The sequence below is a fragment of the Miscanthus floridulus genome, chromosome 1 (assembly GCF_019320115.1).
Source record: "Miscanthus floridulus cultivar M001 chromosome 1, ASM1932011v1, whole genome shotgun sequence".
Lineage (NCBI taxonomy): Eukaryota > Viridiplantae > Streptophyta > Magnoliopsida > Poales > Poaceae > Miscanthus > Miscanthus floridulus.
Genome location: NC_089580.1, coordinates 118,290,741 through 118,362,198, shown reverse-complemented (window position 1 = coordinate 118,362,198; position 71,458 = coordinate 118,290,741). Strand labels below are relative to the sequence as shown.

Here is a 71,458-nt window from a genome sequence, read left to right as displayed (position 1 = left end):
AACAAGGACCTTTCATCAGTGCCAAGCTCTCGGCCCTCAAGGTGAAACTGGACCTCATCAATGTGAACACCACTGCCTCTGCCACCTCTCTCAGCACACTTAGATGCTGCTACTGTTGTGGCCCTCTCTGCCTCTATGTCACCACGCTTACGCTTCTTCTTTGCAAGCACCTTCTTCGGTCCCTTCTCTTTTTGCTTTGTTGTCAGACGAGGTGGACTCCTCTTGTCATTGCCGGGACCACCGGCGTTCTTGCAACACACCATAAATGACATTGTCAAAGGTCAACTACCACTGATCATATAATAAGAACTCTAGCTATCTTAGAAAGTCACTGCCACTAAGAGAACAACTTGTCAAATCACTATTACCCTGACTCACTGCCACTAACAAGCATTCCTTTGATACTGCCATAGCTACCCAACTGACACTCGTGAGACTTGGCCTCAATCTATATCCATGGGCTTGGCCCTAAATTAACTACCACTGATCACTGCCAAGCACTGACTTACTAATAAAACTCCCCCAAACACCACAACTCGCTGCATAGAGAGATAGGTGGAAATATATAAGCAATAATATATTCTAGAGATAAGAAGAATCCTATTGAAGCAAGCAATTGGATAAGGAATGGAAGAATGGCTTGCTACCTGGTGGAACCTGTGAGGGGATAAGGCTTTGACATAGGGGCACCACACGAAGTCAACAAGGGCACTGCACAGAATTGAGATCGAAAAATAGGGTCAGAAAGGGTGCTATACCGAATGAGGCATTGAGTCAAGCACTTGGTGGGCGAGGAGGATGCTCACCATGAGAATAGCTGTAGCCAATCAAGGAAACGCTATGGCGCGGCCACTGGATGCCAGGAGAACGCACTGCAAGAAGATTGGTGAGGATTGGGATTAAAACAGTGCACTTGGCATGACTCAGGCATTCAATCAAGCATCTGGGGGGAAGGAAGAGTGCTCACCCTAAAGGAAGCCTCTATGGACCGAGGAAACATCGTAGACGGAGCACTGGACACCAAGGAGATGAGCACGAGGTCGCTGGTGCCTAGGGAAACGACGGCGAGGTCAAGAAAAGGAGCTCTGGCGATGGTGGTGCACACAAGGTGAGCGGCAAGGACACAGCCCGGGCACATGAAGGAGGCCATGGCACAGTGTGGATGTGTGCACATGCGAGCTTGGCAAGGAGTGTGTGGTGGTGCGGTGATGAAGGCGCGTCGGCGGTGGTAGCGCGACGGTCGAAGAAGGCACGATGGTGGTGCTAGGGTTAGGCAAGCACAGGTGCGAGCGATGGTGTATGGATGTGGGCTGGCCGAGTTGATAGAAAAAGAGTGAGTGGTGCGGGCCCCACGCGTCAGTCGGAGGAAATGAAATCAATCTCGCAAGCACTATTGCGACCGAATGCTCTGATGGAACCGACCTGACGCTGCTCCCTCTGAGTCTGATCACAGCAAAAATGCACCAGAGAGGTTTTCGCGATGATCGGACACGTCTGATGCCACGAGACCTAAAGCATCCCTGAGTCTAGTCCTTTCCTGTAGTTCTCCTTGTGATGACCGGACGCACCATTGATATTACACCGGACGCTGAAGAGACACTATTCATTGTCTGGTGCATGTACCGCATGACTGAACGCTCAGTAGCTGAGTCCGATCCCAGCGTCTGGCCTCTTTTCTTCTACTCATTCACCTCCTTTCTTCATGGCGCTTTCTCCCAAATGAGACCTAACTTCAATGAGACCCAAATAAACACCAATTGGGACTGATGTGGGAGACCTCTCTCAAACCCTCAAATTTTTCAAAATAATTTATCTTCGGCGATAATCTTTTTAGAAAAATAGGCAATAAAAGGGGAGAGGAGACATCATGTGGCCACACAATATGTGTCTCGACCATTTGGAGCGTCAAATGCTCTCCCTATTTGTGGATGAACACAACGGATGCTCAAAGCATAACCGAAAAGAAACGACAAAGCAACACACAAGTATATGCAATGCAATACAAGAAAGGTAAATCTAGTTGCTTGTCAAGTTTGATCCAAGGTTAAGCTTTTTTACACGCTTTTCAGCAGTTATCTTAACCATGTTAGATAAGCCCTAAGTGCATTATTAAAATTAAACATGTTTTATATTATAATGCAATGCAAGGGTCAACACAAGCTCATCTTTTAGAGAAATTACTTAGGTTAAGCACATTGAGCTCATTCCTCAACCGATAAAATGTAGCCTCATCTAGCGGTTTTGTGAAGATATCCGCCAATTGATCCTTGGTCCTTACACATTCGAGTGATATATCATTTTTAGCAACATGATCTCTAAGAAAGTGATGACGGATATCTATGTGCTTGGTGTGAGAGTGTTAAATCGGGTTATTAGCAAGCTTTATCGCACTCTCATTGTCACACAAAAGGGGTACCTTTTCTAGAACTACACTATAGTCTAGAAGAGTTTGCTTCATGTAAAGGATTTATGCACAACAAATACCCGCAGCAATGTACTCCGCCTCGGCGGTGGATAAGGCAACACTATTTTGCTTCTTTGAGGTCCAAGCCACTAGTGATCTATCAAGAAAATGGCACCCTCCGGATGTGCTTTTCCTATCAATCTTACAACCCGCGCAATCTGAATCGGAATACACAATGAGTAAAAATCTAGCTCCTTTGGGATACTAAAGACCAATGCTTGGTGTGTGCTTAAGGTACCTAAGGATTATCTTTATGGCAACTAATTGAGCTTCCTTAGGACTAGCTTGAAATCTAGCACACATACACACTAAACATGATGTCGGGCCTAGATGTGGTCAAATATAACAAGCTACCAATCATAGAACGGTAGAGAGTTTGATCAACCGATTTACCTCCCTCATCTAGGTTGAGATGTCTATTTGATGGCATTGGTGTCTTGATTGGCTTACATTCATCTATTTTAAACCTCTTGAGAAGATCCTTGGTATACTTTTCTTGAGAGCTGAAGATCCCTTCTCTCATTTGCTTGACTTGACAATAGTTCATCACCTACATCATCAAGATTATCATGTGTTCCTAGGGAGCTGTTAGATTCATCAAATTCCACATCATATGTTTTTTCAACCAAGCCAGTGGCATGATTAAATACTTGATATGCTTTGAACTTTGATGAGTAACCAACAAGAAAACCAATATCACAATGTCTTTGAAACTTCCCTAAGTGTTGCCGCTTCTTGTAGATGTAACATTTGCATCCAAACACTCGGAAGAATGAGACGTCCGGCTTCTTCCCATTGAGCAACTCATAAGGGGTCTTACCAAGAAACTTTTGAAGAAATAGGTGGTTCGATGCATAGCATGCGGTGTTGATAGCTTCCGCCCAAAAATATTGTGGTGTGTTGTACTCATCAAGCATTGTTCTTGCAAGAGTGATAAGTGTCCTGTTCTTTCTCTCTACTACACTATTTTGTTGAGGAGTTTAGGTTGCGGAGACCTCATGCTTGATTCCAACTTCATCACAATACTCTATAATGTTTGTGTTGACAAATTCTTTCACATTGTCACTTCTAATCTTTTTGAGCTTCACTTTAAATTCATTTTGAGCTCTCTTGGCAAACTTCTTGAAACATGCAGTCACTTCGGTCTTGTCATGAAGAAAGAACACCCAAGTGTATCTTGAATAATCATCAACTATCACAAGACAATAGAGGTTGCCTCCCAAACTCTTATATGTTGTTGGTCCAAATAAATCCATGTGTAGAAGCTCTAGCACTCTTGATATTGACATATAAGCTTTGGTTGGATGACTGTTTGCAACTTGCTTGCCGGCTTGACATGCACTACAAAGCTTGTCTTTTTCAAACTTCACATCCTTCAAACCTCTTACTAATTCTTTATTCAATAGATTCTTGAGTGTACTCATCCCAACATGTGCAAGCCTTCTATGCCAAAGCCACCCAAGTGATGTTTTGGTGAATATGCATATCTTCAAGTTAGCATCTTCAGAGGTGAAATCAACTAGGTATAGATTGTTGTATCTAAAGCCTTTGAATATCACTTGTTCACCATCCTTCTTTGATACAACCACTTCCTTCTCGGTGAATAAGCATTGAAAGCCAAGATCACACAATTGTCCAACAGATAGCAAGTTGAAGCTTAATGAAGCAACATATAGCACATTTGAAATTGAGTGATCATTTGATATTGCAACTTTACCCAAACTTTATACTTTGCCCTTTGAATTGTCACCAAATGTAATCTTTTCTTGACAATCCACTTCTTCATCTAGTAAGGTGAACATACGAGGATCACCGGTCATATGTTGAGTGCAACCACTATTAATAACCCAATGACTTCCACCGATCTTGTAGTTCACCTATACACACAAGAGATCAAGCTTATTGTTTAGGGACCCAAATTTGATAAGGACCCTTGACTTTCTCAACTAGTGACTTAGCAACCCAAATTTGTTTAGGCTTATTCTTGTTTGGTGGACCTAAGAACATGACTTTAATCTTTCCATGTAGAATCATTTCTAAGCATGTAGTGAGCATTGAAAGCAAAGGGTCTAGCATGCTTGGGCAAGGGTTGTGGTGGTGGAGTTTCACATTCATGAGCAAAGTGACCTTCCTATCCACACTCAAAGCATCTCTTTAGCTTAGGCTTTGACTTGCATTGTTGTTGATGTTGAGCTTGAGCTTTCTTCTCTTGATTTGGCAAGAATCCAATACCACTTCTGTCCATCTTCATCATGGTGTTCATAAGTAGCTCACTTTGAATATATTGGCCTCCAGTGAACTTGCTCAAACCGGTCTTGAGATGTTCCTTCTCCAACTTAGGTTTCTTGTTTTCTTCTTTAAGTTCATCATGAGTTGATATCTTCTCAAGATCCTTCTTGAGCTTCTCATTTTCACTCTTGAGCTTGACATGATCAGCATAGTTATCGATCTCGACCACTTTCTTGCCTTTGCCACTAGAACCTTGCTCAATGCTCTCAACAATCAAGTCATCACATGATGTGGCTATATCAATCTTAACAACATTGTTAGTAGCATCATGCGGCTCATTTGATAAAAACTCATGAGAAAGAATAAGATTATTATGATTAATCTTGAGATTGGTGTACTCTTCTTTTAGCAAGTTGTAACTAGTGGTGAGCTCATTGTGTATCCCCTCAAGTTTATCATGTTTTTCTCTAAGCTCCTTTTTAGAGGTTTTGAGCTCCTTGAGCTTGGATGACATAATTTTATTTTCTTCTCTAAGCTCATCACTAGCTTTTTTGGCTGTCATACTTTGCTAAAAGTGAATCATTCTCAAGTTATAGCTTCTTATTTTTAGCTCTTATCTTTCAAATAATTTTAGTGTATGAGTTTAGCAACTTGACAAGATCATCATAAGAAGGTGATTCAAATTCTTCATCACTATCACTACCATTCTCATCATCATTAGCATTGTCATTGCCACTATTATCATCATCACTTTATATCATTCGTTCACCCTTGGCCATGAGGCATAAGTGTGTAGAGGATGATGGCGGCAGTGGCGGTGGAGATAGTGAAGACCCAATCACAAGAGCAGCCACCTTCTCCTTCTCATTATCACTTTTACCATCAGATGAGCCACTTGATGATTCAATGTTCATGAGCCAATCACCAATAATATATGCCTTGACATTCTTATTCTTGTGATATTCCTTCTTCTTGTCATCCTTCTTCTTATATGGCTTGTTTTTCTTCTTCTCATCATCATCACTTGAGTCATCTTTCTTGCCCTTGTACTTCTTGTACTTGTCTTTTATGGGTTTGGGGCATTGATGAGCTAGATGACCAAGATCTCCACAATTATAGCAATCCATTTCAAAGATGGGCTTCCTCTTGCTACTAGTGAAGAATTTCTTCTTCTTGCCATCAAACTTGACACCATTCTTGTTTAGCTTTTTGAGCATCTTAGTGGTTCTTCTCACCATGAGAGCAAGACTTGCATCATCAACTCCATCATCACTAGAGCTATCAAGGGCAACTTTTTCTTTGCTCCTCTTCTCTTGGCTAGCCTTGAATGCTAAATCTTTCTTATTGGATGAAGAGGAGCCCTCTTGAGGAGTGATGTGCATGTATATCTCATGTGCATTGATCTTCCCCAATATTTGAGTTGGCGTAGCGATGGAAAGATCACATTGATGAAGCACCATCACAATATGCCCATACTTGTTAATGGGGAGGACACTCAAGATCTTTCTCACAATGTTGGGTGGTTCCATTTGAGTAAGTCCAAGCCCATTGACCTCCTTTATAAGAACATTCAAGCGAGAATACATTTCATTAGCACTTTCATTCGGAAGCATTTCAAATGAATTAAGCTTTTTCATCAAAAGATGATAGCATTCCTCATGCTCACTCTTGGTTTCCTCATGGAGCATACAAATATCCGACCATAGAGCATGGGAGTTGTTGTGGTTCCACACAAGGTTAAAGACAACCATGCAAAGGCCTCTAAAGAGGGAGTTTCTAGCCTTTGCATTCCACTTCTCATAATTTACCTCATCACCAACAAGGTTGGTGGGGTCCTTAGGTTTTGGGTAGCCTTGTGTGGCGACTCTATACACTCCAACATCTATAGCCTCTAGGTATGTCTCCATGTGAATTTTTCAATAAGGAAAATCATCTCCTTCAAAGATGGCAGGGGGTCCATCCCCGTGGGACATCTTGCTCTAGGCGGTTAAGCCTAAATCAAGGAGCATGAGGCTCCGATACTAATTGAAAGAACCAAGATGCCCAAGAGGGGGGAGTGAATTGGGCTAATTCTAAATTTATTACAATAATTAAGCCCTACACTTAGCCCATTTCACCCCCTTATGCCTAAAATGTTTCTATTGTTCAATCGCACAAAAGTTTTGCACCCTAAGTTCTAATCCTACTCTAGCATGGCAATCTAAGAATATAAAGACATGAATTAAATTGCTCAAATGTAAATGCTCAAAGTAAAGAGAGGGAGAGGAACATGGCGATGTTTTTCCGAGGTATTAGAGAATCGCCACTCCCCACTAGTCCTCATTAGAGCACCCGCGCAAGGCTATAGCTCCCCCTTAATCTACGCAAGGATCAAGTGCTCTCTACGGGCTAATTCTTCGACACTCCGTCGTAGTGAATTGCCCACAACCGCTCACACCATGACTTGGGTCATCCACAAGTTCTGCCAGATGATCACCAAGCTTCCAATCACCACTGAGCCATCTAGTGATGGTGATCACCAAGAGTAACAAGCACAAACTCTCACTTGACCAAGACAAGCCTAATGAGAAAGGTGGATGCACACTTGATACTCCCTATGCACTAATGAGGTCTTTAATATTGGATTCTCAAATCTCAATCACCCCACTAGGTTCTTGCTCTCCCTTGTACTCTAAAGTGTTTCCTCAGCTGAACAAATGGGCAAGAGAGCTGAATTGGATGAGTAGGAGATGTATTTATACACCCCCATTCAAAACATAACCGTTAGGGTCTAACTCAGCACATTAAGTAGTGACTAGACGCGTAGGTCAAAGTGACCAAACATGTCGGTCAGTAGCCAATGGCTATAGACATGTCAGCTGTCAGAGAGAGTCGTTACTATGATCAGACATAGACCTACATCCGGTCATCACCCAACAGACACATTCGATCAGCAAAAACATTCTCTGGTGCCTTTCTCATGTTGACCAGACTCATCCATACCAGAGTCTGGCCACACCTTCTCTCTGCGTTAGGTCCTCCTCAGCACTGGGGCCCCACTGCTATAGATATAGGTAGAGGCGCATCCGGTCCTAGCCCGCGGCCAGCGTTCGGTCGATGCCTGGCCCTTGGCTATGCAAATCACTACTAACCGGACTCTGCACAGTAGCATCTGGTCCCAATAAAACCAGTGTTCGATCATAAGATCAACACTCCATTCACTTCCAAATCGAGAACCTTTATGAACGAGTTTGACTCCAACCAATCTTTGTGTTGTCCCTGAGCTACCTAGTGCTAAGTTTGAGAAGTGTGCACCACACCTAATACATTAGACTCACCTAGGTCAAGCTACTAGTTCATACCCCTCTTAATAGTATAGCCATAGGAAAAAAAACAAAGTCCTAAACTATTCTAAGTGTCTCTCAATGCCAAACAACATTTAGAACTAGTCTGTCCTTAACCTTGTCGTCCATTCTTTAAAAACCAAAACAATTTTCATTGATAGGGGCATGAAAACCATTGATTGCCCAAACAATTGCCATTATTGTGACCTAACTCAAATTGCCTCTGCAAAACACACATTAGTCACAATAAACATGTGTCGTCATTAATCATCGAAACCCAACTAGGGGCTTAGATGCTTTCAATTAGCCCTATGCAAGTTGTGCCTAAAAGGGGAGGCATGACTGTTGTTAAAATGAAAAGAATGAACTAATCCCACAAAGAACTATCATAGGATGGCGGATGTGTATAGACTACCAAATACTTAACAAGGCAACAAAGAAAGATCATTTTATGTTGCCCTTCATTGATGAAATGTTGGAGCGACTGGCAAATCACTCTTTCTTCTATTTCCCAGATGGGTATTTAGGTTATCACCAGATACCGATCAACCATGATGACCAAAGCAAAACCACCTTTACATGTCCATATGAAACTTATGCTTATCGTAGAATGTCTTTTGGACTATGTAATGCTCTAGCTTCTTTCCAAAGATGCATGCTGTCTATATTTTCTGATATGGTTGAAGAAATTATGAAAGTTTTCATGGATGATTTTTCTATTTATGGAAAAACTTTTGATGACTATCTTGAAAATTTAGACAAGGTTTTGCAAAGATGTGAAGAAAAGCACTTAGTCCTTAATTGGGAAAAATGTCATTTCATGGTTAGAGAAGGCATAGTGCTTGGACACTTGGTGTCTGAACGAGGGATTGAGGTAGATAGAACTAAAATAGAAGTAATTGAAAAATTACCTTGGTCATAAGGGGTTTTATCGCCGCTTTATAAAAGATTTTTCACACATTGCTAGACCACTAACAAATCTTTTGGCCAAGAATGTTCCCTTTGAATTTGATGATGCATGCTTAAAATCTTTTGAAATTCTTAAGAAAGCACTCATCTCTACACTAATCATTCAACCCCCTAATTGGTCACTACCTTTTGAAATTATATGTGATGCAAGTGATTATGCTATGGGGGCAGTTTTGGGCCAAACAAAAGATAAGAAGCATCATGCAATTGCTTATGCTAGCAAAACTTTGACAGAACCTCAACTTAATTATGCAACAACTGAAAAAGAACTCATGGTTGTTGTTTTTGCTATAGATAAATTTAAATCTTACTTAGAAGGAGATAAGGTGATTGTTTACACTAATCATGCTGCATTGAAATACCCGCTCACTAAGAAAGATGCTAAACCTAGACTTATAAGATGAATTTTGTTACTCCAAGAATTTGAATTAGAAATAAAAGATAAAAAGGGAGTAGAAAATTCTGTTGTCGATCATTTGTCTAGAATGCAATTTGAGAATCTATAGGAATTACCCATCAATGATTCTTTGTGGGATGACATGCTCTTCAAGGTCACAAAATCTGACCCCTGGTACACGAATATTGTTAATTTTATGGTTGCAGGTTATGTGCCACCAGGGGAGAATGAAAGGAAGCTCATTTATGAAAGTTGTCTCCACATATGGGATGAGCCGTACCTCTATAGAGTCTACTCTGATGGCCTACTCAAAAGGTGTGTACCGGTAGAAGAAGGCATCAAGATCATAGAAAGATGCCACTCATCACCACATGGAGGACATTATGGTGCATTCCGCAATCATGCAAAGATCTAGCAAAGTGGATTTTTCTGGCCAACAATGTATGAAGACACGATGGACTTTATCCAGAGGTGTGGTTCATGTCAGAGGCACAGAAACATCAATTCAAGAGATGCCATGCCACCCACCAACAACCTCCAGATCGAACTCTTCGATGTCTAGGGTATCAACTACATGGGACCATTTCCAAAATCAAAGAACTATGAGTACTCTTTGTGGTAGTTGACAATGTCTCCAAGTGGGTTGAAGCCATGCCATGTAGAGTTGTTGATGCCAAGAGTTCCAAAAGGATGTTTGAAGAAATAATATTTCCATGCTTTGGTGTTCCAAGAATGGTGATAAGTGATGGAGGCACTTATTTCATTGACAAGAACTTTCACAAGTGCTTATCAAGACATGGGATTCGTCACAACATTGCTACTCCATACCACCCTCAGACAAGTGGCCAAGCAGAAACATAAAAAAACAAATCAAAAATATTCTATAGAAGACGATCAATGAGATGGAAACTGCATGGAAGGATAGATTACCTGATGCATTGTAGGCCTATCATACGGCCTATGAAACACCCCTTGAGATGTCACCATATCAACTTGTCTATGGGAAGACCTATCATTTACCTGTTGAGCTAGAATTCAAGGCTCACTGGGCCATCAAACGATGGAAAATGGACTTGGAAGCTGTAGGAACCAAAAGGAAGATGCAACTCTCAGAACTTGATGAATGGCGTGAAAAAGCATATCACAACGCCAAGATATACAAGGAGAGAACGAAGTGATGGCACAATAAGAGGATCAAGAAGGAGTTCACCCCATAAGATAAGGTATTACTTTTTAATTCTAGGGTAAAATTATTCAGGCATAGAAAGCCTCGAAGTAAATAGGAAGGACCATTCAAAGTTATAAGCACTTCGTCACATGGAGCGGTAACACTTCAAAATGACGAAGGTACGTTATTCAAGGTAAATGGTCATCTCAAGATCTTTCTAGAACTTAAAAAACCTACTAAGGATTTAGATGAAATAGATTTCATTATTTTGCCATAGATATCTACCTCTGCCCTCCTTTTTATGATTTGTAATGCAAAAATAGACTTTTCGGGATTAGATAAGCATGAGGAGGTGTAACAAAGAAGCGAACCACGAGATCACATAGGTAAGGATGGCAACAGGGTGGGTCAGGGCTAGGTGAAGCATCCACAGACCCATCCTCGAAACCCAAGAAGGAAACCTGACCCGACCCCGAACCCTGATTCGGGTGGAAATCTACATCCGCCCCCGAACCCGACGAGGACCCAAAACCCGACGGGGAACCCGAAACTTGAGGATGCTTCATCAATTATTAGCTCAAATAGGCTATAGGAACATAATTATAGAACAACGTACATGATAGATTGATAGATGCCTTTGGCCATAGTAGTAATGAAACACACAAGTGCATTATTACAAGATATTTGCTGCCTAACGAGCAAATTAGACAAAAGAGAAGCATATTAGACTCAACAAGCTGCATTTTGCCCAAACTAGTTTCTCCATCACACCATGCAAGAATAAAGGAGGAACCTACAGAGACCAATTCATGATTCGCAGCCATGCTGCCTGCTATGCAAGAACCTAAAGGGACCAAAAGCACGACAATCAATAAATCAAGTTGCAAGAACCTAAAGGAACCTACACGAACCTCAACATTCAGAGACTTCACCTATTGTCCTGTGCGTGATGGAGTAGCGGTGAGTAGGGGAGTACATGAGTAGATCAGTAGGTGCCCGGTAGAGGTGCATGTGCATCCCGTGTGGCATCAGCCGGAGGTGCTAGCGCGTCCTGTGTCACCGTGTGCATTGGACGCGGCACTATGCCTGCGTGATCTGCTCAAGACGAGAGATAGGGGTGGCAGCTGGCCGGCTAGGAGGGGAGAGAATGGATATGGATGGATAGAAGTTAGGGTTATTGCTGCTGCTTATATACCAATGGTCACTCATGGGCTGTGCCATTACATGGGCTGTGAAAATTTTAGGTCCCCATGAGGGAAATCACAGACCCGGCCCCGACCGCCCCATTTTGGGTCCTCGAACCTACAAACATGTGGGGCAAAAACTGGACCCATCCTCACCCCCACCGGGTCTGAAACCCATGGGTTTTGGGTCTAGACCCTACCCGCTGCCATCCTTACCCACAGGGAGAGGCTGGCCTACGAGAGGGGTTGCCCGGCCCACCTGACTGTCTCCTCCCCTCTATTCAATTCTCTCGTGAACCTTCCATAATTATCTAGTAGAATTCTCTAGATTCCCGAGTCATTCGATCATCTATCATTACAAGAGCCATTATGGATAGATCTTGACCCCTGCTGCCCATATCTCCCCCCTATATAAAGAAGCCCCTGCTAGCCTCCAAAGCCATCCTAGCAAGACTTTCATCTCCAGCAGCATAGAAGCTTTCCTCCTCCCAAGTTCCAATGGTCAGAAGTGAGATCGTCCCCTTGGGAGTTGATCTCAACAAGAAGCTTGAAGATGCCTTAGCGTTGCGCGTCATTCTACCATGAGAGATAGCTCCTATCCCCCCTAGCCAGTCCTACTTCGCCCAAGTGATTCATCATCCAGTGATCACTCTGCCACTACCTTGTCTACTTCTTGAAGACAAGCCACACCAGTGGGAGCCCCTATTCGGTCAACTTGATGCACCAAAGCCAATCAAGGTGCCCTAGGTGATCAACCTCCTTCCACCCAAGCCAAATGAGATGATGACGGGGGTGTGGACCAATAAGTTTGGAGATGTCACCTGTGCCAAGTACAAATTGGTCACGCCATGTGTGACCATCGATGGTGTCCAGGCTGCACACGAGCAAGTCAAGGTTGTGCCGCCTAAAGAGAAGAAGAAGAGGGTGCCACTAGCTCCCCAAAAGAATGACAAGAAGCGCCAACGGATGACCGTTGCAATTCTGCACAACAAGATCCAAGACCTTACCCTGGCCAACCATGCTTTGCAGCATATGATTGTCCAAGAGCACATCTATCGCAAGGATCTAGAATATGAGCTTACTATCCTTCGCCGCTATGTTGTCAATAAGGACAAATATAAGAATTGAGAGTTAGATGTTGATCGATAAGGCACGCCTAGGTTGAATTGTTTAGGTCGCTTGATTAGATTGTTTTAGTTAAAGATTGTGTTAGCTAGTTAAAGTTTGTTTAGGTTGAGATTGTAATAAAGTGCCTTATGATATCAATGGAATCTTGTTGCTATTATCTGCTCTCTACTTTTGGATCTTTGTTTGTCTCCAGATGTTGTGCATAAAGGTAAACAGGAAACAAGTATGGGGAAAAGACACCACGACAACAAAATGAGATCCGATCACGAAAATCATGAATTTTAGAAAGCATCAACGCAAGGACCACGTATGACAAAGCTAGACTCGAGTAAAGATGGCAATGGGTACCCGATACCCGAATACTCGATGGGTTTTTACCCGATAGTATGCGGGTTTGGGATGAATGTGTCACCTGTGGGTATCTTAATGGGCAAAAACTTGTACCCAGCGGGTAGAGCGGGTATGGGTGTGGTTACATACTACCCGTACCCGCTCACCCATGGGTAATTTTTACCTGCATCGACCTTACATGGGGCTACTCAAATTCAGCCTATGGTAAAAGCTACTGGTCCAAAAAACATCCTTTGGAGGCCCAAGCCCAATAATGACACATATATATAATTGGATGAATCTAAACCCTAAACATATTCTGCTCTTTCTTCCCTGAGTCCCCGTCCTCCCGTTAGCCATCGCCATAATGGTCCCTTGCGTCGCGTAGTTGTAGCTATGCGCCTGTGCCATCGTCGCCCCACACGCATGCACTTCCCTCAATCCTGTCATCATGTCACGCGATTTGCTTGCTGACTGCCGCTAAACACAAGAATCGATAGGCAATGGAGACCAAGTTGTTCCCTCTTAGAGTCTCACCTTGAGCTGCCTTTCTACTTTTGATTTGACACTTTTGTGTGTTGATGTGACCTTTTTGCTTATGCATGTGGCCTTGTATATGTTTGAGTCCGTGATGTATATGAACTCTCGTAGCTACTTATCTTTCGGTCATGGAGTTTGGTGATGTTATATTGTAGCGGGTGTGAAATCAGGTGTGGGTTACCCGTCGGGTAGAATTACCCGAGTGAGTACGGGTATGGGTGAACTTTTCTACCCGCATGCGGATACGGGTAACTCGACGGGTAATGTTTCACTTGGAGGGTGCGGGTATGGGTTTGCACTACCCGTCGGGTACGTACCCGTTGCCATCTTTAGACATGAGCGAGCCCCGTAGTGGGCTGCCCAACCACCTACATGGGCTGGCTAGCCTAGCCCAGAACCACCTCTCATCGCGCTTCGTCCACAGTCAGGTTTGAGTCCCGTATGATCTATTTTCACCTATCTCACTTTCTGTTTCGAACCAAACTGAAAATCCTCTGATAAACAACTTTTAAAACATAAGGAAAGATTATTTCACTCATGACTTGAAGGATAGATTCACATAATGCTTTTCTTGGAAGTCTTGCTATTGTTGGGAACTTATTGATAGGGACCCCATGTTACTTAAGTTGTTGTGGAATGAGATATAGTAGAATAATGAGAACTTGATTCTTGATGTCTCGTTATTGGAGAATTTTATTTTAAAAAATGTTAAAAGAATAGCTACACTTCTCCTTTGTGGTAAAGCAATGTCCCACCAGAGCCATATATGATAGACTAGGAAAACCTTCTACATATACTACTTGTCATTGTATCGAGTTTGGTCAAATTTTGTGACCCATGTTGAGAAACTTATCATGCTCTCAAGATCAAAATCACGTACACTCCACATATACCTGATGCTCCTACACTGGGAGTACGCAAAAACATGCTTTCCATCCATCAAAAAATATTGTACTCCTACACTGGGGGTAAACATAAAAATATGTTTGTTAGGATTTCATTGAACAAATGCTCCAAGTTCTTATAAATATCTCTCTTGAAAAATCTCTGTTGCAGAAAAGAAGCATGGGCTATACAAAATTTATTCATAAAAAAAAGAGTTGAAAAAAGAAAAAGTATCCAAAATATCTAAAACAATGGGTACTTAGATTCCCGCCTAAAAAAAGAAGAAAAGAAAGAATGAATAAGATAGCCTATGATTTCTTGAAAAGTGTTTCAAGTTTTAAACAAGAGAGATATGTTTCAAGAAGCATAGTAGAATTAGGTTAGCTACCATATATATTCATCCACGCACATGCACATCTTGATCTAAGAGTATGACATTTTTCTCCTTGGATCCTTGTTTTGACTTTACAATATATGCAATCTAAGTATTTTTTCATATTTATTCCTACCTGAGCTCCACATAAACTTTTAGAAGTAGGTAAAAAGAAGGCAAAGTCATCTATGCCTTGGTGAGGATCCAAAAATACCACATATATTGAGTGATTTGAGAGTGCCACAAAAGGAGAAGGTAAGCTATGTTTTGTGTTCAAAAATCTTAAAATGTTTCTCCAATTGACTTGATTGAAGGAAGATGGTGATCTGTTTCAAGCTATTCTATTCTTCAACCGTCCAAAGTTTCATGGTAGACACTTTAAATCATGCAGAGCATGCATGACTAGAAATAGTTTTATGTTGATGTCTTGTCCTAAGGTTATGTCTTAAGTAATCCATCCTTTTTATCGAGGATGGGTAAAAGCCTAAGTGTGGGGGAGTTTGTTGATGGTAGTAAATGTCAATTCTAAACCGTCAATATACCCTACATAAATGATTAAAATAGATCACCAACAAAGGTATAATGTTTTAAACTAATAAGTTTCACTAGTTTTCGTGATTTTATAACTGTAGGAGGATTTAATCAGAAAACCATCAAGGTGGACATATTCATCGAAGTAAATCACGGTTATCCTCAACGAAACTGACTCCAAAAGACTCTAGAAGGCAAACCACCACGACAGAGCCTGTGTCACTGACATGTGGGGCCGACTGGCCCCACTTGTAGGCTGCCCAACCTATGGGCCCCACATGTCAGCCCCTCCTTCGAATGTCGGTTCTCCACCTCCTTAAAGATCAAATCTACGCCATTGCTCAAGGTTGGTTTGTTCCAAGGGTCTAGATTTGATGTATCCTCCTATATATACGCCCCTATACCTCCTCTAGTAGAGCATCCTGAATTCAGAAACCCTGAGCCACAATTCATATCCTCTCCATCAGGATCAGAGCCAACAATCAAGAGAAGATTAGTCCTTCATGATAGGATGTAGTCTTTGTAATTAGAAATACAGAGATAGAGAGTGAGGGAAGAGTTTGGAGGAAGTGTTGGCCTGTTGGTGCTCTCTCTATGGCTTGTACCCTGACAGAATCAAGTTCTATTTGAGCTTGCTTTTAAGATTTCTCTAGTAATCAACTTTTGATTTAAGTATCTTGTTTATATTATTCATTAGGTTCGTGACTCTTTTTGAGTATTTTAATCCTTGTTGCTCTTGGGTTAGAGTGGTATTCATAGTGTAAGCGTGGTGCTTAGACTCGGTTACTCATGGATGTACCCTACATTCTGGATCAGTGGTAGATCGCAAGGGTGACTATAGCCTTGTTGAGTCCTTCGTAGACTATCTCCCATTTGTAGACCGATCAGGATCTGGTTACTAGGAAAACATACTCTGGTTTTGTTTCTCCTTAGTAATATCCCCAGTTGAATAGTAGAAGACATAGCTTACCGAAGTTAGAACTAGAAAACCCTAGTGATCCTCTCTATGCTCCTGTTTGTCTTAAGTCTTGTTGCTACTACAGGTTAAGTTAGACTTAGTTAAATTCACACACGTTTCTTTGAGTTTGATATTCTGGAATACTTTTCGGTGAAGTGCTACATCAGTATCCGTGCGCTTGTGCATTTATCTGTGTGCGTTTAAATATACCAACAACTACCTGTATATATATTCCTATTCAAAAATAAAATCTATGTATGTATCTAGACATGGTATTGCATTTGGTTTGGGGACAAGGGCCCTGTTTTGAGCCCCTTCTGCCTGGCTTATGGTGAAAAAAGCTAGAAACCCCAAATGACGTGATTCTAAGGCAACTTCTCCTGCCGTAGTTTGCCAGCAAGCAACCGAACCTCATGAATAATTCTTGTCTCCCTCTTGCCCACATTGATTTGCTACTCACACTTGTGTTTTACATTTCATATACTTGCTTTGTGTGGTAGTTGCTTGTAGTAGTAGGCCTCTAACTATAGTTGTAGTTTAGTTGGTAGAAGTAGCTAGTTTAGTTGCTTCACTAGTTTAGTTCAACTAGAGAAGTGCTAGTCTCCTTCCTTGTTTGAGTGCCTAGTAGTGTTAGTCTTGATACTATAGTTGTTTAGGAGACTTGCATTGGGTGAATCAGGCTATGCAAAATAGTGGCTCTTAGGATTGGTCATTGTACTAACTATTTTGCATTAGTGATTGTATTTTTTAGACAAAATTTTTATAGGCTATTCACCTCATGTAGCCATCTATATCCTTTCAGATAGGGGCATCTCCTTGTTTGCATTTGTTAAGGGGGTGAGAGGAAGAGGAATTGTTAATGCGTGATCTGCTAAAAGCCCTATGTTTGGTTTTGGTAATTGAGTGGCAACTAGTGGACTAGCCTTTGTCACTAGTGTTGTGATTGAGCTAGGTTATGTCCACACCAAGGTTGGGCAAGAAGACATCCATGGAGGTGATGAGAGGAGGCCACAAGTTGATCAAGCACTCAACATTTGGAAAGAATTGAAGGAAGAGAAAAACAAAACCCTAGGGATTGAAGGCAAAGGTATAAGATAGGGTGTTTGTTTTTGCTAGTTAAGATGCAACAGAGTGCGTGATCAGGTTTAGGTTAGATAATCGTACTGTTAAGAGGGGAGCTCTCAAGTTGATACGATTGTCTAGTGCCACTAGGTGTGACTAACATTGCATTTGCATTTGATACTAGTGACATGCCTTTCAAAATGATTGTGAAAATGCTAATTAACATGCACAAAGTTATGAAACACTTGGTGGAGTTGGCACTTTTGAAAAGGTGAAGAAGAAGCTTGTAGGGCTGCTATCTAGTGCCCTCGAGGTGAGATCGCCAACCTTGGCGGTGGGACCGCCATGCGCACCGGACGTGTCATGTGCGTGGCGGTCGGTGCTAGCGGCTGTGTCTTGCCGAGCTGTAGGTCGTGGCCTGGCCCAGCCAGCCAAGTGGTGGGATCGTGGTGACATATAGTGGGATCACCAGGTAGGTCTTCGCGCGAGAGTAGACCGATTTGAAGTTTGGGCCACATGTTGGCATCTGTTATGCACCAGACCTACGGACAGGGATCATAGAGGCAATGTTTTTGGAGGCTTTGCACTACCGGACCATGCACCAAACTTGTTTTTTGGCTGGGCCGTTTGCACTTCTCTTTGTGTACAATGGCGCTCGGACCGGCCAGGCGCGCGGTCGAACCGCTAGGCACAGTAATTGACTAGTGGGACTACCAGTGCTAGGTAGCCGTTGGGTGCTATGGTTGGTGACCGTTGGCCCCTAGCGGTGGGACTGCTAGGGGGCGCGGTTTGGACTGCCAACGCGCGCATGAAGGTGATGAAGGTCCTAACAGCCACTTGCTCCCTCCTCTATATATGGTTGGAGCCATAGTTTGGGGAGCTCTCTTGGCACCTTTGTAATGTCTTGCTCATCCACTACAAGCTGAGAAAAAGCCTCCCAACTCTCTCTTGCTCTTGTGCTCTTGCAAAACACTTTGAGAGAGAGATCGATTCCACTAGTGCATTGCATTTGTGAGTTGCATCCTTGGTGGCACTAGTGATTGTGAAGCTTGGGCATTCTTGTTACTCTTGGTGGTTGTTGTACCTAGACAGTTGGAGCTTTGGTGATTGGTGAGGGGAATTGGTGATTGTTTCTGCTCCAACCAAGTTGATTATGAAGAGGTTCTTGATCCCACCTCGTGGAGTGCAAAGGGTGTACTCTAATAAATTGCGTGTGGCTAGAAGGAGGGCTTGTGGGATTGATTCTTGCGACACCCAAGTTGTGGGTCTAGCGTGTGATGCTAGTTAGTGCGAAAATCATTCACCATAAGACTCGCCACAACGGGGATTAAGTCACCGGCAAGCAAACCAAACCTCAGAAGAAAATTTGATTGTGTCATCTCTCTTGTCCGGTTCGCTGTAAGCTCTAGACTTGTATTTCATTCATTCATTTGCCAGTGTAGTGCTTGTTGCTTGTGTAGCAGTAGCTCTCTTGTTTGTTGTCGCTAGAGTAGCTAGTTGTTCTTGTTTGTAGTAACTAGTTGCTAGTTGCTCTTTTGGTTAGCTCTCTAGTGTAGCTTAGTAGCTAGTAGCTTTGTGTGGTGAAGTGTTTTAGCTAGAAATCAATTGCTATTAGAATTGTGTAGGAGGCTTGCTTTAAGTGAACTAGAGCTAGTGCTTGTGGTTGCCATTAGGTCACGTATTGTACTAACCACTTTGCCCTAGTGAATTATGCTTTGTAGAAGAAATTTTTACAGGCTATTCATCCTTCCTTTAGCCATCTAGATCCAAATACATGCGCTATCAACTTCTTTCGCATTTTTATTTGTTTCTTCCGTATAGAGCAGTTGTAGGCCGATGGGTAGTGCCATGACCTGGCGATGGCAGCACACAAGGCCCATAGGGCACCATCATTAGAGCTGCTTGCACCACCCTCTCGCTAGAGGGAAGAGGGAAAGAGGGGGAGAGGCGGATGCACCCACCATGGCTGCCGTCGGTTTGAACCTCTGGGTGTTACTCAAGCCATCTCACCATCGTTCTGAGCTAGAAATGGCAATGGGGACCCGTTCCTCGATTCCTGGTGGAGAATTCCCTTATTAGGGGATGGCAATGGGGGTGATTTAATCCCCACAGGGATAGAAACATAGAAAATTTAGTCCTCATCAGCTTTGGGATCCCTGTCCCTGCTCCTCGCGTACTCGCCCCGTGAACTCGCTCTTACTCTACATTAGCCCTATGTCATGTTAAAATCTTACAAAAACTTAACACATAGTGTATTGTAAATAGCAAACTAAACCCTAAAATACATATCTCTTCTAATATGGAATCTTAATCAATTTATATTGATTTGACACCATAAATTTGCTTTTGCTCTTTAAATGTTGCATTTTGTAACGGGGACAGGTTCCCCACGGGATTAATTCCACATGTGGGGACAGGGATAGGAGGAAAAGCTCCCCCATGAATGTTCGTAGGGACAGGGACGGGGACAGGGACGGGGACGGTGAATTTTTCTCCCTGCAGGGATGGGGATGGGGAGCTATCCCTCAACGAAAAATTCCTCATTGATATCCCTAATCTGAGCTCGCCATGGCTTGCTCCGTTGCGGCCCCTACTTAGCTCAACCCACCATGGTCGTCGCTGCCCTTGCTTAGGCCACGACCACCCCCGCAGCCCCATCTGGCTACTCTGCTCCGCCTATGCATCAACAAACAGAAGCACACATGTCTAACCCCTACTCATTTGCCCCCTACCTATCCGTGCTGCCCCGTTCGACCCCCACTACCCTCACCCATTCGCGTGTGCTGGCTGGTTTTGCTTTGTCTGCCATGGTATTATGTGTAGAGAATGAAGAAGAGCACGGGCACAAAAGAATGAGTAGAGAAAATGGAGCGCACATCGTGAAGGAATGACAAACATGTTCACATTTTTTTAGAAGGATGGGGTTGTCCCACATCTACAGGATATACTCCCTAGGGTTATAACTCCGCCCCTACTGTCTTTGGACCAAACACAAGTAAAAGCAGGATTGTTCCGTCCCACTTCATCCCTTGGACCAAACACTGTTTAACAAATTTTTTTTCTTAGGGGCAACTACATTGGTGTTGTCTTATAGATGATATCATATAGTGTTACGTAATCATGAGATGATTGAACAACCAATGCATACAACAGTTGTTTTGAAAGTGTCTTATAGCAACTTAATTATTCTTAGTTTATGTAATTAACAAAGAAAAGTTTATGAGTCGTATGGTAACATGGTTATCTCTATATATAGTCATAAATATTTGTTCATGAGCCTATTACTTCATTAAACAACCAACTCTTTCAATCACCTTCCTCTCTTCCTTTGTCTAAAAAGTCTTTTTCTACCTGATATTGTATGAGATGCCCTTTAGAAGAGTTGATATGTAGCAATGTAGCTGCTGTTTTTAGGCCAACGGATACATGATGGGCGTAAGACAAGGACGTGTATGCTAAAATCAAGGAAAGAGAAAGGTGCGGTGCCATCCAATAGTGTTATGTTCGTTTGGCTGATAAGTTATAACTGAAAATACGATTAACTGATTTATTATGAGAGAAAAATACTATTTATTAGCTGAAAAAAATACGGCTTATAAGACCAGCGAGCGAGGGCGTAGGTTCCCTCGACAAATCCTACCCACACACGAGGCCCTAAAAAATATCATCCCTTTTTCCTTTCTCTATATAGATAATTTTTCCTTCTATTTTAATTTTTTGAGGAGAAAAAACTGAACAGAAAAATCGAGGAAAATGTGCTGCTAGCAGGGGTGAGCGGGCCGAGGCTCTTGTCGACTGTCGACGCCTTCTTCGCCCTCTCCGTCCGTCTTCCGCCTCCTCCGCAGCTGGATTCGTGCGCTATTCCCCAGGCCGCCACTCCCACTAGGGTTTTCGGATTAGGTTTCTAGAACCTTCCGTCGCCGCTTCCCCATGCACGCGCCGACGCTGGTTGCGTTCGCAGGGGGCGCCTGCCCCGCCACCGCCGCCTCCTCGCCGTCGCCCTGGCTGGCCTCGCCGCGGGCCGCTATCCTCGCCGCGCCGGCGAGGCTCCTACGGTCCCGCCGCGGGGCACTTCGGCTGGAAGCCAAGGCCGCGTGGAGAGCTGCCGGAGGGGGACGGGGCCCGCGGGTCCCGGCCAAGGGCGCTGTGCTCGCCTCCTATATGGGCGCCGAGGAGGTGGTGGGACCCTCGTCGCTGCTCGACGAGGAAGGTTTGGTTTGCTGCTGCTTCCAAATGCAGCCCGCCTTGCGCTTATATGGCCCATATCTTTTTGATTGTTTCGCACTAATAACTGCATTTGCGTCACTATCCACTGTCACTACTGGTGTCTTTAATCTAGTGATGAAGGCACAACTGCCCAGCTGAAGTAGTCTTATGCCAAACTGCTTGTGTAGTCGCATGGAATGGACCTAGGATTTTTTTTGATGGAACTGGACCTAGGAATTTCACATGCTGACATGCCACATTAATATAGAATCATCTGGTATGTAGAGAAACTGACGACTTCTTTCTTTTCCCCTATTCACACGTTGTGCAGAGCTCATTTCACACATCAGAAAGGAACTGGATAATGGAAAACTTCCTGCAGATGTTGCCAGTAACCTGGAGGAGCTGTATTATAATTACAGGAATGCTGTAAGAACTACTGGGCTGATCTTTCCGGTATTTTTTATGTGCTATCATCAGCTTGTTATGTTTCATGTCTTGCGAATGTCTTGCTTTATTAGGTCCTGCAAAATGGAGATCCTAATGCATATGAGATCATGCTTTCAAATATGACGGCTTTGTTTGATCGTGTTCTACTGGATGTACAGGTTTCACCATCTACTCCGATTTCCATCACAATTTGTTCCAACAATTTTATTTATTTTCCAAGATGGCCTTTAATACCATGCTCCATCCTTTTGCAGAATCCATTTACCTTTCCACCTTATCACAAAGCTGTGCGGGAACCGTTTGACTATTACATGTTTGGTCAGAACTACATTAGACCTCTGGTAGATTTCAGGTAATACAAAATCTGACCTGATAACATTGTAATTTCAAATAATTCACACAAAGTCTGCTGTACTTCTGGAAGTTATTCTTTTTGACTGGGGTGGATAGCATGCCTTACCAGCTTCACTCACAATTGTTGTTTTCATTTGCCGCGGATTAATTATCTAGATCATAGAATCTGGTGGCTCTTTTGTTTTCATGACATGCAAACTTATTGTAAGTTTGTAGCACAATGACAGAATGGTAATGTCCAAATAAAACAAATGCTTTGTTCAGATATTTCCAGCATGTTGTTGACTGTTGAGGTTTACATTATGTCGAGTCTAATAAAGATGAAGGTGATAATATCTGCTTAATCTATAGTGTAACCTTCATTTCCATTTCTGAAAGCCATGCCCCATTTATCAATATCGTCTTGCTTCAGTCACTTGTTTACTTATTTAACTATTAGTTTAGTGAGAGGAATTTTTTATGAACAAAAAACATCTTAAGTGCTCCAAGCAAAAATATGGATCTCTAATAGTGTATGGAAAAATCCAACAACAATATGGATGAATAGAGCATACAATTCATCTATGTGCATGCAAAATTTGAGCTTGAACAAAAAAAAATGCAAGGAGAAATAAAAAAGAGAAACGGGCATGTGAATTGTTACGGGTGGAACTGCTCATGTGTAATCTGCAACCCACCAAAATTCACAAGTTGTTTCCTCTTGTTTTTCTTCCTTGCACAACTTTTTTTTCAAGTGCTTTTCGTCGATCTCCTCCATCAACGCATATAGGGCTATTTGCTAACATATTTTGATTTATTTACTACCAAAGCATGCCAGGAGACGTAATAGTTCCCTTATCTTCTGCTAACCTCATTTCATCTGCTCAGGAAATCCTATGTTGGCAACATTTCCGTTTTCCATGACATGGAAGAGAAGCTCCACCGGGTCAATTCATCTTGTCGTTAATATAGTTCACATTACATTCAGTAATTGTCACTAGTTTATTTTTCAGCACTAGATCTTACAATGGTACTATGAATTCAAACCGTCAAGGTCTTTTTAGAAGAAGTGGATTATGTAAACCATCATTGTGTATTCTGTATTGAAGCCCAATGGCATCATATCAACATTCTTTAATGAAAATAAAATGTATATCACTATGTAAGGACTGAACGGAAACTGATAATTTGTTTCTCATTTTGAGAATTGCTTAGAGATATCTATTGGAACATTCAAATTGCAAATACTGCTTTCTTATAAGTTATAATGACATCATGGCCCACAATTCTCATATTAGTACACATCTTATGTTGGAATTGAGGTTTTTGCAGTACTTTTCTTGATACACTTATGTACAATCAATAGTTCCTAAAGTTTTTATGCAAAATAGTACTGAAATATGTCATCGCAGGGCCACAATGTTGTTTTGATGTCTAACCATCAGTCAGAAGCAGATCCAGCAATTATCTCCTTGCTTCTTGAAAAAACCAATCCATGGATTAGTGAAAACATAGTAAGGCCGTTCTTTGATTATACACTGTTAAGTTATCAGTGAACTATTTGATCCAATCAAACCAGATTAAACTTTCCACCTGATGTAGGTTTATGTTGCTGGCGATAGGGTTGTTACCGATCCACTTTGCAAGCCATTTAGCATGGGAAGGTCTTTCTCTTCATCCAGATCTTTTTAGACATGTGACAATGTTGTCTCTACTTTCTTTCACTCCTATCAATTTGTCACTTAAGCATTTTCTCCCATCAGAAATCTCATTTGCGTGTACTCGAAAAAGCATATGAATGATTTTCCTGAGCTAATTGAGATGAAGAGGAGATCAAATACTCGAAGTCTCAAGGAAATGGCCTTGCTTTTACGGTATCTTCCCTTACAATAACATGTTAGTCTGTAATCCTTTTTCCATATGATCCATACGAATAATAAGTCTCTTTGATTCAGATGTCTTACCTTGATGACTTGTACCAAAAGCTGGTGCCTAATGGCACAAATTTATATCAAGTAAAAGAGTAAATAACTATACGCTTGCACAAAAATTCACAAATGACATTTCTGTGACCAATCAAACTCTGATGCTTCTTCAGTGATGATTACTTAGATTTGATATGATGAGTTGATGACTATGGAATTTTTAAAACTTTTTGTGCACCATTACTCATTTGCTAAGTTGGTTCTTGTTCTCGTGAGGCAAAATATCTTCTCATTCTGGATTATCGTATACTTTACTTTTTGTGCTTGATCTCACATACCTTCGTACAACATTACGCAGTGGTGGTTCACAGTTAATTTGGATTGCACCGAGTGGTGGTAGAGACCGCCCAAATCCTTCAACAGGAGAATGGTACCCGGTATATTCTCTTGCCTGATGGTCTTATTCTTCCATTTTGACTTTTCTATGCATTATCGTACATCTTCTTTCAATGTAACTGCATTGCTAACAAGCAAATGAAATGAGATGGTACAGTGACAGTTGTAGAGGTGGCTGACAAGAATTATCTTTCTTTTTACCTAAAACAATGCTTGAAAAGTCCGCTGCTTTTGTAAGTATATGTTCCCTTATCTTTACTTTATCTGCTACATGCAAAAACAACGGCAGGCGCCATTCGATTCATCTGCAGTGGACAATATGAGGAGGCTTCTGGAGCATGCTGGCGTTCCTGGGCACATATATCCACTATCATTGCTGTGCTATGAGGTTATGCCTCCACCACAACAGGTACTGTACTTCATTAGTGCTCATGGTACCTGTTTAAGTATTCTTGCTGTGGTACCTCTGAAACTTTCCTTTCTCATTGAGTTGAATAGGTTGAGAAAGAGATTGGTGAGCAGAGGGTGATATCCTTCCATGGAGTAGGCTTGTCAGTAACTGAAGAAATAAAATATGGGGATATTACTGCTCATACCAAGAATGCTGATGAGGTTTATTCTCAATGATATTTATATACATTATCATGCTCCTATGCTCCTGCTTGTATTTCCGTGTGGTAATTGGCTATCGTTGGCAAGAGCCAACATTCCTCAATCTTACTGTGCCTGTAAATAGCTGGCTTGTGAATTTTTGCTACACTATAAGCTGATTTACTTGTACCTTTTACATTGGAGTTGGGTGATGGAACTCCATTTCAGGCAGTCACGTTGATAATAGATTTTGAGTGTTACAAGCAAATAAGCTTCTACAGCTCTGATTGTTCTCTTACTGAAGGCATAGTGGTGGAATTGTCTGGATATCTATGCTGTTAGGAAAGTTGATATTAGTAGATTGGCCTAGTAATTTGGTCCCTTTTGTGTATGACTTCTTACAATGGATCAACACTGGTTCATCTCTCTTTTCTCCATACCATGAAAAAATCATAAGAAAATGGCGCATTCTTATTTTTGTTTATAGATGGAATTCAAGCTCTTGCATCAGTGTGCAATATTGATTATATTTCCATGCTTGTTTTTCTTTTGACTTTGAGATTCACAAACCCTACTGATTGTACTTGGAGCTGGTTGAATGGTCCTGTTGCAATCTAAGTTTTCCATTGCTCTTAATCTTTAATCCCTTGTCCTTTGAGACAAAAAGGTTTCTTATTAGTAAGAAGTGTCCATGTTAACATAGCGCCTATTACTTTTCGAACGTTTTATTAGCTTGTTGCTCACTGAGCTTGTCTTTGTTTGATTAATGTTGTTATATATTCCTTGGAAATTTGTTGGTGATTATGACTCTGCTTCTCTTTTGTTTTTCATCCAGGGAAGGGAGCTATTCACAAATACTTTGTACAACTCAGTTGTTAATCAGTACAATGTGCTCAAATCTGCTGTCTTTAGAGATCGTGGAGCAGCTGTATCAAACAATGTCATCTCACTGTCACAACCATGGAGATGAATGTTAGCTTTCTCAGTTAGGGTCGACCCTGATCTGAACTTCATTTCCTTGTCCTTCTACTATTTGCTTGACAAATACTAGTATGGTAGGGTCCATTAAGTATGACTTGAAATTTTGAATCCTTAAAAAGATTGCCCTTGTTTAATTGTTGCTGGCGTTTATGGGTAATTTTTTGATTTTTGAGCAAAGCGTCATGTGCGTTCTCCCCCCTCCCCGCGTCCCTCCCGGCGCCTCTCCTCCCAACCCAACGCCGGAGCCTTGTCTAGGCCTGGCGGCTACCACCTCCACCAGCCCCATGTCGTTTCCTACTCCAGGTCCGACGGACACCTCCATGGCTTCGGGAGAAAGTTTCTTCATTGTGCCTCCTGAAGTTCATACCTGTGCCACTGCTGGGCGCTCCAAGGCTCAACGGTGGTGTGAGGGCACGCCTTCCTCCAACGGCTCCTGCGGCAGCCCGCTGCCGACCTTCAAGGATGCGCTCCTCGCGGGCGGAACCTTGGCCACGGTCTTGACGGAGTCTGGCGGTGCTGCTCGCCAGGTGACCTCGACCGTGCCCTGGAAGGGTGCTGCCCACGTGAGCCCCAGAATCGTGCTGTTCCCGGCAACGGGCAGCCGTCCGTCACAGCCGCGTCGGCCTGACGCTGACGGCTTCCTGGCAGTGGAAGGACGGCGAGCGCGGAAGGAACGTCGGCGTCTTCAACGCCGCCCCCGTCGACCGGTCCCTGCGGACCTCCGAGGAAGGTGCTTCAACTGTATTTCCGTGTCGCACAGGGCTGCTGGCTGCCGTTCGAGCCCGCGTTGCTTTGTCTGCCGCGCTTCCGGACACCGTTCTTACGTTTGTCCACGCCGGCGGGTCGCAGTGGCGGCCATGTCCAAGCCAACGTTTATCTGGCGCCCAATCTCTTCGGCTGCGCCAACCGCTCCTCGGGCCCCTCCCCCGGCGACCTCGGCTTCCTACCCTGACGAGACAGCTGGGGAGCAGGGCTAGGGGCGGCGGCGGCGGCGCACGACGCCGTTCTGCAGACAACAATGCTGGTCAGGCTCCTCCCTCCCCTTCTCGCCCCACTAATGACGGGGAGGAGGGATCTTGCGAGGCCCTTTAGCCGAGTGATGACGATCGCCCTGTGACTGACGATGACCCCCGACCCCTGAAGCCGCGGTGTGTCATAGATCGGTTTGTGAGCATCGTCCGGAGGAAGGAGGAGCTTGGCCGCGCTCTGGTCGTTTCCGTGGTCACCGAGCAACAAGAAGATCTGTCGGGCCCCATCGCTCGGCGGTTCGAGATGGAGGAGGCTCTGCTGACTCTGCGCCGCTACGGGCCCTCGAGCTTCCTCCTAATCCTGCCGAGCGAGGAGGCTGCGGCAAGGGTCTACAACGGCGGCAGACCAATCATCGCCCCGTCCTTTCGCCTGCACGTCATGTACTGGACCCGATTCCTACACTCAACAGCAGCGTCTCTGCCGTTCGCTGTCGAGGTTGAGCTGCGTGGCATCCCGGCGCACGCCTGGGAGGTGTCAACGGCGGAGCAGCTCCTGGATGAATTTTGCTGGGTCAGTGATTCACATCCGGACACTGCCACCCATCGGGATGTCTTCCGAGTTGCGGCCTGGTGTTCTTGCCCTGGACGCATTCTAGCGGAGATGGATCTCGAGATCATTGAGCCATTGGTCGTTGGCAACGAAAGGCAAAGGCGCACGCTGACCTACCCCATTGAAATCACCGTGGTTCCTTTCGATCAGCCGCCGGCGACGAAAGGACCTTCACCACTATCTCCTCCGGCCAATGATGGTCAAGGGCGGCGGAGAAAGCGACGCCGCCGGCGTTCTCGGCCAGCCACCTCGTCGGCGCAGGAGGTGTCGGGGAGGGCAACGGCAGCCGATGGAGCGCCTCGTGTCTCGGTGCATGCTAGGTTGGGTGCACAGGTGGTTCGCGGCGGACACATGGCGGCAGCCCCGGACATGACGTTGGAGCACGCCCTCGTCCTTCTGCATGTTGCATCGGAGGATGGTGCCTGCATTGATTCCTTGGAGGCTCCTTTGCCCGTGGCGGCCGCGGCGTCCTCACCAGCTCCTGAGGAGGTCCACGGTGACAGCCCAGTTCCTGGGGCAGAGGTACATGCGTGGCCTGGCATAACTGCGGGCTCCTCGTCCCAAATAAACGCCTCGGAGGTTACCCACAGCGCCTAGCGCGACGCGACGCCTGGGTGCGAGATGAATACGGTGGCGGTGGCAAGGCCCCAAGAAGTTGTTAGCATGTCACCTGCTGGACCTATCTATGGGGCCCAATCATCGGATGGGCCTATTCTGGAGGCTAGCCAAGAGCCTGTGCAACATAAGGAGTCCCAGCCCATGGTCGAGGCCAGTATGTGGTCTCCCACGCTGGAGAGGATGTGGTCGAATGAGCCGTCGCAGGAACAGTCAACTCCATCACGGGTCAATGCTTCGCTGCTGCTCGCAACTGATGTTGGCGTGGAGCAATGCACGCCCACTGGTGGCCCGACAACATCAGCCTTAAGAATGCCCAATGCTTCAAGAACCTGCTCTAAGGTTTACTACAGACAACGTGCCCAAGTCCTGGTCACCGCCCCGGTGGAAACCAGTGCCATGGAGGGGACCAGCAATAATCCTTCGACGCCAGCGACGCTAGCGCCCACATCGGCCAGACGGAGATCAAGCTTCATGGCGAAGATCACAAAAAAGACCGTGAGAATTCTCCCTACACCGCGTGCTACAAGGCCAAAGGCTCAGGTTCGCACACCTTCGGCTCCTCCACGACGAAGCCGACAGATTGCGGGTGTTGAGCCTGAACCGCCTGCTAAAATTGCAAGTTCAAGGAACAAAAAGAAGGTGATGAGGGCCTTGCACGTCATCAAGGAGAGTGAAGGTTTAAGCCAGGAAGCTCTGGATGACTATGGCAAGTTGTTTGGCCAACCACTCCCAACTTCTCATGTCCAAGCTCTAGCAGCCCTGTTTGGATGGGCAACCCCTGAGGATGTGAATGGAGAGAGCTGATGTGTTCCTCGTCTGTACATGGTCGAGTTGTTATATTTTTCTATCAATGAATCCTTCAAATATCTTGTGTTGGAACGTGCGAGGACTTAATTCCAAGGCACGTCAAGATGCAGTACGCACTCTGGTCTCCTCTTCTCGTGTTGACGTGGTTTGCATTCAAGAAACAAAAATAGAGAAGCTCTCTCGAGGAACAATTCTTGCCGCCCTTGGTTCAGACTTTACCCATTTTGTAGAGCTGCCATTGGTAGGTGCCAGTGGAGGGATTCTTGTAGCCTAGCGCAATGAGCTTGGCCCCGCTAATGCTACTCAGGTGTGTAAAGTTGGTGTGTGTGTTGTTGTATGGCTATATAAGCCTTTTATCCCCTTTCTTAATGCAATGATACGCAGCTCTCCTGCGTATTCCAGGAAAAAAAGAAAAAAAAAGACAGCCACTGCATCTCTATCCAATTCAGACCAAGTGCAGGTCAAGCATGGGCTATGCCCCTGTATTCCATGGAATACCCATGATTTTTGTGACAAACACAAATATATGTATACATGTATAATAATACAGCATGTTCATTTGTTGAATGTTGCAAATATGTAGCCCATAAGCCCAGTAGAACAACTAGTAGTAGCAGCCCACGAACTCAGGAAGACAGAAACCCATCGACCGTACTCTCGTCCCTGTCTTGCTCCCGTCCATCGCTCGCATCGATCGGAAGGGCGGCGGCTGCACCGGCGGGCGGCGGCACGGCAGGTCGGCTCTCCCCCTCGGCCCTTCAGCCCTCGCCCGGTCGGCCCCTCGCCCATCGGCCCTCTGGCAGTCAGGAACGCGGCAGCGCCTTGCGCCCGGCACTCCTCTGGCGGCAGTGGCGGCGGTCAGTGGTCTTTGCAGGCTCCCCCTCGGCTCCGGCGTCCAGGTGTCCGACCCTCCCCCTCGGCACCTCTCTCATCTGCGGCTTGAAGCAACAACACAACGAACACAAAAGACCCCAGATCCATTCTTGATTCTTCAGAGTAAGAATTGAAGGTTTCGTTTTCTTTTTTTGTTGTTGCATTGTGTTCTTTTCTTTGAAAGAAATGTTGCATTGTTTTTCTTGTAACGTAGATAAAGAACTTATACTTTGATTATTACCAGGGCTGACACCAGGTTCACTTTGCCTGGTGCCTTGTTACCAGGGTAAAAAAATAATTTACCTAGCATATATTTTAAGAAAATTATATATATACTACTTGAACCAGGATCAATTTTGTACTGGTTTTATCCCTTATTACTATTGCATATGCATCGGAAATTTTATTGTACTTGGAATACCTAGCCGTGAAATCCTGGCTCCGCCTCTGAGGTCAAGCATGGTGGCTCACATGTGTCTATGGACCTCAGGGGGATGACAATAAGGTGCTCTTCCTGCAAGAATTAAGGGACGTACGAGTCGCTTGTCAGGGCCCATGGATAGTGTTGGGAGATTACAATCTCATTTACAGAGATGAGGACAAAAATAATGGCAATCTAAACAGGGCTCTGATGGGAAGATTCCGTCGCCTCATTAATGATTTGGGTTTACAAGAGCTGCCTCTACATGGGAGGAAATATACATGGTCCAATCAGCAAGATACACCAACACTGGTCAGGTTGGACAGATTTCTGTGTACAGTTGATTGGGAGCAGCTTTTCCCTAATTGTTTGCTGCAGAGCACAGCCTCTGATGGTTCGGATCATTGCCCTCTCCTTGGTCTTCATGATAACAAACCTGGGAAAGCCAGATTTCATTTTGAGGCTTATTGGACAAAATTGGAAGGGTTCCAAGAGGCAGTTGAGATCGCTTGGGTTTCTGAACCAGCTTCCTCCTGTCCTTTTGATACTCTTTCAAGGAAATTTCGTGCCACTGTTAGAGGGTTACAAAGTTGGAGTCAGAAAAAAAGTTGGGCACATCAATTCACAGCTTGGGTTGGCAAGAAAAATAATTCATCAACTAGAGATTGCCCAGGATGGTCGCCCCCTTTCTAACCAGGAGAAATGGCTATACGATCAATTAAGAAGGCACGCCTTGGCTCTGTCATCCTTGCAGCGAACAATTGCTAGGAGCCGCTCCCGGATCAGCTGGCTTGGTGAAGGCGATGCCAATACTGCATTGTTTCACCTGCATGCTAGACATCGAAAAAGGAAGAACTTTATTAGTAGTCTCGTCTCGGATGATGGCCTGGTTCTCACCAAGCATGAAGAAAAGGAGAAGATTGTGAATGAGTTCTATTATAATCTGCTGGGGGTAAGCGTGGACAGAGATTCTACCATCAACCTTGAGGAAGTGAATATCCCATCTCATGATCTCGGTCATCTCGCAGAGTTGGATGCCCCTTTCTCAGAAGAGGAGATTTGGAAAACAATAAGTTCGCTGCCATCAGACAAGGCTACAGGTCCCGACGGCTTCACCGGAAAATTCTATAAAACTTGCTGGCAGATTATCAAAGTGGATATTATGACAGCAGTGTCTGCGGTTTGGAGTTGGAAAATGAGAAACTTCGAGCAGCTAAATTCAGCCTATATTACACTCCTACCTAAGAAGGAAGATGCCACAAATATAAAGGATTTTAGACCAATAAGCTTGGTTCACTCTTTTGCAAAGCTCGTCACAAAGTTATTGGCCAACAGGTTAGCGGGGCGGCTGAACCAGATGGTGTCTCTGTTGGTCCCTCAGCTGCCCTGCACAGGTAAGCAGTAAGCTTACCAACACACTCACTCACTATGGCTAGAGGTAGAAGAAGATATGGAGAACAGCTCTCACACAGCACAAGCCCAGCGCTGGCCGAAAGCTCTGTTTCTGGATGTGACAAACTGAACTGATTTGCTGCATTGCCTTGGCATAGTATATATACAGGTGCTAGTACCTCTACCAGATACATAGTTGTTGGTGAGTACGCCAACTACCTACTCCTAAGGTACAAGGTTGGTGAGTACACCAACTACCTACTCCTGAGGTACAAGGTTGGTGAGTACACCAACTACCTACTCTTAAGTTACAAGGCTTCGCTCAGCCATCTCTACACTACATGGCTGAAGTAAGCCATTCCTACTAGGCCTACTGCCTTACTGTTACAGCAGCAGGGAGTGGTCAGCCAAGCCGACCAGTCCAATCTCCTGATCTTCAACCAAGAGAGAAATGGGGAGCAGCAGATTGTGTCTTATAATTCTTCCCCAAATCCTGCTGCAAACCCGATGCCTTGACCTCATCCATGCCAATCATCTTCTTCAGCTCCATGAACCGCAGGCGCCCGAGTGACTTGATGAGGATGTCAGCGAGCTGTCTGCCGGTCTCGACGAACTCGATGACGATCTGCCCTCCATCGATGCAGTCCCGGAGGAAGTGGAACTTGATGTCAATGTGCTTGCTCCGGTCGTTGAGGACAGGGTTCTTGGCGAGGGCGATGGCGGGCTGGTTGTCCACCATCACAGCTGGCAGGTGAGCTTCCTCGCCGGTCAGCTCACCCAGCAGCCGGCGCAGCCAGACAGCCTGGCACGCCGCCGTGGCTGCTGCGACGTACTCCGCCTTGCACGTCGACAGCGCCACGATCTTTTGCTTCAGCGACTGCCAAGCAATGGGGGCCGCTCCAAGGAAGACGAGCACGCCGGTCGATGTCGCCCGCCATGTCTGCGTCGCTGAAAACAGTGAGCTCCGGCTCACCTTCCTTTGCCTTGGGGGGTGCCTCACTGAAGACCGTGAGCCGCAGCCCACCCTTGCCGCCACTCTTGGGGAAGATGATCGCTTGATCGAGCGTCCCCTTGACGTAGCGCAACAGCCTCTTCATTGCCGTCCAATGATCCTCGCGTGGGTCCTCCATGAAGCGACTGACATACCCGACCGCGAACGTGATGTCCGGCCGAGTATGCGTGAGGTAGCGCAACCCGCCGACGATGCTCCGGTAGCGCGTCGCGTCCACCTTCGCCGCCATGCTGTGCTTGGACAGCTTCAGCCGCTCTTCCATTGGAGTTGCGCACGGCTTGCACTCCGCCATGCCGCTGCGCTCCAGCAGCTTCTCCGCATAGGCGCGCTGGCCCAGGGAGATGTGCTCCTTCCCCAGACTCACCTCAATGTCGAGGTAGTAGGAGAGCGCCCCGATATCGCTCATTTTGAAACGAGCAACCGTCTCGCGCTTGAAGCCGTCGATGTCCTCCGCCCGCGCTCCAGTGACGATCAAGTCGTCCACATACACGCCGACGACGAGCTCCTTCCCCCGTCGCCGCGTGTACAGCGCGTGCTCTGTGGCGTAGCGAGTGAACCCAAGCTCGCCCAAGGTGGCGTCGAGCTTGGCATTCCACGCCCGAGGGGCCTGCCGCAGCCCGTAGAGCGCCTTGTGCTCAGCGCCCTTGACGGTGAAGCCCGGAGCTTGCTTGACGAAGATCGTCTCCGCGAGCTCGCCGTTGAGGAACGCAGACTTGACGTCGAGGTGGTGGACGCTCCAATCCTTCGCTGCTGCCATGGCCAACAGCAAGCGAACGGACTCCATTCGCGCCACCGGATCAAAGACTTCCTCGAAGTTGATGTCCTCACGCTGCACGAAGCCGCGGGCGACGAGCCGAGCCTTGTACTTGACCATGGCGCCGCGCTCGTCCCGCTTCATCTTGTAGACCCACTTCAACCTGATCGGCCTGCAGCCCACCGGTGGATCCACCAGCTCCCATGTCCCACTGTCCTCGATGGCCTTCATCTCTTCCAACATCGCCTGGCGCCAATTGTCGTCGCGTTCAGCCACTGCAAACGTCGGTGGCTCCTCTGCACTAACAAGGAGCAGCTCTGTGTCGTCGAGAAAACGACTGGCCAACCTAGGAGCTCCCCTTCGCCGACGATGTTGTCCACCCGCCTGAACCGGACCTTCTCGCCGTCGTGGAAAGCGTCCACGTACTCGTCGATGTTGGTGGGTGGAGAGGTGAACTTGATCGGTGGTCCATGGCCTCCCTGTTTTGCCGGAGTGGTCGGCATCGCTGCTGGACCACTTAGCACCACTACCGGAGTGGTCGGATCCACTGCTGGAGCGGTCGGCACCACTCCTGGAGTGGTCGGCTCCACTGCTGGAGCGCTCAGCACTGCTGCTGAAGTGCTCGGCACCCCCTCTGGAATGGTCGGCATTGTTGTTGGATCGCTCGGCACCACTCCTGGGGTGCTGCTCAAGATGCCAGCTTCCCCCGTGCCCGGACCCTCTCAGTCCCAGGCTGCCATCTCATCGAACATGACGTCACGCGAGACCACCCTTGAGCCGTCACCGAACTTCACCGTGCCGGTCATGTTGCCGGCGAGCTCAGAGAAGGCTTCCTTGGAGCCCGTCATGTGGTTGCTGGCGCCGGAGTCCAGGTACCACTGTTGCTCCTGCTCGCCGCCCACACGTCCGAGGTGGACTTGGACGCGCGGTTCGTTGAGGTTGACAGCCTTCAAAGCCTTCCCGTGCTCTGCCACCGCCATCACCTCTCCCTTCTCCTTGGTCTCAACATCGTGCAGTGCACAGAACGTCGCCATCAGGAGAGTGGCCTCATCATCCTCATCAGCCTGCGCTAAATGAGCCTCAGCCTTCTTCTCCTGCTTGCGATTTGGGCACTCTTTTGCCCAATGGCCCGTCTTCCCGCAGCGCAGGCAGGCGTTGGGGTCGACCGTCTTCTCCAAAGAAGCCTTGCCGCGGCGCTTGCCATCGCCAGGCTGGAGGAGGCTTCCCCGGACTTCTTCTCCTTCATCCGGGCAGCCCACTCCTCTGTCAGCAGCAGCTTGCCGCTGTGCGTCGTTGCTGTGGCCTGCTCCATGCGCTCGTCCACCGCCCGCAGACGGCCTGTCACATCCTCAATGGTGACGGTGGACAAGTCCAGCATCGTCTCTATGGAGAGAGCGATCTGGATGTACTTCACCGGCACGGAGTGGAGGTACTTGGAGACCGTCTCTTCTTCGTCGATGGTGACGCCGTGGCTCCTCAGCTTGCTGATGAGCGACTGCAGGCGGAGGGAGAAGTCCTCCACCGACTCACCATCCTTGAATTTGAGGTTGGCGTACTCCTGCTTCAGCAGATGGGCCGTCGCCTTCTTTGCGCGGTCGGAGCCGACGCGCATCACTGCAATGGCCTCCCACGCCTCCTTAGCAGAGTTCTTCGCCCCCAACGGCTCCCTGTACTCCGCTGGCACAACAACGATGATAACCTCCAACGCTGACATGTCATCTTCTTCGTTGTCGGTGCCCTTGTCAATGGCATTCCAGAGCCGTCGGGCTCTGAGCTTGACCTTCATGGTCACCGCCCACTCGCCATAGTTGGTGCGAGTCAGCGTCGGCCAACTGGTGCCGCAGACCTCCCGCACCGTGCGCACGACGACCTCCTGTCGTGGCTGGGCAGCCACAGCAGCGCCGCTGCTGTCGCCCATCTCCGAACTGTCCGTCATCGCCAGCGGTTATCCGGCGACGGCGCTTGTATGGTTCCGATACCACTTGTTGGTCAGTAAGCTTACCAACACACTCGCTCATTATGGCTAGAGGTAGAAGAAGATATCGAGAACAGCTCACACACACACACAGCACAAGCCCAGCGCTGACCGAAAGCTCTGCTTCTGGATGTGACAAACTAAACTGATTTGCTGCATTGCCTTCGCATAGTATATATACAGGTGCTAGTACCTCTACCAGGTACATAGTTGTTGGTGAGTACAACCTACTCCTAAGGTACAAGGTTGGTGAGTACACCAACTACCTACTCCTAAGGTACAAGGCTTAGCTCAGCCATCTCTACACTACATGGTTGAAGCCATTCCTACTATGGCCTACTGCCTTACTGCTACAGCAGCAGGGAGTGGTCAGCCGAGCCGACCAGTCCAATCTCCTGATCTTCAGCCAAGAGAGAAATGGGGAGCAGCAGATTATGTCTTACAGTCTCCCAATCAAAGTGCGTTTATCAAATGGCGTTTCATACAAGATAATTTCATGCTTGTCCAGCAGACTGCTCGTTTCCTTCACCAGCAAAAACAAGCTCGCATTCTTCTAAAATTGGACATCACCAAGGCTTTCAATTCTGTGTCCTGGCCTTTTTTGCTGGAGATCATGAAACACTTGGGTTTTGGTCCTGTGTGGTGTGACATCATTAGTGGACTGCTAGCATCTGCTTCCACACAGGTGCTCCTCAATGGCAGCCCTGGGGAAACAATTCTACATCGACGTGGACTTCGCCAAGGCGATCCATTGTCGCCAATGTTATTTATTTTGGTCATGGATGTCTTATGTTATATGGTCAAGAAAGCATCTGATGAGGGATTATTGCAACCACTAGCAAGACGGGCCTTGCAGCACCGCATATCTTTGTACGCTGACGATGTGGTAATCTTCCTATGTTCTTCGGCCAATGATATAGGTATCACGCTGGATATTCTTCAACTTTTTGGAGATGCCTTAGGGTTGAGAACAAATGTGCAAAAAAGCAATGGTTTCCCCATCCAGTGTTCGGAGGAGGATAAAATCACTATACAGGAACATCTCCCCTGTCAACTATCAGATTTCCCTTGCAAATATCTAGGAGTCCCGCTTTCCTTGCGGAAACTGACAAAGCAGCAAGTTCAGCCAATCATTGATCGGATCGCTGATCGACTTCGGGGCTGGAAAGCGGATTTGCTCACAAAGGCCGGGAGAAAGATTTTGGTTCAGTTTGTGCTCACTTCCATGTTGGTATACTTGGCTATGGTAATGGATCTTCCTCCCTGGGCTCTTAAAGCAATTGATAAAATTAGAAGGGGCTTTCTTTGGAGAGGCAGAAGGGATGCGAAGGGGGGACACTGCCTGTTGGCCTGGCCTAAGGTTTTCGGCCACCAGAACTCGGAGGCCTTGGCATTTCCGGGCTGCAGCAGCTGGGATGGGCTCTCCGGATGCGTTGGTTGTGGCTGCAGAAAACTGAACCTGATAGGCCCTGGGCGGCTTTCCAGATCCAAGTGCACCCAGCGATCAAAGCTTTCTTTAGAGTGGCCATTGTCTCAGAAGTTGGCAATGGCAAGAACACAATTTTTTGGACCGACAGGTGGCTGCATGGACAGAGCCTGGATCAATTAGTGCCTACTCTTTTTGGATCAGTCAACAACAAAGCAAGGAAAAGGACAGTGTATGAAGCCCTTACCGAGATTAAATGGGTGCAGGACATACGGGTTGCCACTACAGTACCCGTGTTGATAGAATTTTTGAAGTTGTGGGACCTTCTCTCGGATTTGACTTTGCAACCTGAAGTAGATGATGCTCATATATGGCAATTCTCTAGTTCAGGAGTGTATTCTGCTAAATCTGCATATGAGGGATTTTTTATTGGGGCTGTACAGTTTGGTCCTTGGGAAAGAATCTGGAAGAGCTGGGCACCAGGCAAATGCAAGTTCTTCATGTGGTTAGCGGCACACAATAGGTGCTGGACTGCAGATCGTCTTGCTAAAAGAAGTCTGCCCCATCCTGAACGCTGCTCGTTCTGTGATCAAGCTGAGGAAACGATTGAACACCTATTGATCTCATGTATCTTCTCCCGGCAAGTATGGTACAACATTCTACATAAAGTCGGCCGGCAGGACCTCTCCCCCGAGCCTGATGACAACTCCTTTGATGCATGGTGGGCAAGAACTAATTTTGGGGTTGATGACCAGACTAAAAAAGGTCTCAATTCCATCATCATCCTGGGAGCTTGGTCCATTTGGAATCATCGCAATCGCTGTGTGTTTGATGGGATTCAACCGAGCCTAAATAGTGTTCTAGTTTCAGTAAACGATGAGTTTCTCCTGTGGAGTTTGGCCGGAGCTCGGGGAATATCCAATCTCCTTGCTCTAGAGCCAGCCAATGTGTGAGTTCCTCTCTAGTGGTCTTGGGTCAAGTTTGAATTTGAGAGAGAGGTACATTATTAGATGTAAAAGGGTGTGTGTAGGTGTGTGGCTGTATGGGGTTTCTAAACCCACTCCTTTATTCTTCTTAATATAATGATACGCAGCTCTCCTGCGTGTTCGAGAAAAAAAAATTATGTGTAATTTTCATACTTAATGTTTATAGTGATCCACTCTTCGCATCTGACAGTCACGCCTAGCATAGGCATAGTAGCATGTAATCCCAGCTAGACTAGTGTATGTAGATTCCATGATGTTATATTTATGTTAATTGATTCATTTATACAGTAATTAATTTTGCTACTATATGTTAACCTGTGTATGTTATGTTTGTTCATTGACAATAACTCATTAGATGGGTGTCCTAACAGACGAATTTTGCTGCTGTATTCAGGTCCAGATTCATTACTGAAGTTACCTTTTCAGAAGAGCAGGTGAACTGCCATTGTGCAATTTCGCTGGAGAAACTCTTGAACTTTAATCTTTTTTATACCACGACTTTATCAATCATGGTGGAGCCTGTCATTGTCATGCAGATCCTGTAAGTCTTGGGGAAACCTGTTATGCTTCCTTTGCGAATGCACTGACTGAACCGTATCAAATGCTTGTGTGCTGTGTTTTTGTTAGCGATAAGAAGTCTGCAACTGTTGGTTGGTCAAGGGTGATTGGTGATTCTGCACATAGGGATCCTCGTAACTGTTGCATGCGGTCGTCAGCAAATTACTGCTGCCTCAGGTAGGTTGCTCAGCAATGTGCTGGTTGGGCACTGAGGAATCAATCAGGTTGCATCATTTTTGCCTTGACGTCGATTTGTGTAGTTGAAGTGGTAAAGTGTTTTATCGTCTCGTCGTCATCATGTATATAGGCTAGGGTTTTTTTGGCTCCACATTTTTTGGAGATATAAAAGCGGCAGGAGTAGACATGCCCTCAGTCTGCCCTCGTTGAAATCCTTTGGATGTAACCTGTCTATTTCTTATATATACTCACTGAAAGTCAAGGCAAATACCCCGTGTTTTGAGTACGTGGCTCCATGACTACCTTGCGGCTCCTGTCTAGCTGGAGCTGGAGCTGGAGCGTAAAGAATCTATCTGTCTGTAGTGATTTCTTTCCTTGGGTTGGAGGTCCTCCTGGCATCGTGACGAAAGTGTAGATTGCCAGGGAGGGCGAAGGTGACTGGATCGGTGGAAAAACAAACTCCAGCTGATGAGCTGGATGGATGGAAGGATTATTAAGCATTGCCAGTTTTTTTTTTTTTTTTTAAATATCAGGGGGGTGGGGAAACATTACGACTTCGATATGTAGCGTGCGTTTGCGTAGGAATGTGATTCCTGCGCGAGTGAAGCTGGTGCAGGTCAAATAAACGTCAACTGTGGCAGTCGCCGTCGAGAGCACGCGGTCCGCAGAATTGTAGAAGTAGAACACAGCAAAGTGGACTGTGGACTTGACTCTGTCTCAGAGTAGGCGGTCTAACTGAAACCAGGCTTCGCATTCGTGTTGGAGATTCGTGTTTTCTGTGCACCTTCGGAAGATTCATTCGCTCGCAGCGTCGCAGGAGAACGCACATAGGATTCGCGTGACGTCGTTTATGTGGCTACGTCTAATGTTGCTATCGTATCCATCTGCCATGTAAAAAAGGCTGTAGTAATTCGATCTGCAAAGACCTAGCAATTCAGTGTGTCCGTGCATATTCTGGACCCTATGATGCTGTGCGAAGGATTCAGTATTTTTGGCGCCTCAACAAATCTCGGTCCATCTATAGCCTGTTGGTTTCGTTGAAATTTGACTTATGCTGATTTGTTATGAGAGAAAAATACTGTTTGTTCGCTGAAAAGTACTCCTCTGGAGAAATACAACACTACACTACAGCAGCAGAGTATGCGGAAGCAAAAACACGTCATCTAGATTAAGCATTAATTAAGTCTCCTACGATAACATAAGAAGAGGCATCGTCAAACCTAACCAACAAACCTTAGACGTTTATTACAACATACAAATGACTCTACAACGGTTACAAAAATATGTGATTGTTTGAAGTGTACAACATGTGTGCATGCTACTCCCATCCTGCCAAGCATCCTTTAGCTCATGTACCTGAGATGGGGAACAAGCGTATGAGGTTTATGAAAAACCTCCGCAAGCAAACTGCCTTAACCGAGCTATTTAAATCACAGTTTGTTTAAGCATCAAATTTAAATAGCATAATAAAAGATACATCAATTTCTTCATATAAATATAAATATACTTCAAAGTGAAAATGCAAATGTTGCAATGCAATGCAAATGCGAATGATACAATGCGATACATGACTCTACTTCTACCCACACGTCCTAAAGAGGGAGTGAGGGCTGTTGGTTGTAGCAACGCACGTTGATGAAATCAGCCGAAACGGTGTTTGTATTGTACCTCGTTAGTCACAGAATAAGCTCAGTTCCGTTCCCGGGGTCACTAACATGCCTACATAGTATTTTCTAGTAAATCTGAGCAATTAAAAGGGGGGGAAAATCTCAACAACAGATGTCTGGAAACAAGGGGAATATCTACATGAGCTCAATTACAGGTATCCGCAAACTCAGTACACGAACATTCATATGTATACCACATTCAGGCATTCTTGCTCTTCCTGTCTAGGAAGTTCTCCACTGCAACTCAATTTGTATCTGACCATTTTTTGAGTCTATGAGATGGTACTTCTCATTAATTCTCTTGTTACTGATCACGTCTGCAAGGCTGACATCAATGTAGCCCAAAGTTTCCTGGATCAAGAAAATACAGGCATCAGGATAAGAGATATTTGATATTTATGCCTTCAAATGATCCACCGTTATAATTCTCTCTACATACTACCGTTATAATTCTTATAGCTAACAGTCACCAGGTGCAGTATATTAGTGATTAAATGGACGATAAGAATTCCATTCTACCTTGCCATATATCAGCCCTTTCTTCGGGGCTTTACTTAGGACTTCAACATGTAGTTTATCATTTACAGGAGGCTCCTCACACACAAACTCGAATTCATCCTCCCATCGTGGATCCCTATTCTTCTTGATGACCTAGCACAGGGGGTGAAGGGTAAATAAAGAGATAACTCAATCAGTCATTCCATGAAACTATAAAGCATAACTGGTTTACATAATACCTTTGTTTTCTTCTCTTCGCCTTTGAAAATTATTTTTGCATAGGGGTTTGTATGGTGCTTCCCCTCAAGATCTTTGGCTTCATGAACAATAACATAAAGCAATCCACCACCAGCTGGAGTACCATCTGGAGCTTTTTCTATCACATTGGTACCCTCTGGATCTTCTATCTCCCCATCTTCTTCCTTGAAAGGCTTGTATGTGAGCTCTAGAGTAAGCTGGCCACGAGACTTCTCATTTTGTACATCATTTGGATCCATGGTCTTAAGCATGTTGAGGGTAGTAACTTTAGTCTCCTCAGGTGGGAGGTCTTTCAGTAGGACCATGTTCATTCCCATCTTTTCATGTTTCCCAACCTATAAGTAAGAGCAAAAATAACTGCATATTCTTTGCTAATATGTTGGAAGAAAACTACAGAAGCTTTAAATAGGACGAAGCAAGTCATGCCTGTTCCCAATCGAAGACATTAACTTCAAGAGCCTGGTTTTCTGGATCAGTCACAACAAACTTAAAATCTTCATTCCACTCTGGATTGAGATTGCTGCGCTTTACAGTAGTCTTCTTGGATGGAAGCTTATCATCTGACATTTTAAGTTTCACATATGGGTCTGATTTACCCAGCAGATCCTTCTTTCGCAAATTTTGGGCTCTAACGACCTTCACAAGTAGAATTCCGACAGGCCTTTTTGATGCTCTGGGAATTTGAAAACCATTAGCAATACTCCTCTGTCATCAGATCTAGGTTTTGATGTACACAAACCAAAACAGAAAAAGTACTAAAAATTACTTTGAGGGGTCCATTATAGGTACTTCTAGCGTCTTTGGCCACAAATACATGATTGCCACTTGCTTCTTGATGGTCTCCTGCAAATAAGGAAAACATTACAAAAGGAGCTAACTGGACTGAAATGAGTGATTGAGTGAATTAGATACCACACAGCACTTCCACAGTAAAGAGCAGGCTAGACACTACAGATGGATAACACTGAAGTCTAAATCCAGGAGACCAACCATCAAATCATAGCAATGCTGCTTTTAGCACACAGATGCACATGCGTTTAAATACATGCAGGCAAATAACAAGAACATGCCAAATAATTATATTAATAGTTTGATGTGAATGTTAAAATGTTTGTAATAACCCATCTATAATTTCTTTTCAGAAAGAAAGCATTCATGGAAGTGCAACTTAAGCCTTTACTATGTTCAGAAAATTTAATGAAAACATTTAGTTCACAACGAAGTGTGACAAATGGACAAACTTTCACATGAGAATGTTTGGAACCGTAGTCAGGAATACCTGAACAAATCTGTAAAGACCAGGAATAGCCATTACATCAGCTCCAAGAATTTTTAGCCCAAAGTCAACATGTGGCTGCAAAATTAATCACATTAGCATAGAAGTGGTGCACCAAGATAATTCAAACACCTGCAATCAGTCGCCATACCTTCTCCATGAGCGAGACAAGGATTTTTGCAAAGCAAGGAAATGTAGGCACTAATGGCTTCAGAGTAATACGAGGTAATGCAAAGACTTGTAGATCAACAATCTGAAATATCTCAAAAAAAGAATATTCCACTTGGCTCGATTCAGCATACATTAACTGAAGATCAATTTACGAATCCATCTTATGAAAGAACAATTCATACCTGGACAGTAGCTTTCAAACCATAAGCTTTTATAACAACAGTGACATTTGGATTTGCAGCCCATTTAAGACATGGTTCCATTATCAGCTCTTGCTCCTCTGTGACATAGACTTTCATCCCTGGAAGGAAAATACATGGGTTGGTTTAATATACATCTTTGCAACACCAGTTGTAAAAATTAGAATCACATATAGGCAAATCTAACATAAGCTTGTGTACGAACAGGGTCTGTTCTCTCACATATATAATGTACGTGGGACATATAGGACACACAAGTCATGCACAATATCACCAAGGACTAATATGTCTCTCACATTAGCATGACTAACCAAGCAGAAGACATACTAATTATGACACATCACCAAGGAATGAAATGTTCAATTGTAAACTCGATATATAGCAGCTCATCTGGAACACAGTTGTAACAGTGTCTCCACGTGACCACATCATATCATCAGTAATAGAAAACTGAGCCACCACTATTTTACGAATAGGGTTAAATTGACTACTGAAAATAAAGAACCAACATATAGGACACACAAGTCATGCACAATATCTTGTATTTAACAAACATTCTAATTCACAGTAAACTATGTGAAATACATATGCATACATATACATGTAAAGGAAACATAAGGATGCAACACTGCTGACCTTGAAAGGTGGGTGGTAGACTACCCAAAGTAAGTGTTTCAAACTCAACAGAGTCTATCTTATACTTTGCAGTATTCTCAGCAATAATTGGCTTTGCGATATCCTGTGCAGTTCTGCAGATAGCCTACAAGATTAAAAAAAACACACAAAGCATAGCAAATTCAATGTCAACAAGAGCTAATGATCTAGTTCTGTCTCATAACAAATGAAAAGGCAGGTACCTTGTCAAGATAAGGCCACATCAATTCCAAAAACCTGTTCAGCCAATCAATCTGGAGACAAGGAAGAAAATGAGAATCTTAGAGTACAACTAGAATCAATATAGTTTCTTGCTAGTTTATTGAAGGAGCATACTCTATCATAGTCGGGATTCTTGACCCACAATGGAATTTCAGGAAGGATGCCCTCCAAAGATTTTGAATCATATTCCACAAGCGGGCAAACTTTGACATCCTGACAAAGTAGGAAGAAAGAAAATCATCCCCATGACCCCATATATTATTGAGTTTGACTTCAGACATAGAAGATACGTTACAAGCAGAAGCAAGCAAAAAAGAAACAGATGGTGTATGACAAAATTCAGCAGATTAAATGACTTGCTGATACCCTCGCAAGTACTCAAAACAGACCATGCCACATAATAATGCATAAGCTCTAAACTGACCACTGAGAAAAGAAGTCAAGGACAAACACTGCATCATATGATTTCTCTAGGGTCTAGGCCTCCATTTTCCTTCATGAAATGGCCCTTTCCTGGGTGCATGCAACATGTGCCATCACTAGGCAACACATTAGGCCTAATTTGGAAGCAAGGGGGAGACAAACCCAAGGATGGAATGTCCCGCCATAGAGAACTAAATGACATCCCCATGGATCGCTCACCCTAGGAAAAGTACGGAATCCCAAGAGAGGATTTGAGTTTCCAAAGTAGCCCTTAGTTTAGGAGGACCCCCCCCCCCCCCCCCCCCCCCCCCACCCCAAAAAAAAGGTGCTCTATAAGTAGGGATGGATATTTCTCGATATTTGTCCGTCCCGAAAGGGTAAAAACCCTATAAGGATAGTCCCTATCTGAATCCGATCATTTAATATCCTTACCGTACCAGAATCCGAATACTTAAAATTCGATTTCTGATATGCATATGGGACAGATATCAATTTCCAACGTATCCGTATCCGGTTCTGAGATCCAAGAAAAAAATTGGATAAAATACGGGATATGGGACAGAATTCAGGATCCGATCCGGTTTCATCCCTATCTACAAGTATAAAAGACATGAAAGCCACGTTGCAGATGCATCTATAGAGAGTTTGATAACATTCATCAAAATTCACAAGTACATAATACTCATTCCTTACATCAACAACGCTGATCAGAAGGAACCAGATAATGATGGGATGCACAGGAAAAAGTAAATTCATTCAACAATGACTGAGTCATCTTTGTTTCATCTTAACTGCAAGATCTCATATTGTCACCAGATCGTTCGGAAACATATTAGAAAAACTGTTATCAACAATCCCATTATTCATTATACAGCAGCCAGGAGAAATTTGAAATTATATACGGTAAGAATGAAAGAAGAACAAAAGGAAGGTCCCCACCTTGACATCAGCTGGCTGGACATAGATGAAGAGGAAGTACCCAATAACAATGCCAGCAGAGAACCCAAAGCCAAATCCAGTGAAACCAAGAACAGTGCTGATTACACCCATCTTGGATTCCTGCCAGAACCTTCAGACCAAATGCCAGCTTTAAACCAAAAGCTGCAAAACAAACATAAAGAGGATATAATCAATCGAAATTTGCACTCATGAAAAAGAAAATAAAACAAAAACATTTCACTTTGCTAAATTGCGAGGATACAACTTGAGTGATCTGAGCTCCTAGCACTGCAAAGATCCTATTCAATTTGATACACAAGACAGTATAAAACAACACCTAGATCATAAATCATTGGTCAAACATATTTATATGGATTCTCCCGAGCAGGAAAATCAATTTCCCACATTAGAAACTAAAGGACCCATCAATAAAGCTTCTCACCAGCTTCGAAAGCAATGCTTTAGAACACATCAAAAGAACAGCATCAAAACTGTTTAAAAATGCAGTGAAAGTGACAAGCAGGTAACCGATAATTAAACAATAGCAATAAAGCACAGTGCCAATTGGTTTGATAAAACGAATAAAAGGACCTTGTGGCAAGGAGAATACTTGTAAGTTGGCACCATGTTACTGCATGCTATTGAATATTAGTTGAGAAGACGAAGGTGGATACAAATAGTGGAGGAGAGCAACATCAAGGGTGGCATGCTGACATCTTTAAAGGTTGCTCTTGCTTTAGGGTCAGGTTGGAGCTTTAATCTTTGCTTTTGAGGCAGGTTTCAGATTGGATCAAATCAAGAGTGGTGGTCTGGTGGACTACAGATATGAAAAAGTGTGTAATAATTCAACGGAAAAGTCAATAACCGAAAGGGACATCTTTATCTTTAGTATAAACCAAAATGCAAAGTATGTTTCAGGGAAAAAAAATGTTGGGTCCAACTGAAGAACCAGAAACATGAATCGGAATACAACATTTTCAGCCAGGGGGGGTCCAGGAATTACAGGTTTCATGCACTCCTTGAACAGAAACTCGCAGTGTTAAAGAAAAAATGTTTTCCATTTAAAGGAAAAAAAATATATTTGAATGGACAACAAAACACTGATAGTTTATAGATTTGATCATGGTTATTCCTGGCTATATATGATTTAACCCCTGCGTTAAGAATTAAGTTATAGGCTTCTAGCGCCTCTGGAAAAGTTAAAAAAAAAACTACCGAGAATTGCATCGCTTTAACTGACAAATTCTGAAAGATCTAAAAAAAACAGGGCAATGCATCCAACGAGTAAGAGGCTTTATCGGTCATTCCTCCAACGCCTTGTTCTCGCGAGCCGACACGGATCGAAATCACTAAGAGAGAAAGAAGACCAAGTGGAACCCCCGCAAGCAAGGTTCGAGAGCAACAACCCCACGAATCCAGACCGCTAACCCTACGATCCAATCGAGGTTGAGACCCAGGCGGCGGAGAAATCCCGGGTGGGGAATCGAAATGAACGGGGAGTGATGAGAGACGAACCAGCGAGGCGAATCCTGCGATTAGGAAGCCGAGGCCATGGTACGGAATGCTCGGTGTCGGCAGCGGAGCTCGGGCTTGTGGCCAGCGTTAAATCTCGAGTTTTATTTTTTAAATCGCCTCAAGCCAAATAAGCACACGCGAACAGGGTAGCTTCGTTCAGATTTCAGAATTTGGTTTGGCCGGCGCGGCGGAGGTGGAGCATGGGGAATTGGGGGGAGGAGGAGCAGAGGAGAGGAATGGAATCCAACGGGTTTGGGCCCTCGCTCGGGCTCGGCTCGACTCGGTTTCGCAAGATTATCAGTCATTAAATATAAAAAATAAAACTAATTATATAGTTTAGACAAAATTTACGAGACGAATCTTTTAAGTCTAATTAAATTATGATTAGACACTAATTACCTAATGACAACGAAAATGCTACCGTTTCCTTAAAAAAAAATCAACGACTAAATAAGGCCTCGCATTCTCTCCATTCCACACTAGCGCACGTTGGTGAGAGAGGAGAGCTGGCTCTTTGCCCTCGGGCCTTGGACCGTGATGTGGTAGATATTGACGTGCCCACTCCTTGGACGTGACGTCCGTGTGCCCTCTGTGTCACGAAATCGACAGCGAGAAAATGGTCTATATAATTGCAAGGCAACTGAAAACTTATTACGAATTTAGTTCGGAAAATCACAATATTGCACATTTCAATCTTCGGTGTACTCCCCCGTCAAAATAACTGTGGTTCTCGCTTTCCGAGACGTAACTTCGACTATTTTTATATAAAAATATATTAATATATTTATAATACATAATTGATATCATTAAATAGATCTTTGAATCTATTTTCATAATAAATTTATTTGAAGATATAAATGTTGCACGTGTTTTTTATAAATCTAGTTAAACTTACGGTACGAAAACCTAAAACGATAATTAATTTGGGACGGAGTGAGTAAGTGGTTGGGAACATGTTCAAATTGCAATGCAAGCTAAGTAAATTACAATATGGTAAGGCAACATGAACTTTCCTAAAATTTAATATGGCGAACTGGGTGTAGCTCAATGGTCATATTGCTTATTGTGAACATACACATTTAGATTTAAGATATCAACTTAATCTAAGTGCTAGAGATGTGCATGGACTAGGACTCACTGACGGTGGTCGCGAGGGAGCTTTGCACTAAGCTAGTGTCATCCGTTGAAAGGTTCATCTGCATTGCTAAGTCCAGCAGCGACCGGCGCTCAGACTTGCTGGGTTCCCATGACGCCAGCCCGTGCAGTGACGGCACCTAGGGGCAATGCCACCAAGGAAGCCCAATCCAAGAATAGGCAAGTCAGACGGTCTTTCTTTCTTTTTTTTCCCAACTAGACGTATGCCCATGTTACACCGGAGTCATGAATTTTTGTCCGCCTATAGCGGGGCACGTGGCTCGCGGCTTAGACGAACATTTTAAGAAATCTTCAAGTCTAATTACATACAAAATATAAAGCCTATTTCATGATCTTTATCACATATATCGTGTAGATCTAGTTTATAAGAACATAATACTTGGTTGATTTATTATTGATTTTATAAGTTTATAAACTCATTTGATCATTTTTTTGAAACAATAAAAGGCTATTCAATAATTTTGCATTGGAATCATAAATATTTTCAGATTTATTCAAGTCTTTCCTATTTTTTATTTTATTTTAGTGCCCGCCCTGGAGGCGTCGTTCTAGGCACAAAATCAAATGAGCCCCTCCCTAGGCAAAATAGTCTGGCCCAAAAATTCAACACAGAAGACGTTCCCTTGATTCTATTCCGTATCTTTCTGCCTTCGTACCAGACTCGGAGTTCGGATTTTTCACGCGAGTTTGCAGAGGGGTGCCCGCATGAAACTTTTTTGACGAAAGCGTTTCATATTTTTTAGTGTAAATAACAGCGAACATCAAAGCATGACATGAGAGATTCATTAAGACTTTGCAATTTGATCTAAGACTGGGTAAATACCCGTGTGTTGCAACGGAAATACATAATACCACGATAACATATGTATGAGCGTGTGTTATACTATTATCTAAAATAGATATCGTCATCATAATGTTCCAATCAATATTATATAAGTCTTCACGAAAGATAGATAGTTAAAATATAACTCTAAATCTGAATGCAAAACTAAAACATCGACTTCAATTGTTGCATCACTTCATGCCTATGATACGCGAAAGATAAGCTTGCACTTTTTTAGAAATCAAGTGCTACGGAAAGATAATCATAACAAGTTTGTGTTTCACAATACATGTTTTAGAATCTATTATACAATTAAGAATCTAATCTCTCAATAGTTTGACTAAGAGAACGTGCTTTGCACGAATACCAAGCTGCAGTTGGTCACCAATCAATGATGATCCAGAAGATTTTCTAGTCCAAGATGCGGCGTCTGACTTCTTACAGCTGAAGCATGTAGATGGCTAAAACTATAGTTAGAAGTATCCTGCATATAAGTTGTTTATTAATTTTTAAAGTTAAAGTACCATTTGATATCTAAAAAATATGTATCAACGTGCGATGTGTTACCTCTTTTATGGAGTTAGAACCTCTTTATATACGATATTCTTTGTGAATATATCATTTATCGCTTTCTTCTTCCCCTTTCCTTTCCATTTCTCTTTTCCCTTGTTCACGTCCTTCTCAGCAGCCGGCATGGCTAGGATCCTAATGTTCGATCTTGCCGTAGCTCTTGATAGTGTCAGATACAATTGATCGTGCGAGAACACTAGTTCCGATAAGTATGCCCTGACGTTAGGGATAGTCTGCCCCTACGACTTATTAACGGTCATCGCGAAGCTGAGCCGGATAGAGAACTGCTTTCGCTTAAATTGGAAAGGGAACATCTCATCGTCCGACGACCATAAGGGTATACGAGGCAGAAAACCCCGCTTTCCAGCGTGCTATCCCAACACAATTTCTGCATCTATGGTATTATTTTGAAACCCCCGTATGATAAGCCTGGTACTATTACAAAGTCCGTTTGCAGGGTCAATGTTCCTAAGCAATATGACCGGACAACCAATCTTTAGCTTCAACACATGTGAAGGTCGACCATTGGGTGTCAAAGTGTTAAGGAATTCCTCAGAGTAGTAGTTGTGCGGATCATCCACCGCACAGTCAAAACTATGGTATACCATCTCTTTTCCGTGGAAACGACCTATCATCTTCATATTAATCATATCAACCCAGTCGTTCCGCGTAGATAAGATCGCTCAAGAGGTGATATAATCTTTGCTTGACATATTCCTATTGAGGTTAGGGAATATGCAGTCAATTAGAGTATCAAGGTCACTATCTTCCCTGGTGTGCGGTATGCATATATCATGAGAAAGACATATTTCATCATCAACAGTCACCTCCTCAGATCCTCCACCGACGCGCAACAAGTATTCTGCAAACCATGGGTTGCTCTTTGCCCTCATGTTGCGCATCAGTTTAGATGTCGCATGGAATCCCAAAGGTATGACATACGCAGCGAGGCACCAACCACCTGAGCCCTCGACCCTCTCCGAACAACGGGAAGAACCTGCTTGAAATCTCCACCGAATTCCACGGTCTTCCCACCGAACGGCAGCTCTGGTCGATCCATTATATCACGGAGACTATTGTCCAGCGCCTCGACAGACTGCCTCTTTGTCATGCTGGCCTCGTCCCAAATAATGAGAGATGATGCTCGAAGCAGCTTGGCAGTACCACTCTGTTTCGTGAAGGTACAAAAGGCCCCATTATCAATAGTGAGGGGAATCTTGAAGCGCGAGTGGGCGGTTCTACCACCAGGCATTATTGAGGTTGCGACACTAGATGTAGCTATTGCCACAACAATCTTTTTCTGACTGCGTATAGTAGCGACAAGTGCTCTGTATAGATAAGTCTTTCTGGTCCCGCCAGGACCATCCACAAAGAAGAGACCTCATCCTCGGTATCAACCGAGGACATGATCTCATCAGTATGTAGCCCGCTGCTCCTCGTTAAGGGTGTCTGATAGAGCCACACCATCCTCGTTAGCCTCAATGCTAGCCTCCTCAAAAATCTCTCTAGGAATATCACGAGAGGCATCATATGTGTCATCGATATCAGGAAGTGGGTACATCTTTATATCCTTCTACATTGATTGTAGCAATTTTTCGAATATCCATGAGGACCATCTACTCTACCATGAAGGTGGATTGATTATTGCCCTATAGTCCTCCGACATTGCCTCCTTGTGTTTCTCCCACAGTCCAAACACATCACTAGGCTCACAAAATACCAATATTGTTGCAAAGAGCCTTCATAGCGCATATGGCATCATCACCCGGTTGCCTCAGCGAGACTCTCATTCAGCGTGTTGTCCTCTTCGATTAAGCCCCTTCTTTCTATAGCTTCACGGAAGGTCGGTAGGATTTTGCCATCCATGGTCCTTAGACACTCAAGGGAGGTTGCACCTGCCACGTGGTTCAGGAGAACCCTAAGATAGTAACACTCCCCCTCAACTGGATTGGCAGACATGATTCTTCTAATCTGTCGTAATGTATCACGATGTACCCTATTTTGCTAAACTTTGCCCTGTGCTTGCCACGTATAGAACTCAGGAAACTCCCGATACAATATACCTCGAGCTGTTTCATCTGTCCTGTTCTTCTCGAAGTACGTTGTAAGCATTGACTTGTCAGCACCTAGATAATCAAGCACTCGTCGAATCCCCTGGCACTAGTGAAATGACACCATGTGCATGTCTGGAAGATGTAGCTGTAAGAAAAAAATAGAAGGGTACCTATCACTCAAATCAAACCCGTATATCCTCCATAAGGCTTTTGGGGGGGTTACCCATCTAGCATCTCTATACTGCTTGATCTCATCAAGATTTCCTTCACTATCCTCCTTGTCAGCCTCTCTCATAGCCATAGGTGCCCGGTCATGACTCTTGTAAATGTACTTAAATAGATACTTGACTGCCTTGATGCTCCCACATGCCTCAACATTAATGTGGCAGTTGAATAGATGGAGGAGATACGGGTTGTAAGGCACGACCCATCTGTTGTCAAGCTCATGTCTGTAAACTTTTTCTTTTTGGCCATCTTCATGCCATCTGTAAACTAGATATGAATCCTTGCCTTGTACTGTGACATCACAAAAAGGTCTAGGGTAACAGTTCTTGTAGGAATCACGACCCTTTGTGCATGGACAATCGTGATTAAGCAGTCCGCAAGGGCCATGCATCATATGTTTGGTAACCATCTTGTACAAGAATAGATACTTCTTGTTCGGGAGCTTAGCTGAGATGAGGCGATCATACTGCTCTGGACACATGATCTTGTACTTCCTATCCATGATTAGCAAAAAATGTGCATGCGACAGACCCCTCTTCTAGAACTCCACAACATAAATATGTGTTCGCAATTTTCCAAGGATATCCTTTTTAGTAGTCTATCATTCAGCTCTTGTAGTTTTGCTCTAAAGACCCGAACAATGAGATCTGGATGATCATGTGGTGTTTGGCTAGGGTAGAGTTCACGCTTGATCTCATCCTAGTTTGGGTTATATGTCATAGTCAGGAAGATGTCTGGTTTACCAAACCTCCGTACCAGAGCCATGGCGTCCATGTACTGATGCCTCATGTCACGTGGGCCTCCAATAAATGATGAAGGCATCACTGTCCGTTTTCCAACAACTTCTGCTCTACCTTCACCGATAGTTAGGCTATCAACCAATCCTTGGTAGAGGTCAGCCCTAATATCATCTTGATGGTTGCGTATATAATCTAATCGAGAACTCTCGATCTTAATGTACGTGTTGACTACAAACTGCTGGAATAGACGCTTGCCATATAGTATGGGGTTAAATATTCCTGGACGTATCTGAAACTTGTAGTAGTAGTAGTCATGCATAGACACGCATAGTCTACCAGGGGAGTCTACAAAAAATAGCCATGAATTAGAGTTGTTTGTAGAATAACCACTGAGGTACATGTATGCGAAGTATTTAAATAAGAAGAATAGCAAACCTATTTCTTCTTCTGACCCACTATGAGCCTTCTATAGGGCACGATACTCGATGACTTCTTCTATACTAACTCCTTTCTTTGGAATATCCATGTGCCATCCAAGCTCACCCTTAGGGAAGAATAGAGGGTATGAAAGAGCATCGTAACATCCATGATATGAGCAGATGTCATGTCTGCTTCTATCTTTCCCATGTAGGACAACACTATTTTGGAACTGACCAAGGAGTTCGCTTCCCTCGATCCAAACAGCAGCCACCTCTAAAGTTGATGGTATATTGTATGTTCTTTGGTCCAGCCTCTGGTCAAGGTTTAGTGTGACATGATAGTCCTCGAGGTGGTGAGCCTGGCCCACACTCCTAAGATGTTGTGAGTATGGGTTGCCACGTAGGATGGCCACAAGCCTCTTAACGACTTCCTTGTCTTTTTGGCACTTCTCTTCATGACATAGTCGATAGTGGTGCTCAAGGCTTGGATCATTGTCGTAGAAGTAAAGCTCGAGATGTCTTAGCTCCTTACCCTCTTCTCTACCAAATGACCTTATGTTGTGATAGATCTGGCCATGTGCATGAAAGGTGTATATGCCACTGTTCTTCTAGCTTGCAGTAGCGCTATCGAGGTGACAATATAAAGAAGTGAAAGAGAAATGGCCATTAATGTTGTTAAGAAAGTGCCTAGCATCTGCGTCATTACTTGACCAAAGCCTCATAAGCTCATTAGGTACGTTCAGTTCATTGAGCTTGACCTTTCCGTCCTGACAATAGAACCCATGTGGTTCATGCTCAAACCTTTTCGCATCGCAGTGCTCGTAATTTGCAACAGGTTTTAACATATGGGTATCTGTAGGCATGTTACTATACACCTCATCGTATCGATCAAGTACTTTAGGGGTAGAAGTCATGTCTTCCTCAAGGTCATTGTCTTGAACATCATCATCATCTTCCTCTTCTAAAATATCATTTAAGCCGTAATAGTTTAGATAAAGTAGTGGAAGATTTGATTTATATTCGATCTTTCATACAAATACCATGCCCATCAAACAGGTATCCCTCATCCTCTTCGTCATCCTCTTCAAATATATCTCCCCCATCATCATCTATGGCCGTCAAAGATACGTGAGTTAGTAGAACTATGGGTAAAAATAAAGAAAGGAGTTCAAAAAGTTTAAAGAATGTTACAAAATAGTGTAAATTACTACTGTCATCAAATAGTGGTGTCATCGGTGCATCTGATGCAGGCTGAGATCTAGGTCCTGTCCTTTCTGATAATCATGTAATGACCATGGTTGAGTTAGGTATAATATGGTATACAATATAGGTCACCTAAATGGGGTCATGAGGCATTAGTATTTACCGTTATTGGTCAGGACTGATTGAGGCAAGGGTGTGTTATCATTTGGGTATTCTTCAGCCATGCATTCACAATCATCAAATAGTGGTGCCATCAGTGTGGATGATGTAGCCTGAATGTTGGGTCCTACCCTTTCTGTTAATCATGGAATTACCATGGATCAGTTAGGTATATATGGTATATAGGTCCCCTAAATGGGATAATGAGGCATCAGTATATACCTTTGTTGGTCACGACTGATTGAGGCAAGGGTGTGTTAGCACCCACTCGGTCTTCAGCCATGCAGTCACCATCTTTATTAGATGCCCTTGTGTTTGAACCAATGCGACACTCAAACATCGTGTTATGATACGTTAACAACGCATGTCTTTGTCTAGATGGAACATGTGATCTTTGTGTCATATGGCCAGACAGCAACTCATCGCATCCTTCATCATCGGCCTCCTCATGAGGTGGACACCAATAAAGAGGTGTTGCACTAGACTCTGGGATAACCTAATCACTGGATTTTACCATGGATCCACGAGCTCCAGATGCGCTTATAGTGGGCCACACAAGCTCAGGAACAAATAACAGGTTCTCCATGGTGATAGAATCTCGGTGTAGGGTGTCCTTTTGCACCTCCCTTCATCTTTTATTACTCGCTACTTTGACCTCCTTTTGCCCAGGTGCCCTATAACTTTTTTGTTGTTGTTCGCGTCTAGCCTCCCTCTGTTCTGGTGTCATATTTACATATCGTTCCTTAAAGTATTGTTGATGGGATTTATCAAAAGTAGAAGGGGTACCACAATCATGACTCAAATTGGTGTCCACACAGTCTTTTGTATATGGTGTTTTATTCAAGTCAATGATGCTACTGTTATCTACACTCATCACCGAGCATTCACCTACATAAGAAATTTTGTTCATTATTATGAGGTGACACCATTATCCTAGACAACACCACACATATATATATACATATATTGCAATATTGTGTTCTCCTTACCAATTTGCACAGGTTGGTATGACTAGTTAATATGAAGGCAATCATTATTCTCGGTGTCAACTGTGTTTTCAATGTCGGTTGCAACATCACCATCTATAAACAAGTTGCATGCTAATTTAGATTATTAATATTAAATACACAGGCATTACAGGTAGTGTGACATAATAAAGCTAAGAATGTCACCTATAGATAGTTTATCGTTTTTAGAATTGGCTTTTTTCTTGTGGTATGCTTCATGTCGCTTTCTATTAATTTTGTTCCGTTGTTCTTCAATCATTATCGCACGACGCTCTACAAGCCTAGCTCTGTCCCTTTGCCTTTTAAGTTTCCAAGGATCGAAGACTTGTGTAAGTGGATTAGATCCACTTTCAATGCCTGCTTTTTTTAGAAGACAGACTTAACATCATTAATTATCAGATGTTAAAATTTTCACATACATATACACATCGACATCAGTATTTACCTTCATTTATCTGGTTTGATAAGTCTCTCAATGGCATGCGACAACTGTGATTTTCATTAGGCTCCAAGCAGGAAAGAGGTCTAAAAATACATGAAGACAGTTTTTTTTAAAAAAGAAAATAGTCTTTTAGATATAGAAATAACGATCTTCTAAAAATGTGATTGTTCTTATAGTTGTAAACAATAAACTGTGAAACCAAAGCGGCTATAAATTATTTCATGCTAGCAAGTTAAACAAAATGATGACATATTTTCTCAAACGATAAACAAAATGATGATATACCCTATTTTGCTAAATTAGAAATAATATTTTATGCATGTACCTATGCACTCATATGTACATGTGATCAGTCTCAGAATTGTCTAATAATCATTGGTTTAATACTGCACCTCTACACATTTGAAACATGTAATTTTTTATTCTGGTTAGATTGAAAGTAAGTAGGCAAAAGTATAAATATGTGCGGTTATTACATTAAAATGGTCAAAAGACGAATGGATCATATATCGAGAACCTTTTTTATCTTCAGTATAAACTCCCTCTGTTTCTTAGGTTTAGGAGGGTTAGGGGCAGAGAATCGAACTTCCTTGTCTTCGAAACAAAGTAACTTAGTACCTAAAAAAGTTGACAAAAAATGAGGATTTAAACAACACCATAGATTTCAAACCTACACATCCCAAACCATAGAAAAGAATGGCTGAATATTTTGTTTTTTAAGGTGGTTGCAACAGCCAGGGAAGATGAAAGGTCCTAGTATGGCTAGAGGGGGGTGGATAGCCTATTTAAAAATATACAAATCAACTAGAGCAATTTGATTAGTATGACAAATAGCGAAATGCAAACTTGCTCTAGCTCTACAAGGGTTGCAAGCCACCTATCCAACAATTCTAGTTGCAATGATTACTAGGCACACAACTTGCAAAGATACTACTCACTAAGAGCTCTCAATCTTTCTACTCTAAAGAGCTCCACTAGATGAACTTAAAATAACAAAGCAAACTCTCAATTCTAATTATACTAAAGAGTTTGCCACAACTAGTTTGCAAGAATATAAATGAGTGAGTAGGGTGATTATACCGCCGTGTAGAGGAGTGAACCAATCACAAGATGAAGATTAAGCCAATCACCAGGCGAATACAAATGACAAGAGACAATCAATTTTCTCCCGAGGTTCACGTGCTTGCCAACACGCTATGTCCCTATTGTGTCGACCAAACACTTGGTGGTTCGACGGCTAAGAGGTGTTTCACAAACCTCGTCCACACAATTGGACACCGCAAGAACCTACTCACAAGTGAGGTAACTCAATGACACGAGCAATTCACTAGAGTTACCTTTCGGCACTCCGCCGGGGAAGGTACAACTCCCCTTACAATCACCGAAGGCGGCCACGAACAATCACCAACTCGTGCCGATCCTCCACCGCTGCACCAAGTCATCTAGGTGGTGGCAACCACCAAGAGTAACAAGCAAAATCCATAGCGCAACATGAATACCAAGTGCCTCTAGATGCAATCACTCAAGCAATGTACTTGGATTCTCTCCCAATCTCACAAAGATGATGGATCAATGATGGAGATGAGTGGGAGTGCTTTGGCTAAGCTCACAAGATTGCTATATCAATGAAAATGTGCAAGAGAGTGAGCTAGAACCGGCCATGGGGCTTAAATAGAAGCCCCCACAAAATAGAGCCGTTGTAACCCTTCACTGGCCACTGATCGGGGTGACTAGATGCTCCGGTCCTACTAACCGGATGCAGGGCTCAGCGTCCGGTCACCCGATGGTGGCCACATGTCATCTTGTGTTCAACAGGAATCGTCTGATCTCAATGGTCATGACATGACCAGATGCTCTGTCATAAGTGACAGGACACTGAACCCTTAGCGTCCGGTCATTTCCAGTAAGCTCCCAAAGACAGAAAATCTTGACTGGACGTGTCCGGTGGTACTTGACCGGACACAGCTAGTGTCCGGTCAGTTACCCTGACTTCTGTGCAGCTACGTCAGCTCTGACCGGACGCATCCTTCCAGCGTCCGATCAGTCAGAGGCCCAGCGTTCGGTCACATGACCGACGCCAGGTTATCACTGCTATGCCTGACCGGACGCGCCGGTCCCCCTAAGACCAGCATCTGGTCAGTTGAAAAACAGCGAGACTGACCCTCTATCATCTCTATCTCCTTCACCCTTGCTCAAATGTGCCAACCACCAAGTATATCACCTTGTGCACATGTGTTAGCATATTTTCACAAATATTTTCAAGGGTGTTAGCACTCCACTAGATCCTAAATGCATATGCAATGAATTAGAGCATCTAGTGGCACTTTGATAACCGCATTTCAATACGAGTTTCACTCCTCTTAATAGTACGGCTATCTATCCTAAAAGTGATCACAATTACTAAGTGTCTTGATCACTTAAACAAAATAGCTCCTTCATTTTATACCTTTGTCTTGAGCCTTTTGTTTTTCTCTTTCTTCTTTTCCAAGTTCAAGTCTTTTATCATAACCATGCCATCACCATTGTCATGATCTTCGTCATTGCTCCATCACTTGGAATAGTGCTACCTATCTCATGATCACTTTGATAAACTAGGTTAGCACTTAGGGTTTCATCAATTAACCAAAACCAAACTAGAGCTTTCGATCTCCCCCTTTTTGGTAATTGATGATGACCCTTATACAAAGATATGAAATAAGATTCAATTGAATTCATGTTGTTTGCCCAAGCATATTTACCATGTGTAAAGGATATGGACAAGTTTCATGAACTCCATATGGTAGCAATTGCTCCCCCTACATATGTGCTAAGAGTTTGGATTGTAGCTTTGCACATATGCTTAGATAGGAAATATAGAAGACAATTTCTACCAAATGATGCTAAGGTATAAGAGATGGACCTTTGAAGCGTGATACCAATCGGAGTGCACCATTATACCATCCTTAGCACCATTAGTAACTAGACATATATAAAAACTAGAATACCCCATGAGATCAATATTACAAGTAAGGGTCTAGTTTTCATATGATGAACATAAGTCTAATTACTTTAGCTAGATACCACTTGATAGCTAGATACCACTTGTAAATTCATAGGAATGAAATTATTAGATGACCTATGCATACTAGATTTTCATTTCATCATGCAAATTTACAATTAGCATACACCACACAAGCATGGATGTTGAAATTTAGAACTTGTGCCATACAAGCAAACATATGAAATGCACATTCAAATGCACATACAAGTTCATGAGCTTGCTCCCCCTATTTGTATGCTCAAGATTTTAAATTGATCTAAATTGTATTGATCCCCTTCCTTTGTCATCTTATTTATCTCTCTACACTATTTCTCCCCCTATCACTTATCTTTGTTTCTCTTCCCCTTTGTCATCAATGACCACAAAGGCTTAAAGTATAGATAGGTTCAAATTATAGATAGGTTCAGGTGAAACCATGTGAAATGAGGATCATTTTTCAATTTTGTTCAATCTAGATTACTTGCAAAAGATATTTAACTCGGTTTGATCCAAGGACAAGCTTCTTCACACCTCCAAATAAGGGTTATCTTGTACCATGTTGAGTTAAACACTTATAGCTCATCTTATAGATCAAACACTAGGTTTACAAGCCCACAAATATGTGATATGCTACCACTAGATCATTTCAAGCATACAAGCAATAGTGGTACCATACAAGCATCAAATTCATTTGATTTTCATGAATGAGCCTATTCAAATGTGAAATATGTCTAGATGCACTAATCATGTCCTTGGCAAGGATGAATGTCATGCCAATCAATTTATACCTTGTATTGCTCAAAGGAGAGACATGTCATATAATGGGGGTGCATCAACATATATTGATGAAGTCAAGTATGTTCAATTCATTCCTTAGCTTGCAAAACCTCTTCTCATCAAGTAGCTTAGTGAAGATATCGGCAAGTTGATCTTCGGTGCCCACACTCTCAATGCAAATGTCCCCCTTTTGTTGGTGATCTCATATGAAGTGATGACGGACATCTATATGCTTTGTTCTTGAGTGTTGAACCAGGTTGTTTGTGAGTTTGATGGCACTCTTATTGTCACATAGCAATAACACTTGCTTGATCCTAATTCCAAAATCACTCAAAGTAGCCTTCATCCAAAGTAATTGAGCACAACAACTACCGGCCGAAATATACTCCGCTTCGGCGGTTGAAAGTGCTACACTATTTTGCTTCTTTGATGACTAAGATACAAGTGATCTTCTCAATAGTTGACATGTGCCCAATATGCTCTTTCTCTCAACTTTGCATCCCACATAATCGGAGTCTGAATATCCAATCAACTTAAATCTTGCTCCTTTGGGATACCATAATTCAACATGTTGTGTATGCTTCAAGTACCTCAATATTCTCTTTGTTGCTTTCAAATGACTTTCTCTTGGTGAGGCTTGAAATCTAGCACACATGCATACACTAAACATCACATCTGGTCTTGATGCGGTCATATAGAGTAGTGAAAGGATCTAACATTGCCTAGAGGGGGGTGAATAGGCGTATCTAAAAATTTACTGCAAATGCTAAGTTCAATTCTGTCAGCCACTATCGGAAGTCCCGACGTTTGGGTCGGAACTCCCGACGTTGTTAGAAGTTCCGACACAAACGTCAGCAGTCCCGACGCGAACTACAAAAGCAGTGCCAAATTTAACTTTGCGGATAAATAATCTTACAACCTCACTTCCTAGTGGTTTGGTGAAGATGTTGGGTCACTCCCTTGACGCCTTAATGCCTCCAATCCGTAGATCGAGTCCAAACCCTAAAATGGAGATTTTGGAGACAAAGAGACAAATACATACAAGTAATCTCAAGCAATCACAACAACAACAAGCACGCGGGACATAAGGATTTATCCTGAGGTTCGGCAACCCCACAAAGGAGCTCCTACGTCCTCGTTGTTGAGGTGACCACTAAGGTCAGAGTCTTTTCCACCTCCTTGCCTCTCTCAAAGCGACCACAAAGGTCACTTGAGCTTTTCACTAAGAAATCAAAGGGTGATACAAACTTCCCAAGGCTCTTCCACAAGATGGAAGCTCTTGGGCAATGCCTAGCCGGCTAGGGGCAAAGCCCCAAGAGTAATAGACGCAAAGACAACCGGCTTGACGAAGAAATCAAGTGCTCAAGCTTTCCAAAGTGATGCTCTCACTTAAATCACTCTCCTTTCACTCAAAAACAAAGGGAATCGAAGATTGGAGCAAAGGAGGAAGGAGAGGGGGTGATTTGGTTGCTTGGGAGCTGTTCAGCACGAAGTGAGTCAACTGTGAAATGAGTCTGTAACGGTTAGAAGTGAAGAGAGGAGTATTTATACTCCAAGTGAAAATCCAACCGTTCAGATCTACGTCGGAAGTCCCGACGCAGATCCCGGGACTTCCGACAACAACAGAGAACACTGTTCACAACGGGTCAGAAGTCCATGGGTGAAAGTCAGTGTCGGAACTCTCGGTGAATGTCGGGACTTCCGACGGTCGGAACTCCCGATGAACGTCGGGACTTCCGATGTGCAGAGTTAAACAAACAGCCAGCACCGCTGCAGTTGGGACTCCCGGCTTGGGTCAGGTCAGTGTCGGAACTCTCGGCGAATGTCGGGACTTCCGACGGTCGGAACTCCCGACGAACGTCAGGACTTCCGATGAGCACAGACAGCGAGCAGTTAGAAGCACAGGTGCCGGGACTCCTAGCTTAGGTCAGGACTTCTGACTGTCGGGAGTTCCGACATACGTCGGGACTTCCGACATTGAAAGTCACAGAAAAATATTCTAAGTGCTCGTGAAGTGCTAGAGTGACTCTCTTTTGATTTTATTTAAATGCTTGAGCACTCTATCTTCCTCAGACCAACTAAACTTGCATCCCTCTTTATAGTGCGGCGGATCCTAAACTCAAAAACAAAATTAAAACCTTTATAGATCGTTTTGAGTTCATCCGCCTTTACAACTTCAAGAATTAAGGGATACCATTTATCTTTATCAACTCTTTGAATCTTTCATGCGACTAATAGCTGCAACATATCTCATTAAGATCACATTAGTCCCTAATTTGGATGTCATCAATACATCAAAACCCACATAGGGGGCAAATGCACTTTCAATCTCCCCCTTTTTGGTAATTGATGACAACCAACTTAGGCTTTTATAAGAATGAAAGATTTTAAAACTTTTGAACCCCAAAATTTATGGAAAGCTCCCCCTTGATGTATGCATGAATTTGAGTTTCAATTGGAATCATGTATACATGATTGCATACACCAAGACAAAAGCTCCCCCTAAATTTTGCAATCCGTGGGGTGCAACAAGTATGTGTGAACAAATAAGTATCGGTGAAAAGAGATGCAATATGACATGTTATTTCACACAATAGGTAAAAAGAAGTATGATGGCCAAGATTTCAAAGTAGAAACTTGAAGTAACACATGGCCATACAATAAATCAAAAAACATTCATCATGACAAGGAGAGATAAGCACAAGCAAATAAGATAGATTAAAACATAGCTTATCCTACAATCATCCATCACACATATAAATAGATAGTTGTCCATCACACGGTTGCCACCACACGACATAGTTCATACACGCTAAAGGTTTTAAAGTTCCAAAACATAAAGACCAACTAACTTATTACAATAAATCAAAGCCTAACACTCCCCCTTTGTCAACAAGTGCCAAAAGGGGTAGGCCGCATGAGAAACCAACTATTCATCATCGGAGTCATCATCATCGCCTTGGTCACATTCCTCACCATCGTCGTCGTCTTCATCATCTTCTTCCTCTTGATATTCCTCATCGTATTCAGTTGCTTTCCCCTTACCATGTGGGTGTGAAGAAACATCATCGTCGTACGCCGCACAAGCCTCATCATATAAAGCCAACGGATCACGAGGAGGCACAAATGACAGCGGAGGAGAAGATACAATGCCTGCTTGCTGTTCCAACCGATATAGCCTCTCTTGCATGTCATGCTCACGCTGAGCACTAGCACAACACTGTCCAAACATGTAAGTCATTAGAAACTTGAACTTGCTGGGCTTCTTTCCGGAGGAGGACGAAGAGAGGGGCTCGTCACTGGATGAGCGAGTAGCAGCAGCAGTGGTGGCAGCACCACGGCAAGAGTGAGAACCTGAAGGACCTTTCCCTTTAGCTTGGGCTACCTCAGCTTGTTCTTTGAGTTCTCTAGCAGCAATGATAGAGGTCTTGTTGGATATCTTGAGGACCTTATGCTCAAAGTCATAGGAAAACGGATGCCGGATACATGCTCTATGATATGCATGATGTACGGTGCATAGGGAAGATGCTTTACCAGATCCTCAGTAGCATCATGAATCTTATTCCATATATAGCGACTGATGGAGAACTTCTCAAACTCATCTCCAAATCTCTAAAGCACCTTTTGTGAATCATCACAAAGGAAGGTGGAGTCACCTACCTTTGGATACAATATCTGTCTCAGGATGTTGTTCAGAAAATAATAATATGGCTTCAGAAATGTGGTCTGTCCATCAGCTCTGTGACCCTCAAGATACATCTGTTGATATTCCTCCAAAGCAAGATCCTCATACTTAGTCAACTCATTTGCATTTCGGTTGCTGTGACCCAAACCAAGAAGGCGAGAGAAATTTATGAAGTCCACCTTATAGTGCTTGCCTTCAGTGGTCTAGTGAATAAAGTCCACAGCACCGGTTTGGTCTCTCTCATGATGACAGGAAGCATAAAACTGACAAATCAGCTCATTGTTCCAATTCTTTCGAAACTGTAGCAGATAGTTCAGCCCCATTGATTGTATATCCCGAACCATCTGCTCCAGCTCGGGTTCCTTGTACTTGCCAAGAGAATATGCATCAATGCACTTCATCTGAAGGACCGGTGGCTCCTTCTTCGTCAAAAACTTCCGATAAAGAATGGAATCATAGAAATCATAATGGAAGGGGTGCCAGAAACGATACTCAAGGCGGAGATCTTTTTCATCCTCTGCATATAGGTTCCTTCCTCTGTTGTACCGGATGTCCTTAACTCGGTGACGATAATTCACTGGAAGGGGAGGGGGTCCATCCACTAGCCGGATTCGGAGCCATGGAGGGCTCCCTCATGACCGGTGACACACCAGTGAATGGAACAAGCTGAAATGTCCTCGGCGGCCCTCGAGTCAGGGTGTGAAGCAGTGGAACAGCAAGGGTGCGTCCGGCACGGTCCAACGCTTCCTCTTCTTCATCAACCATCGGCTTAGCCCCAACAGGAGCAGGAGCAGGAGGAGGGGCAGTAGCTGATGACCCCTGGTCGCCATGGCCACGGCCATGGGAAGCACCAGCACCACCACGTGAGTAAGACGCCTTGGTGCGGCCAGGCGGCTTTGGAACAGCGGCGCGATCTTGAGTCTTCTTGGAACGCTTTTCCCGATGGCGCGAGGGACTGCTACCACCATCCATGACTGCATAGAACACAAAATGGAACTAAGAAACAGGACAAGGAGAGGTGAATGAACATCGAGAAGTGAAGAAACAGGAATGGAGTGGTCACCATAGGGTCGGTAGTCCCGGCCAAAGTCGGGACTTCCGACAGCCGGGAGTTCCGGTGAACGTTGGGACTTCCGACAGCCGGGAGTTCCGGCGAATGTCGGGACTTCCGGTGTACACGGTGACCATCCCATTCATGGGGCTTCAAATCACGACACACATCCAAACAAGGGAGATAGAGGAGATTGAGGAGTAGAGAGGAAGAAAGAATAGAGGCAAAACATAAGGTACATTTGGATTTAGGGTTAGAACACCATGGTAGTACCTTGAAACAGGAATGGAAGAGAAGAAACGAATCGCAGTCATCGACGAACAAGTACACGGGCACAATCTCCTCCACCAATGGAATCCCCTCCACCAATGGAATCCCCTCCACCAATGGAATCTCCTCCACCAACTGAAGAAAATGAGAGCACAGGCGTTGGAAGAGAGGGAGGTCAGTCGGCACTACCGGCAAGACCTCCGGCGGCGGTGGAAGAAGAAAGGAGGCCAGAGCACGAGGTAGGGCGGCGGTGGAAGGGGAGGGCGGAGCCAAGGCGGCGTCGGCGTCAGAAGAGGAAGAGAAACCAAACCGCAGTAAAAAAAATAGAATGGGGCCGGTTAAAAGGGAGTCAGGTAATGGATCGGTGCAGCCAGACCTGCATCGGAACTCCCGGCGTACGCCGGGACTTCCGGCGGTCGGGACTTCTGGCGTGAGCCAGGACTCCCGGCCGTCGGGACTTCCAACGAATGTCGGGACTTCCGACGTAGGAAAACAGAAAAACACCTTAACCTGCACTCGCTCTACCATGTGGGGCAAAAATATGATGGACACTTATATTTTCACAGGTGACTAGATTTCATTCATCCAGTACAAAACAATAGTCACTCATGAAAATTACAAAATAGATTTTGAAAGTGACACACAATGTTTTCATAATTCTTTTCTCCTAACTAGATCAAACAAAATGTGTGTGCAAGGGATCAAGCCACATTACGAGAATCAATGATATTTAGTTCACTCCTCAAAGCACAAAATCTTGACTCATCTAGGGGCTTTATGAAGATATCGGCTAATTGTTTTTCGGTGCTCACATGATGAATGGCGATATCTCCTTTGGCTCGTGGTCTCTCAAAAAATGATGCCGGATGTCTATGTGCTTTGTTCGAGAGTGGTTAACGGGGTTGTTTGCCAACTTAATGGCACTATCGTTGTCACACATAAGTGGAATCTTGGTTAACTCACATCCAAAGTCCTTTAGTGTTTGCTTCATCCAAAGTAGTTGGGCACAACAAGCGCCGGCCGCCACATACTCGGCTTCGACGGTGGACAAAGCAACGGAATTTTGCTTCTTAGAGCTCCAAGATACCAAGGAACGACCAATAAATTGGCAAGTTCCGATAGTACTCTTTTGGGTTACTTTGCAACCGGCATAATCCGAATCGGAATAGCCAAGTAACTCAAAAGTGGAGCCCTTAGGATACCACAAGCCAAGATTAGGAGTGTGCACTAAATACTGAAAAATTCTCTTAACGGCCATCAAATGACATTCTTTCAGATTAGCTTGAAATCTTGCACACATGCACACGCTAAGCATAATATCAGGCCTAGATGCACAAAGGTAAAGGAGTGATCCAATCATGGAGCGATATACCTTTTGATCGATGTCCTTTCCTCCTTGATCAAGATCAAGATGTCCATTGGTTGGCATGGGTGTCTTGATGGGCTTGGCCTTGTCCAAGTTAAACTTGTTCAACATGTCATTGGTGTACTTGATTTGACTTATGAACGTGCCATCCTTGAGTTGCTTGATTTGAAATCCAAGAAAGAACTTCAACTCTCCCATGATGGACATCTCGAACCTATTTGTCATAATTCTACTAAATTCCTCACAAAAAGCCACATTAGTACTACCAAATATTATGTCATCGACATATATTTGGCAAACAAAGATATCATTATTGACTTTGCGAGTAAACAAAGTAGCATCGGCCTTTCCTATCTCAAAACCTTATTTGAGTAGGAAATCCTTTAAACAATCATACCAAGCTCTAGGGGCTTGTTTGAGCCCATAGAGCGCCTTGTCGAGCTTGTAGACATGGTTTGGATACTTGGGGTCTTCAAAGCCCGGTGGTTGCTCTACATACACCAACTCGGATAGGGGGCCATTGAGAAATGCACTCTTCACGTCCATTTGATATAACTTGAAATCATGATGGGCGGTATAGGCAAGTAGAATATGAATTGATTCTAGCCTAGCCACTATCGCAGAACCGACCAATTTATAAGAGTACAAGTACAATGGCAGCCCGCAAGTGGTCGCACTGTCATACTTGAACCCATATAAACCCGGTAGTCCGTTGAGTACCACGACGGGTCTCGATAAACGATTTACAACAACCAAGATCGTACAGGATTCAATATACATGCCACATATTACATAAAGTTCACAGATACATTTCATCATCAGAGTATGAATAAAAGTTATTACAAACTGAGTTTGATAGATAAAGCGGAAGCAATTAAGTTCAAAAGTAAAGTTTTCAACATAGTTTAATACAGTGCCAAGTAGGATCACGGTCCACAAAAGCAAAGATGGGGATTAATAAAAAAGCCTGCCCAAGGCTTACTCCTCATCCATAGTGGGATAGAAGCAACTCTTGCAATAACCATGATACACAGTGCCATCTGCAACAATGGGAAATAAAACCCTAAGTACGAGAAGGTACGCAGCTAGACTTACCCGTCATGAACCAGAAATAAAATGACTCCAAGGATTATGCAAGGCTGTATAAGTGGACGTAACTTGACAACATTTTGCATAAAGGCAATTGACTCATTGTATAATTACGATTCCTTTATTAAGTTCATTATAATTATACATTTCTAGATTAGCAACTATCCTGTGCCAAATATGTGGTATATCAATTTAAAAGCATACAATAGTAACCATAGCAGGTATTGTAATTCCATATTCATCCGAACCATCATGTTCCATAACACAATTACTACGATGTTGGGACTAGCCAAGTTTCTCACTATCTAGGAGAGATGGCAATTCGAATCAATTTCAACCAGCTGGGAATTTATTCCTAACACAAACCCAGGTCTACCAGCCACGATAGCCTTAGGTCACCTTTGGTACAACTCAGGTACACATTTCACGGGTCCATACCATGCCGCACAATCTGGAACACCAGATGCCAGGATGTTCAGGCCTAGCCTACCCTTGGGCTCAGTCTGATCATTCCCCGGAAGGAGCGCACAACAGAACGGGTCCCGGCCTGAGTTGAATTACTCGGTTTCGCGGTCAGAATGAGTTATCTGGCCAGCTAAGTGAGAGGCATGCGTTCAATCTTGTCAGAAGCGCCAACAACGGTACGGTCCTTAATCGACACAGACAGGGATAGATCCACACCCAAGACCTCCATGTCTTGTTGCTTCTCTATCGACATCCCGCTCGGTCTCGATTTTCTTTTACCCCATGGTTCTGTTCCACGATAGCAAAATATAGCCAACCGTGCTCCGGTATCTACCTATATCTCACAGGTGATAGGACATCACCAGACTTCTACTGGTCTAAGCATAGCTAAGCATATATTCGATCCTGGACCTATACCGATTAAAGGTGTAATATCTGGATAAGGAATGTACATGCACCAAGTGGTTCCATTCAACTCTTATAACCTAATGCATCAATCATAAGTACTTAAGTAAACATTTGTAAAATACTAGGAGACTTAGAATGCTCCGGGGCTTGCCTCGCAGAAAGGAAGTAGAGCGGTGGTCAGGACACTCCGAAAGCTCTTCAGGGTTCTGCTCCATGCCTTCGGGAGCTGCGGCTTGCGGATTCCAGCAATGTTATCTCTTCCTCTGATCCTAGATGCATGAATATGGCATAAGTATTACGAATGCATATATGTTAACAAGTGCATCATGTTTATTGAGTAGGTGCATATCTCTTCTCGATTATTTAATTATCTACTTCCACAATGCATCGATTATACCACAAAACAGCAGCTACTTGTTTCGCTCATAACTGGAGTTCTACTAATCCAAATACAGTGATCCTAGACTTTCTGGAAAGCTTATCAAATTCTCTACAACTTTGTTATTAACCATTTTTACAGTACACATCATTTTCAACATGCAACTCATCAAACTCCAGAATCTATCCAGAACCCTTTTAATTTTGCATTTTAAAGCAACGATACTTCTACTTCATGTAATCACCCAAAATTTGACAACATAAAGCCTACCAACAGTTTAAGCATACCAAATACTTTTAAGATAATATAATGGTGAAGCCCAAACTATTTATTTAAATGTCTTTATTATTTTATTTAGATATCTAGGTTAAATAATAAACATATACCAGATGTACTTCATAAATTCTCAAACATTTACAATGCCTTACCAATGCTATCAAAGGACTACTGTAAAAGTTTCATGTCATTTTTCCAAGTAGAACATCCTATACAAAAATGGCAAGGCAGCAAGGCTTGAAATAGCATAAATGGAAAACCCTATTGAAAAGTGTCAAGCAACAGATTTCCTATTTTTCTTAGCATCCATATAGTACTAGGATTACCTCTAACAAATTTCGTGAATTTTGGATTCATAAATAATTTATAAAAATTTATACAAGGATTAACTATTCATAAAAGAAAAATCTATAACTATAAATCCACACATGCACTGATCTTCAAATTTTTACCAGAGCTCATATATGCTAAGACTAGCTTACCACAAAAATTTCATAATTTTTGGAGCATAGGAACTCTAGATATAAAATAAACAAATTTGAATGCATTCAAAAGCACATTTCAAATCTCTATTTAAATCGCCAAAAATTTGTACTGCAAATGTTAAGAACATATTTTTCCTAAATACTACACTTCCTAAGGAACACTAACAAATTTATTTCAAAATTTTTTAAGCTACCAAACTAAAGATACAAAAATTACAAAACAACACCAGATCTGGATTTAAATGAACTAGCCTATTCTACTCCTGTCGCTGACCGGTGGGACCCGCTGGTCAGCAGGGCCCGCCTGTCAGTGAAACCAAAACAGAGCCGGCGGCGCTGAGCAAGCTTGCGTGGCCACGGCTCATCGACGACGAGTCCGCCGGCGGTGAGGTCTTCACGACATGACCCCCACTATCTCCCGGATCCTATTGACCTACTTGACCGAGCCTATCGTCGGAGCTAAGCATGGTGGCGGCATTCATGGCGGCACGGCGGAGCCGGACAACGGCGCTATGCCGACGGAGACCACGGCGAAGCACTAAAAGGCGCGGACGAGCTTCCATGGGCTCAGGCGGACCTATCGCACAAGGTTGCACGGCCGATGGTGGAGGGAGGTGCCCCAGCCACGGTGATGGGCGCGACGGGGATGCTCCAGCGAGGCGCTACACGGCGCTAGCGCTTACCGAGCACGGTGAGTGAACACTGGTGGACGTGGTGGGTTGCTGGGGTGGCGGTGGAGCTGTTGCGGTGGCAGAGGAGCAGCGAGGACAAGCTGTCGTCGACAATGGCGCCGGTGGCTCTCGGTGCGGGGACGGCTGCAGCTACGGGCGAGGAAGAAGGCCGAGGCGAGGCGGATGGGGAGCTCGGCTGAGTGCGGGCGAGCGCTGGGAAGGTTAAGGCACGAGCTGGCCTGCCCTGGCCACACGCGACGAGGCACCGGTGACGCACGGCCGGCTGCTGGCTCCACACGGCGCGCACGCCCTGACGGTGTCGGCCACTGAACGGCGTCGCTTGGTTCATTCAGAGCCGTGAAACAAGCCTGACAGTGGTTTTTCTCGTCCAATTAACTGCTAATCCATGGCTCCAACGTGCGATCGACCTAAACAAAATTTGTAGACTCATATACCAGCTATAACTCGCTTTCAGTGAACTTGTGCTAAATCGCAACCGAAACAAAGTAATATCATCACAAAGATCGACTTGTCAGGCTGTTCAGTTAACCAGGACTTAGAAAATTTGTTAAGTGTTGAAATGTTGATTTTGCTGATTCTTGTGATCCAAATTCAAGCATGTTAGGAGCTAAATCAGTCAATGACCCAAAAATAAAAGTTGTTCCTTATGTCAAACACTACAACTTTGCTTTAGTGATCTCCTCCATGAAAGGTTTCTAACACCTAGTTCAAACTTGGTCAAACAAGCTACATTCAAAAGATGGTACATACTTAAACTATGACATAATGACCTAATTAGCCCTAGCCATAAATACCAAAGTTGTTCATGATGATATACTAAACATGTTTAAGCTATTTGCAAGGTCACACAATCATCTACATGTTTACACTCATGATCATATGCACATACACATGGGAACATGAAATAATAAGACTGTTGCATATGTTTCAATCAAATATTTCAAGTGTCAAAGCTTATATATGAATTCTTTATGATCATGCTCATGCTATGCAAGTCAAGTTATGCAAGGCTAACACCCGAGGTGTTACAGCCACCGGTGCATAGGTCTTCCCAAAATCCAAGCCTTCAATTTGAGTGAATCCTTGAGCCACCAACCTTGCCTTGTTCCTTGTTACCACTCCATGCTCATCTTGCTTGTTGCGGAAAACCCACTTGGTTCCAATCACATTTTGCTTGGGTCTTTCCACCAAGGACCAGACTTCATTCCGAGTGACGTTATTCAACTCCTCTTGCATGGCTATCATCCAATCCGGATCATCAAGTGCCTCTTCCACCCTACGAGGTTCTAAAGGAGAAACAAACGAGTAATATTCACAAAAACTTGCTAAACGGGAATGTGTAGTTACCCCTCATCAAATGCTCCCCAATATGTTATCAATGGGATGATCCCATTGAATGGATTGATGCACTCTAGGATGCAACACTTGAGTTGATCTTTGGATAGGGCCATCATCATCATCATCATCATAGTCATGATCGATTAGAAGATCACAATCATGAGCTTGTGGAGGGATGACCTCACTACTTTCTCCATTGTTGACACCATCTTCCTAAGAATGACCTTGTGCTTCTTTTGATCTCCCATCTTGACTATCTCTTGTTGCGGAAGCTTCACCATATTCATTTGATGAAACATGATGAATGGTTGGATCAAGATCATCATGCACAACATGGTCTTCATCTTCGTCTTCAACGGGCTTTACTTCACCAATAGCAAGCTTCTTGATTGCTTCATGTGGGGCTTCCTCATTACCTACATTCTCAACATTGACTTGCTCTTTTTGAGAGCCGTCAGTTTCATCAAAAGTCACGTCTACCGCAATTTCAATCAAACCGGTGGTTTTATTGAAAACACGATATCCATGTTCGTTAGTA

At 43.9% G+C, this 71,458-nt stretch overlaps 3 protein-coding genes and 1 pseudogene across 7 annotated transcripts; 2 read left to right on the top strand and 2 right to left on the bottom strand.

Moving 5' to 3' along the window:
• Nucleotides 1–21,144: 21,144 nt before the first annotated feature.
• Nucleotides 21,145–39,307, top strand: LOC136539376 (glycerol-3-phosphate acyltransferase, chloroplastic-like). Of its 4 annotated transcripts, none has more exons than XM_066531346.1 (14): nucleotides 21,145–21,751; nucleotides 22,079–22,176; nucleotides 22,269–22,355; nucleotides 22,452–22,549; nucleotides 23,419–23,476; nucleotides 23,943–24,044; nucleotides 24,133–24,194; nucleotides 24,294–24,404; nucleotides 24,814–24,892; nucleotides 25,141–25,260; nucleotides 25,350–25,463; nucleotides 26,278–26,414; nucleotides 38,660–38,806; nucleotides 38,893–39,306. In XM_066531346.1, exons 1-12 carry the CDS (start codon nucleotides 21,472–21,474, stop codon nucleotides 26,410–26,412), a joined length of 1,344 nt encoding a protein of 447 aa, XP_066387443.1. In that variant the 5' UTR covers nucleotides 21,145–21,471; the 3' UTR covers nucleotides 26,413–26,414; nucleotides 38,660–38,806; nucleotides 38,893–39,306. The 4 variants fall into 4 exon arrangements, with proteins under 4 accessions (XP_066387443.1, XP_066387435.1, XP_066387449.1 ...); XM_066531338.1 differs by having other exon boundaries at nucleotides 26,278–26,433; XM_066531352.1 differs by having other exon boundaries at nucleotides 21,146–21,751; nucleotides 26,278–26,427; nucleotides 38,900–39,307.
• LOC136462047 (uncharacterized) lies at nucleotides 29,396–38,653 on the top strand. The gene is made up of 7 exons (XM_066461355.1): nucleotides 29,396–29,691; nucleotides 30,128–30,422; nucleotides 30,939–32,114; nucleotides 32,282–32,381; nucleotides 32,885–33,743; nucleotides 33,891–34,758; nucleotides 36,108–38,653. The coding sequence occupies exons 1-7, from the start codon at nucleotides 29,410–29,412 to the stop codon at nucleotides 37,460–37,462; spliced, it is 4,935 nt and encodes a 1,644-aa protein (XP_066317452.1). The 5' UTR covers nucleotides 29,396–29,409; the 3' UTR covers nucleotides 37,463–38,653.
• A 1,162-nt stretch (nucleotides 39,308–40,469) lies between the features above and the next one.
• Nucleotides 40,470–47,101, bottom strand: LOC136539361 (synaptotagmin-1-like). 2 transcript variants are annotated; one of them, XM_066531314.1, is made up of 13 exons: nucleotides 46,824–47,101; nucleotides 45,309–45,470; nucleotides 44,061–44,159; nucleotides 43,928–43,978; nucleotides 43,707–43,830; nucleotides 43,053–43,171; nucleotides 42,851–42,952; nucleotides 42,703–42,777; nucleotides 42,190–42,266; nucleotides 41,850–42,096; nucleotides 41,405–41,758; nucleotides 41,187–41,318; nucleotides 40,470–41,018 (listed from the first exon to the last, which is right to left on the bottom strand). In XM_066531314.1, exons 2-13 carry the CDS (start codon nucleotides 45,417–45,419, stop codon nucleotides 40,890–40,892), a joined length of 1,620 nt encoding a protein of 539 aa, XP_066387411.1. In that variant the 5' UTR covers nucleotides 45,420–45,470; nucleotides 46,824–47,101; the 3' UTR covers nucleotides 40,470–40,889. The 2 variants fall into 2 exon arrangements, with proteins under 2 accessions (XP_066387411.1, XP_066387418.1); XM_066531321.1 differs by lacking the exon at nucleotides 46,824–47,101 and adding an exon at nucleotides 45,900–46,787.
• A 2,921-nt stretch (nucleotides 47,102–50,022) lies between these two features.
• On the bottom strand, nucleotides 50,023–55,045 carry LOC136462031 (uncharacterized; annotated as a pseudogene).
• Nucleotides 55,046–71,458: the final 16,413 nt, after the last annotated feature.

What these genes read in the sequence shown, in the direction of transcription:
- LOC136539376 (XM_066531352.1), top strand. Translation starts at nt 21,472, where the DNA reads ATGCACGCGCCGACGCTGGTTGCGTTCGCAGGGGGCGCCTGCCCCGCC. An exon ending in ATTATAATTACAGGAATGCT is followed by an intron (nt 22,177 to 22,268) that starts GTAAGAACTACT and finishes TTGCTTTATTAG; the next exon opens with GTCCTGCAAAATGGAGATCC. An exon ending in ATACCAAGAATGCTGATGAG is followed by an intron (nt 25,464 to 26,277) that starts GTTTATTCTCAA and finishes TTTTTCATCCAG; the next exon opens with GGAAGGGAGCTATTCACAAA.
- LOC136462047 (XM_066461355.1), top strand. Translation starts at nt 29,410, where the DNA reads ATGGAGAGAGCTGATGTGTTCCTCGTCTGTACATGGTCGAGTTGTTAT. An exon ending in GTGCCAGTGGAGGGATTCTT is followed by an intron (nt 29,692 to 30,127) that starts GTAGCCTAGCGC and finishes ATCGATCGGAAG; the next exon opens with GGCGGCGGCTGCACCGGCGG. An exon ending in ACCAACTACCTACTCCTGAG is followed by an intron (nt 32,382 to 32,884) that starts GTACAAGGTTGG and finishes CTCGCCGGTCAG; the next exon opens with CTCACCCAGCAGCCGGCGCA.
- LOC136539361 (XM_066531314.1), bottom strand. Translation starts at nt 45,419, where the DNA reads ATGGGTGTAATCAGCACTGTTCTTGGTTTCACTGGATTTGGCTTTGGG. An exon ending in GTCTTTACAGATTTGTTCAG is followed by an intron (nt 42,267 to 42,702) that starts GTATTCCTGACT and finishes CCTTATTTGCAG; the next exon opens with GAGACCATCAAGAAGCAAGT. An exon ending in ATGTCTTCGATTGGGAACAG is followed by an intron (nt 41,759 to 41,849) that starts GCATGACTTGCT and finishes TCTTACTTATAG; the next exon opens with GTTGGGAAACATGAAAAGAT.